The sequence below is a fragment of the Silene latifolia genome, chromosome Y, assembly GCF_048544455.1.
Source record: "Silene latifolia isolate original U9 population chromosome Y, ASM4854445v1, whole genome shotgun sequence".
Taxonomy (NCBI): Eukaryota; Viridiplantae; Streptophyta; class Magnoliopsida; order Caryophyllales; family Caryophyllaceae; genus Silene; species Silene latifolia.
Genome location: NC_133538.1, coordinates 232,925,189 through 232,997,277, shown reverse-complemented (window position 1 = coordinate 232,997,277; position 72,089 = coordinate 232,925,189). Strand labels below are relative to the sequence as shown.

The following is a 72,089-nucleotide window of genomic DNA, read 5'->3' as shown; positions in this document are numbered from 1 at the left end:
ATATCTACTCTGCATAATCGACTCAATGTTGCAAAAATCTCTTTCTTTTGAATAACAACCATAATTATTCATTGCTGGATCAAATTGTAATTATGTAAAAACATTTAAAGGTAATTAGAATATTATATCTCCCGGTCAAACTATAGAAGTACGTTTGAATGTGAACCAAATTCCGACGCAATACTACATGGCTAGGGCTGCTTATGACATCCCCCCTCTCTTCTCTCTCTCTCTCTCTCTCTCTCTCTCTCTCTCTCTCTCTCTCTCGCAATAGTCTTGGTCCCCATCTTCTTATTTGAAACAAAATCTTTCACGCAGACCCCTATTTTTATTCCCTATTCACACACATGATCTAAATCAATCTCATCCCTTGAAAAATCGATTCTTATCTCCGAAACTTATCTCATATTTATCCAACCAATTGAAAAACTAAAGACCTACCTCTAGAAAAATACACCATCCAATGGAAACTAACCCTTGCTCTCGACAATGCTAATTTTTTAGGAAAATAAAACCAATATGAATTTATATATATGATACTTGGGACTGAGAGTTTTTAGATTTTGTTCATTAATACCTATTTGTTTTTCAATTGGTCAAAGAAATCCGTAATATCTACTTTGCATAATCAACTCAATGATGCAACAAATCTCCTTCTTTAGAATAACAACCATAATTTAATCATTGTTGGTTAAATGGTAATTACGTAAAAACATTTACAGGTAGTTAAATGTTATCTCCCGGTCAAACTATAGACGTACCTTTGAATGTGAAGCAAATTCCAACGCAATACTACATGGCTGGGGCTGCTTATGACACCCCCTATAACAATAGTCTTGCCCCCATCTTCTCATTTGAAATAAAATCCTCCACGCAGAACCCTATTTTTCTTTCCTATTCACACACATGATCTAAAACAATCTTATCCCTTCAAAGATCGATCCTTGTCTTCGAAACTTCTCTCAAATTATCCAACCAAGTGAAAAACTAAACCCCCTGATACGTGCATTTTATATAGTCCTTTTTGGCCTTTTTATGCATGTATTTCTATGCTATTATCATAGCTTTATGCTATGAAATGCCCCGAATATGCTACTTTGGTTTGTTTTGTTCTATTTGCTGGAATGGACCAGAAAGTAGTGAAATCGACCCTACTTACCGCTAACTTCCGTTAGTACTAGCTAGGTATTTATTTTTGGTACCTGGCGACGGTATCAAATTTTGGCGCCGTTGCCGGGGAGGCAACTATTTTATTTGCTTGTTTATTTTTGTCTGTCTTTAGCCTCAAGGGATTAATTCCTTGAGGCAGTTCTCATCTTTTTCTTTAGTGTTGTTTTGATAGGTCCTACAGGTCCTACCTAGACAATTCTAGGTAAAAGATCATCAAAGGGAAGGCTTGAGTACCTTTGATCTTGGCCATGGAGAGCAATGCAACGTCACTTGGGTTCATTCTAGATGACGATTTTGCTGAAGATAATGGTTACGGTGAATCTCCCCTTTTCAAAGCCGAGCTGGATGCGCTTGAGGCTGTGATTTACGGGACGGATTCCACTAAGGAGGGTAATGAGATGACAGTTGAGTCGGTGATTGCTCCTAGCACGGAAGAGGTAATATCTTCCTTTGTCAATGATTCCATCATTGAGAGCGACCACACCGAGGTAGTTGACGATAATTATATTATTGTTTGTTTAAATAGTACATTGCCTCATGCTTCGTATTTTAATGCTATACCCCTTCCTAGCTGGACGATTAATTTAATAGTTTTTCACCGTACTTGTCGTCAGAAATTTGTCAACCTGAATCAGCACCCTAGATTATTGATAATTGCTCCCACGCTCCTTTATTTTGTTGACAAATTTAGAAGCTCTCATAGGAAATTCGTTAGACTTAAACGTGTTCATGCATGTTATTTTCCTATGTTGCTATTATACTTTGGTGCTACTTATGCTCTTGTGTAGCACATGCGCAGTTATATAATCCACTGTTAAGAGCTTTGAGTTGCTTTGATTATGACTGACTGGAGCAGCTGTTGAAGAAAAGAAGGTCGATCTGGGACCTGACTGAAACTAGCGCTACCCGGGAGGCAACCCAGAGATTTTATCTTTAGTTATTTTTCAAACATTGCATTTTATTTCAGTTTTAGTTGTAATAATTGGTCTTTGTACCATAGACTATATCAGTTATGCTTGTTCTGTTAGTTTTGCGGGCTGTTTTTATTGCGTCTTTTCAGGAATTTATTAAGGATGGCTCGATCGAGTACTTTTTGTACTCGATCAACCTTTTTTTTTGAATCTACTCGATCGAGCATTTATGCTAATCGATCGAGTACCTGCCAAGGAGAAACAACTCGATCGACCACTATTCTTCTTCGATCGAGCAGTTTAGTATGCCCAGTTCTTTCGATCGAGCATCATTCTCTGTTGATCGAGTGCCCTTGGATGCCCTTTGCTTGGATTAGCTTCTTGTGACGGTATTTGGCAGCTGTTTGCGACCTCCCACGTTGTTGGCTGGTTTGGGTAGGTCCCTTATTCGCGCAATCTTGTGAGCTTTCCGTATTTACTCTCTTTCTCTTTTAGTTTGCATTTCCTTTCTATGATTTGGTACAATGGGGGCATTATACGGTTTGGTTTGGGGAGGTTATGCATCCATATCTATGTCTGCATATTGTTTTTATTGCATTTCTGTAACCACGTTTAATTTTTCCGCTTGCATTGTTATTTTCATAAAATTCAAAGAAATTTAAAAAAAAGAAAAAAAAATTCAAAAATTCGAAAAATTCAAAAATTTTCACGTTTATTTTCGCATATAGATTGAGTCGGAACGGTAGATTTCAATGATGATATTGCACTGCAATTGTCTTTTTGATTAAGCCTTGCATAGACTATTATTCTTTTTAGCAATGTCTTTTTGCATATCTACGAGTTAATGTTAAAATTTAGCTGAACGAATAGACTTGACCTGAAAATTTTGGCAACCTACCTATAAATTCTGAGGTTTTAGAGCTTAATAAACTGGTGTCATTTATGACCAGTTTCATGTAGGATTGTGAGTAGTTTACTCCTTGCATAGCATGTTCATCAATTTGCACATATATGAAATTCAATTGCTTTTTGCCTACATACATTTGGGTTAGTGGTTGGTGTCACATGCAGGGAGGTGCTTACAATCTCCCTTTCTTTCATTTTTACCCATTCAACTCCACATTAGCCAAATTTGCCTGTTGACCCTTAACTACATTCCAAATTTAGCCTGCCTTGTCAAGCTAGTTTAGATTGTTTTGCGGTATATAATTTATTGTGCCGAGTTTGGCTTGTATCCATTGATTTGGAGTTGGTATTTTATGAAGAAAAGGAGGATGAAAAAAGAAGAAAAAAAATGAAAAAAGAACAAAAAAAAATAGGAAAAAAAAAGGAAACCGTGAAAAAAAAAGAAAAAAAAAAGAAAGAAAAAGATGTTGTTTGATGAGACGGTTTCACTCCTATACTTTATTTACATCTATTGAGGAGTATTTTCAGTTCGGTTTGGTGAGTTTTGTGCCAAATGAAGGGCATTGTACTTAATTCTATAATTGAGTTGGAAATGGATGTTGTTATATGGTTTTGTTTAGGTACTAGCTTGACCGCCTATACCTCCACATTCCCATAAATATTTTGCCTTTTCTTACCCATTACCTCACTTTACCATATTTTTGTAAGCCCTCGGCTGTGACGGACCTTGTTTGGTTGGAATGCGTGTACGGTAGCTAGAAGTGTCTATCATATTAGTTGCATGCATGTTTATGTGGGTCGTAGTCTAGGTGAACGGCTATTTTTCTTTCTCTCTTACATATATATGTTCACCCTTTGCTTCATGAGAGAAGAGTGACCCGTGAGAGTCCATTATTAAAGGTCTTGCAAGGTTGACGGTTCAGCTTTATTATAAACATCCTATAACTCGTTTGCATTTGACTGTTTTGCTATAAGTGTTAGTTCGCTTGCATTAAATTGGTTTAAGTTGGCATTTGTAGCTAGCTCTGAGTTATCTTTTCCGTTCCATTAGTTTGCATTTAGTTTACTCGAGGACAAGTAAAGGTTTGGTTTGGGGAGATTTGTTACGTGCATTTTATATAGTCCTTTTTGGCCTTTTTATGCACGTATTTCTATGCTATTATCATAGTTTTATGCTACGAAATGCCCCGAATATGCTACTTTGGTTTGTTTTGTTCTATTTGCAGGAATGAACCAGAAAGTAGTGAAATCGACCCTACTTACCGCTGACTTCCGTTAGTAGTAGCTAGGTATTTATTTTTGGTACCTGACGACGGTATCACCCCCCACTTCTAGAAAAATCCACAATCCAATGGAAACTAACCCTTACCCTCGACCATGTTGTTAGAATTAAGATTTACTTTAATTTGGATTGATGGGGTCAAGATTAAGTTTATCAGTATGATCATTTGAGGTTTCTTGTTATTATTCATGTTACCTATATGTTTTAACGCAGGCGATATTTTGCTGATAAATAACTTTATTTATTATCATTATCCTCGTTAAACTCATCATCCTCTACAAATGCACCCTCCCTCCAACCCACTAATTTAACCGCAAAATAAAACATCAACCAGTGTAATTAGTTCTTACTACTTGAAATAATCTCCAATCCACTACCACTATCACTACCTTTCTGCCATGTTTTACCTCTAAGAAGTCATAAATCACATTCACTTTCATGAAACACCAATCTTTACTCTAGATGATATGGATCATCGTCTCCCTTATCGAAGACAATTTATTTCTCCTTCAACAAAGAAAAGTTTAAGAAAGAGTCTTCCCTCTTACCTCTCTCCCTTTCCTTTCCTAGTCTTTTTCTCGTCCCCTCCCCTACCTCCATTCCAGATACTCAAAACAAAGTGTTTGGGTACTATGTTTGTAAACTGATTATGTTTGAATATTATATATATACACGAACTTTGCTATTTATTTCATTCTGCATAAATAAATCTTACTACCTCCATCTCATTTTTATTGTCCTTTTTTCTTCAAATTTTATTATCTCATAATTATTATCCCCTTTCTAGATCTAGTAAGGAAAAATTTTAGTCAACCAACTCGTCGCAATCAACCTCATTCCCACTCGAAACAACCTTTAGCCCACTACTTAATCCCTTCGGTTCACACATAAAACGGTCTAAAATGCAAAGCTTTCATCTCTCTCTTAAAAAGTCCATCTAACTAACAGAAAACTAACCGCTATTTTCTGAACTTCATCATTTTTATATCTCGTAAAGATTAAGTTGAACATGACAAAAAAATGCAGAAACTTAGGTTTTGTTTGATAACGACAGATTGAGCATTTTTTTAGCATTTTGAGAGTTTTTACACTATTTAAATAACAAATGTGCTATTTTGAGTGTTGATCATCGACATATTGAAATATTAGATTGTGGTGTAATTTCCTGTTTTACATTATGACCTTTAATTAATATATTTTAAGAAAATAAAAATTGAGTTTTTTTATCTCCGAGGAAATTAAAGATCAAACTTTATCTTTATCGTATTTATAATTAATATTCTTCACTAAAAATATATAAATTTAAGCAAGTTCAAATAAGTTAGCTAAAAGTTATAAATCACAAATTGTACGAAGCAGTATAATCATTTTTTTTTAATTAATATGAAATAAATGTCATAAACTTCATGAGAATATAATGCGGTAGAGAACTAAAGAATAGTTGGCAAGTACGTGACCCCCTTTTAGGTTTAAATTTTTTCATTTATTTTTATATTTTTGTTTAAAGGTGGTTAAAACATCGTATTATGCATGACGAATATGTTTCACCCTTCCCCAATTCGTATCTCTCCCTAAATTATAGTGATGATGTGGTCAATTTACACAAAAAAAAAATAATTTATAGCATCATCAATAATTAGTTTGCTCTATATAATTGAATAGTACCGTTTTTTATGCATGTAAATTTGTCAGAAGAAAAGTTTGAGAGAGACAATCTTCACTATGTTAGGGAAAGACTACTCTTACCCTTTTATGTGTTTTCCATGACTTTTTTTTTTAAATGTTGATCGTTGCTTGAATTAAATCTTAACCTTATACATATTTCTATAATAAGTGTATCTAATTTACCTTCAAGCCTCATTCAAATCTATTTTATTACTCGTGGTAGCACTTTTACTTTAAATTGTAAAACAATCGCACAATGAAGTTTTTCAAAACATTTACTCATTTGTCATAATATGATATTTGGATTCGCAAATTAGCAGCAACTTTCTATATCTTTTAATACTCCTTGAAAAATAGATATCATCCTTTGAACTTATCAATAATTTGTGAATATCTTATTTAAATTTTGATTAATATACTTTTATATAATGACAAATGAATGTAAATAATATATAATAAATTATCAATAGAAGTTGAAGTGTATTGTGAAGGAAATAACTTTAAAATTAGTAGGAGAAATACATATGACATTTGAAAAATAAACTTCGTATTATGTATAATTAAATTTGACATTAGCAATAAGAAAAGACGTTGGGCATATTTCAGCAGTCATTTTAGTCTTTAAATGAGTAAATTCCATGTAGTACGTATTACGCATGCACATTTGTCACAACTCAGTTCGGCCTAGGGCCTTTTAGTCTCATAATACCTCATTTCTTTAATCGAAAGTGGTTATAAAATTGGATATTATAAATATATCAAATGTTTTTTTCCTTCTAATTTAATAAAAAAGTGAACAAATACTAATGAATAGTTTTTTAATATTAATAAATTGTAGATAATTAATTAATTCTCATTTCTAATAGGAAAATCATATTCCTAATTATAATAGAAAATTTTTAAATAATTATTATCTCCTAATTCTAATAGTATAATTAGGAAAAAAAAGTCTTAATAAATTGTTAATTTATTTCCTATTTCTAATAGAAAAATTGTAAAATAATTAATTAATTCTAATTTCTAATAGGAAAATTATATTCCTAATTATAATAGAAAAATTGTAAATAATTAATTATCTCCTAATTCTAATGCTAATAGTATAATTAGAAAAAAAAGCCTCCTTTTATATATATATACTAGTTTTCTTGCCCGTGCGTTGCACGGATATTAAAATAATGTGTGATAAATTTCACAATAAAATGCAATATAGACATATAGTACATCGTTCATGTCTAAGATTTTATATATGCTGGATGACCAACGAATAATTCTCGTTAACATAATATTGACATAATAATAAAAGAGTGTGATTAATAAAAGAGTGTGATTAATAAAATACTTTTTTTTAGAAAAATAAACCAATATGAAGTTTATATATTGGACTAATTGTTTTTAGAATTTGTTCATTAATACCTGTTTGTTTTTCAATTGGTCAAGGAAAACAATAATATCTACTCTGCATAATCAACTCAATGATGCAACCAATCTCCTTCTTTCGAATAACAACCATAATTTAATCATTGCTAGATCAAATTGTAATTATCTAAAATCATTTAGAGGTAGTTAGAATGTTATATCTCCCGGTTAAACTATAGTAGTACGTTTAAATATGAACCAAATTCCGACACAATACTACATGGCTAGGGCTGCTTATGTACTCTCTCTCTCTCTCTCTCTCTCTCTCTCTCTCTCTCTCTCTCTCTCTCTCTCTCTCTCTCTCTCTTCTCTCTCTTTCTCTCTCTTGGTCCCTATCTTCGCATTTGAAACAAAATCTTTCACACAGGCCTCTATTTTTATTCCCTATTCACACACATGATCTAAAACAATCTCATTCCTTGAAAGATCGATCCTTGTCTCCGAAACTTATCTCAAATTTATCCAACCAAGTGAAAAACTAAACCCCTACTTCTAGAAAAATCCACCATCCAATGGAAACTAACCCTTGCTCTCGAGTCTCGACAATGTATTTTTTTAGGAAAATAAAACCAAAATAAAGTTTATATATATGATACCTTGGACTGAGAGTTTTTAGATTTTGTTCATTAATACCTGTTTGTTTTTCAATTGGTCAAGAAAAACAATAATATCTACTTTGCATAATCAACTCAATGATGCAACAAATCTCCTTTTTTAGAATAACAACCGTAATTTAATCATTTTTGGGTCAAATGGTAGTTACATAAAAACATTTACAGGTAGTTAAATGTTATATCTCCCGGTCAAACTATAGACGTACCTTTGAATGTGAACCAAATTCCAACGCAATACTACATGGCTGGGGCTACTTATGACACCCCACTATAACAATAGTCTTGCCCCCATCTTCTCAGTTGAAACAAAATCCTTCACGCAGACCCCTATTTTTCTTCCTTATTCACACACATGATCTAAAACAATCTCATCCCTTGAAATATCGATCCTTGTCGTCGAAACTTCTCTCAAATTTATCCAACCAAGTGAAAAACTAAATCCCTACTTCTGGAAAATCCACAATCTAATGGAAACCAACCCTTGCTCTCGACAATGTTGTTAGAATTAAGTTTTTACTTTAATTTGGATTCATGGGGTCAAGATTAAGTTTATCAGTATGATCTTTTGAGATTTCTTGTTATTATTAATGTTACCTATATGTTTTAATGCAAGCGATATTTGCTGATAAATAACCGTATTTATTATCACTATCCTCGTTAAACTCACCACCCTCCACAAATGCACCCTCCCTCTACCCCACTAATTTACCCGCAAAATAAAACATGAGCGACTGTGATTAGTTATTACTACTTGAAACAACCTTCAATCCACTACCACTATCATTACCTTTTCGCCACGTTTTACATCTAAGAAGTCATAAATCATATTGACTCCATGAAACACCAATCTTTACTCCAGATGATATGGATCCTCATCTCCCTTATCGAAGACAATTTATTTCTCCTTCAACAAAGAAAAGTTTAAGAAACAATCTTCCCTCTTATCTCTCTCCCTTTCCCTTCCTAGTCTTTTTTCTCGTCCCCTCCCCTTCCTCCATTCCAGATACTCAAACAAAGTGTTTGGGTACTATGTTTGTAAACTGAATAAGTTTGAATATTATATATATATATACACGAATTTTTCTATTTATTTCATTTTGTATAAATAAATCTTACTACCTCTATCTCATTTTTATTGTCCTTTTTTCTTCAAATTTTATTATCTCATAATTATTATCCCCTTTCTAGATCTAGTAAGGAAAAACTTTAGTCAACCAACTCGTCGCAATCAACCTTATTCCCACTCGAAACAACCTTTAGTCCACTACTTAATCCCTTCGGTTCACACATAAAACGGTCTAAAATGCAAAACTTTCATCTCTCTCTTGAAAAGTCCATCTAACTAACAGAAAACTAACCGCTACTTTCTGAACTTCATCATTTTTACATCCCGTAAAGATCAAGTTGAACATGATAAACAAAAATTTAGAAACTTAGGTTATCTTTGATAACGACAGATTGAACGGTTTTTTTTAGCATTTTGAGAGTTTTTACACTATTTAAATAACAAATGTGCTATTTTCAGTGTTGATCATCGACATATTGAAATATTAGATTGTGGTGTAATTTCCTGTTTTACATTATGACCTTTAATTAGTATATTATAAGAAAAAAAAAATTGAGTTTTTTTTTTATCTCTGAGGAAATTAAAGATCAAACTTTATCTTTATCATATTTATAATTAATATTCTTCACTTAAAATATATAAATTTAAGTAAGTTCAAATAAGTTAGCTAAAAGTTATAAATCACAAATTGTACGAAGCAGTATAATCATTTTTTTTTATTAATATGAAATAAATGTCATAAATTTCATGCGAATATTAATGCGGTAGAGAACTATAGAAGTGTTGGCAAATACGTGACCCCCTTTTAGGTTTAAATTTTTTCATTTATTTTTATATTTTTGCCTAAAGGTGGTTAAAGTATCGTATTATGCATGACGAATATGTCTCACCCTTCCCCAATTCGTATCTCTCCTTAAATTATAGTGATGTTGTTCTCAATTTACACACACAAAAAAATAAAAATTATAGCATCAACAATAATTAGTTTGCTCCATATAATTGAATAGTATCGTTTTTATGCATGTAAATTTGTCAGAAGAAAAGCTTGAGAGAGACGGTCTTCACTATATTAGGGAAAGACTACTCTTACCCTTTTATGTGTTTATCATGACTTTTTTTTAATGTTGATCGTTGCTTGAATTGAATCTTAACCTTATATATTTTCTATAATAAGTGTATCTAATTTACCTTCAAGCCTCATTCAAATCTATTTTATTACTCGTGGTACCATTTTTACTTTAAATTGTAAAACAATCGCACAATAAAGTTTTTCAAAACATTTACTCATTTACCATAATATGATATTTCGATTCGCATATTAGCAGCAACTTTCTTTATCTTTTAATACTCCTTGAAAAATAGATATCAAACTTTGTACTTATCAATAATGTGTGAATATCTTATTTAAATTGTGATTAATATACTTTTATATAATGACAAATGAATGTAAATAATATAATAATAAATTATCAATAGAAGTTGAAGTGTATTGTGAGGAAAATAACTTTAAAATTAGTCGGAGAAATACATATGACATTTGAAAAATAAACTTCGTATTATGTATAATTAAATATGACATTTGCAATAACAAAAGACGTAGGGACATATTTCAGCGTTCATTTTACTATTTACATGAGTAAATTTCATGTAGTATGTATTATGCATGCACATTTGTCACAACCCAGTTCGGCCCAGAGTCTTTTAGCCTCATAATACCTCATTTTTTTAATTGGAAGTTGTATATTAGGGTTTGGTGTTCAAGGTGCTAATTGCTCATTTCTTTGCTTTTTGTGTGATTTTGTGTATGTTAATTGAGTGGTTTATTTTACATGATAATATGGGTTAAATTCATGTCTTTTGTATGTTTAAGTTCACATATTAGTATGGGAATGATTAATTGATGCTTAAAACGATGTTAAAATGATCAAAAATGGAGAAAGGGAGGATTTGGAGTGGCGGCCCAAGTCGGCCCAGCAGGCCCGGCAGGCCCATGCAGGCCCACGGCAGCCCTGGGTTGGCCCGGGTCGGCCCGTTGCTTGTTGTCGCGATTTTTCATGCGTTGTTCGTCGTTTCGGGTTATTTAATGTTATATTTAGTATAAGTAACATATGGGTAATCTTTTGAAATGAATCATGTTAGTAGTAAATATAATGTTGATGGTAAAATTATGTTTATATTGGTAGTGGCATATGTTAGGATGGATTATGAAATGAAATTGTAATGAATAGGCTTAAAATGAATTTTATAGCGATAATTGCAATGTTTGGATGATTATCTTAAAATCGAGCCTTAGTCCCTTTGATGAATCGATGTCGATCAATTGTGTGATTGGTCACCGCGATTGAACCGTGCACTGTCGCGGGGATGGGGTTGCGGGTAAAAATTCGGTTGTATGAAAATTATTGTGAAAAATGGATAATTGGCCTTATTCTTGTTTTAGGCCATTTATTATGTTTTTAGTTCACATGTGTTGTTGGTTGAATTGAATGGTTTCTTATATTGTAGAAACGGCCTTAGATTCCCTGAAACCTTTAATATTGTTAATATTGCTTGAAATGGAATTGGTATTGAATACTTCTTGCAGGTTGTTGTGTTTGTCATAGATAGGCCTTTATAGTCTTTGACGAGTATATGTTCACTGCTTAATAGCCTTTGTGTTCCTGACTCTGTGGGATTATATCCAAGTTGGGGCATGACCTCGTTACTTATTTTGAGGGTAAGTGGTCAGCTTAAGTACTAGCCAACCCTTTGGTGGACTCCTTAGGGTACTCACTTTGTTTTTAAAAAAATTGTGGGTCTTGGGTGCGGTGGTGTGTATCCGCATGTCTAGGTCTGCTGTGATTTAGGACTAGGGTTGTGTTGTGTCTTGGCCATGTTTTGATAGAACCTCCGAGCCAAGATACCGGTTCGATTACCTTCCCTACCTCGTGGTATAGACTCGATTCTGAGTGACTATTGACGGTGCTAAGAACTTATGCCTGTCTTTGATATATTGTCCTTTCTTGTATGGTGATTCTATGAATCATAGAAGGTGAGATGAATCCGGCTATGGTTGATAGAGTTTGGATTCTGGATGTTATGTGATTCGCATGATAGTGTAGTATGAGTCGGTCTAGTATTCACATGTTAGGACTATGTGTTGTTATATTGTTGTTCACATGATAAGCACGACTGTCTAGCATCTATATGCTAAGGCTATGTGTGATTCGTATTCATATTCTTATGTTTACATGTTATATTAATTATGACATTTCGTGGCTGGGAGGACTCGAAGTTACTCCCCACTGAATTGTGGCTTTCGTGTTTGTATAAAATGCGATTGTGGGTTGATGATGATTAGATGGGGTACACGGACGAGCTAGTGAGCATAAGAACCTTGGACCTAGTTTGGTTATATTTTGTAGTAAACCTTTAAACATATGGTTGTGTTTATATTTTGGAGGGACATATGTCTCCCTCTTTTACTTTGGTTTGTATCACTTTATTCTCGCGACTTTAGTAATGTTATGTAAATTAGGTTGTTAGTATTCGCAGGTTTTGGCACTCTTCATTTGGAAATGTTTGTGAATGGTTTAGAAAAGTTTTTAAGCTTACATGTTTTATTGAGTTGAACCAATTACAAACATATCCTGTCAGTTTTTCTGTAAAATTTACGTGTTTATTTAACGCTAAAAATGAGGGTGCCACAAATTATACATAATATTATTTTAAATAAAAATTAATTAGGGTAATTTTAAAAAGTTGGAGTCTCTAGAATTGCATGAAAAAAGCCTCTTTTATATATATACTAGATTTAATGCCCATGCGATGCACGGGCCTTTTGGTAGATTCTTTTGTATGAAATTAGCAATAATTACCATAAACTTTGAGACTCACAGTTTTATTGATATATCTCGTGTAACATATTTATATGGTATGTAGTATGATTTACTATGGATAACAACTTTAATAAGTTTTAAAGTGCTTAATGAGTTCCATAAATGTTTTTCCTCGCATTTGGTTGATAACTTCAATCTTACAAAATGCTTTTTTCTTCTTCTATGTTGTCCTGATCTTATACGTAACTACTGCGGAAGAGATGACATAAGGTATATATATACACGCCATTTTAGAAACTACTATTTCCTTTAATTTTAAAATTAGTCGAAAAATAGTATATTATGAATAATATACTCCGTATAAAAGAAGAAAATATTCACTTATGCATAGTATCCTATTATGACCTGAATCTATGTAGCTAATGTTGTGGGATTCGTATTCATGTTGGATACGAACGCTACTTTGGCTCTTAATTAATTACAGTCTTTCAGTTCGTATCTCATGGACTCACAAGTTGTAAATTTTGTTTTAATATTTCCTACGTAGTTTTGTTTTCATATGTAGTTAATTTATTGTCAGTTCATACAATTCAAGAAGGTGAGGAGTCATGTCATTGGTCTTGCACTATATAATATGAAGTATGAATGATTCTTCTTTGACAGAAGGAGTAAGTAGTTATTGCTTCAATGTGAATTTGTATACGTCATATATATATTAAAGGAAGATAGTTTCCAAATTCCAATTGACTACTATATTACTCATGTATGTTTATTTATCTAAAATAAATGATATGATAAATAAATTAACAGGAGGTAGAATCCTTATATGACAAAATAGTAGTATATATACGGTAGTAATAATTAACACACCCTAATGTCAATCGATTTTCATCCTCAAAACCTCAAACATATACTGTGTACTTCGTGTCTTATATGGAGTAATAAAAATAAAAATATAAACAAACAGGATAATCTTAGCAAATTCTGTGATGAAAACATTGTACTCGCTAACTCACATACTCAATTTGTTACGTAAGTAAATGACTTTTAAGATTGATCGTACGGAAACTTGTTGTACAATTACAATCCAAACTTACTACTTAGCTATATTTATTGGTAAAATTCTACAAATAATTCTACTATCAAAACAAACTCAGGGGTCAAGACCCTCGAATCATATCACTCCAGCCCTCTAATTACTACTCCGTAGTTGGGTATCAAGTACTCCATATGTATAACGATGAATAGTTTTTACACCGCTTTATTTTGTGAAGGGAAAATAAACCAAGTATAAACTATTGACTAAGATGGAGGACGTAGGGGAAAACAAATCAAGTATAAACTATTGACTGAGACGGAGGGAGTAACTTAAAGTACTCGTTTCAATAGAAATTTTCTCAAAATTAAGAGTGAAGGGTTGTTTTATTGGGAATCTTTATAAAAATTCAAATCAAACACTCTTAAAATAGCTCTGAAATTTTTTCTAACTAAGTCGACTTGATTAATGGGGGTATATATACAATCTTAGGTGACTGTATATGAGTATGAAACGGTAAAGAAATTGTACACTATGACGCTAGGAAAATACTAAATAAATATGTAAACCGTAAATTTTAAAAATACCTTTTGAATCATAGTTGATACATAACTCCGAAGCTATCATCACCGTATCAATTTCTCTTTAAATCTGCAAAAAAAAATTTGTCACGATTAAATTCAAGTAATGATAAATAAAATGAAAAAGGCATTCAATGTTTCAAACACATCATCGAGATATAAGAGCACATGAATTCATAATTACTATCACTAAAAGTAATAACATAAATAACATATTCATTTATTGTTAAAAAAAAGCTATAATAAGATGGTAGTAAAAATAAGCCTGACAAAGTAACATGGCTAGCAATTTAGACGTGCGAAAATTGCATTATATATACTAAATCACAGTTTGATTGAAGTGATGTTACGTGGGTAGTAGAATTTTACTATATCTCCAACTACAATACACCAATAATATTACGTATTACTCGTATATTAGAATTCTAATCACCAAACTCCTCTTATTATTTTATTTTAATATTAATATTAGCTCATAGGTCGAAAGTGTTTCGCGAATAGTGGACTCTCTAGAATTGCTCGAAAAAAGCTTCCTTTAATAATATAGGTAGATTAGATTTAATGCCCGGGCGATGCCCGGGCCATTTGTAATATTCTCTCTCTTAAACCACCGTTAAACATTAAGTTATAAAATAACCAATACAATTGTCAACTCCCATCTACAAAGGCTCTGTTCTTTTGTTCTTTTGGAGCTGAACTAAATTTAATAGAGCTACAGTTAGTTGAACTGAACTAAACTGAATTGAGATTTGCTCAGATGAATATAGCTGAAATAAGTTGAGTTTAATCAATCAATTTGAACTAAATGGAGTGAGCTGAATAAGAGGCTCGATGCGAACTCTAACTTCAAGTTGACAAAATTGACATGCGTACATAATAATCTGCTTAACAGAATAGTAAACATCAAACACCTACTCTAGCTAGAAGATCAAACCAAAAACATGAATATCAAAATTTATGGGCGTGGGAAAAAATATATTATATTATACTATTACCATTTACAATCATAATTGAAGACTTACAATTGGTTTACAGTTCTATCAGTTATTAAATAGTAGTTTTTATCTTAGTTGTTTCCAGTCTTTCTAACTAAAAAACGTGTGTACAAAGTAAAATCAATTAAATGGTTTTATAATTGTTAAGTTTTTATTATTAATGTTTAGTATTAGTTCATATTATTGGTCAAAAGTCTTTCATGTAAATTGGACTTTCTGTGATCGCTCGAAAAACCATTCTTCATAAACTTATAAGATCATTCGTTGACGGGATCGGAGAAGGAGATTAAAACGTTGATGTTTTGGTATTTGATTTTTCGCGTACTAATCTTCAACTGCCAATAGTGTTGCTAAGATTGGAGAAAGACTGAAAGAGCCTAAAACGTCGATATTTCGGTATTTGATTTTCACGTACTAATCTTCAACTTGCCGATGATTGCGAATACTAAATTTATTAATAATTAATTCGTATTTTATTAACACTTATAAAATTAAGTGTTCTATTAAGGATGGACTTGCTTTCAAAAACTCAACGCTTATAAAACGTGTACGTGGTATTTTAGAAATGTGTTTTATAAGATCAAGCATTTGTTTCAGAAACAATGATAAAGTTCTTGACTTGGTAGAAGCCTACCAAAACAAATCGATGTGGCAAGGGTGAGACATGTAAGCTGCAAACACGAGGACACCATCAATCCAGGATTACTTATATTAATCAGATATTGAAATTAAACTTCGAAATACAAAATAGAAAAAACTTTCGGTTGATCCTTCCATGAGCACGGTAAGTGCGAAGCCTTTGTTTTTGGGCCTGGTTAACTTGAATGTGAGAGATGTAGAGTGAGCACATCTAAACTTTTCATCTGACATTAAACCATACCTGTATAGAGATATTTCATCCATGAATTCGACCATCTCATGCTCTCAACTTCCGTTGTACCTGAAATTTCGACTCAAAGTATTAGTATATAGAAGATGACAGCTTTATAATGTCATTAAGAAATAACTTATTGAAGCATAAAAAGTAAGTACAATATATTTATTTGCGTAACATGCTACATGATAGGAGTACTATACAAAATTAATATATACATGTATACAATCTATCGTCTAAGCTTGCAATTAGTTAATTAAGGGCTTGTTTGGTTGCCCATTAAAATCATGGGATTTTAAACTTCCTAGGAAGTATAAAACCATGATGTTGTTTGGTTGCCAAAATCATGGGAAGTAGAACTTCCCACATGAATCTAGTTCCTCCATTATGTGGGAAGTCACTCACCAAGCCCCCCCTTGGTCACTGGAACTTCCCACATGAATTAACTTCCCACATGCAAACCAAACACTTTTTGGGAATTCACATGAATTGGAAATTCATGTGAACTTGAAGTTCCCGGGAACTTTAGTTCCCTTATGTCAACCAAACAAGTCCTAAGAATCAAGAAGAAATCATCAAGTTTGAATTATGCGGCAATGTCATATGCATGTGTGTATATATAGTCTTCCATGCTCAACAGAACTATAGAGTTTGAAATATACTTCAACCCTTTTTTGTTTTTTTTATTGATATTAATTAAGTTTCAAAATTGATTGGGGAATGGGGACAATATTCTTTATCTTATTTCAATTATTATTTATCTACTATTCAATATAAAATTAGGTAGTTCACAAGAGTTGGAGACTCTAATATGGCTTGAAAAAAGCTTCCTTTAATAATATAGATAGATAGATATTGATTAATTGATTGATATTGATTTAATGGATAAATCTAAAAATTTTCAGTGGTTTGTTATTCGATATTACGTAGTTGTTAATTTCGACTTTCGATTTGTCAATTAATTTGTTTGTTAATAGTTTGATTGCAAAAAAAAGTCTCTCTCTAAAAACCTCTAAAAACCCTAACCCTAACCTTCAAGTTCATCAATTAGGGGCTACCATCTACCAATTTTGGTGGAGGTAAGCCCCAATTTTTTTCCGTTTTCCTTACTAAATATCTATTAATTATTAATTATATGCAAATAACTCTTGCCTCTCCTTTATTGGAGATTTGTCCTCGCCTTTGTGTGAGTTTGGTCCTTATCTTGTGTGAGATTCATCCCTCTATTTGAGAGGTTCAAGAATTATGTGGAAGATCAATGCTCTTATCTGTAGTCATATGGTGCTGCAATGGATATTGGATTATTGCTTACGATTTGTGAGATCGGACAAGATTCATCTCTTTCAAAACTTTATTATCAGATCTATGGATCCTCATTAGTTTGTATGAAGAAAAACGGTATTTTAGAGGTGGTGTGCGTAAACGCTTTTATCTAATAACGATCTTAGTTTTAGGAAGAGTATGTCTTGCCTGTGTTTTACAAATTTGTATTCAATTAATTTTAATTTTTGTTGCAATTCTTGTATGACATATTATTATTATTAATGAAATTGATCTTTTACTCAAAAAAAATAGTTTGATTGCAATGTTTGTGTTTTGAGGGACAATTTGGGAAGTTCATGTAATATTGTCGAGATTTTTAGTAATTTGTGGACGAATGGCGATTTGGGTTATTAAAAAGGAAAATACCCATGATTATGCTTTACTTTACAGCAGTGATGAGTGATGACCGATGTCAACAAGTAATTCTTCTTTAATTTGAGCTCATCCATTATCATTCATTCATCAGTGAGCAAAACCAAAACCCATCATTAAAAAGCGTTCCAATTTGCTTAAAGAAAGGTAATTAATTCCTCCTGCTCAAAGTATGTCGGGGAATAGAGCAGATGATGACTATGATTACTTGTTTAAGATGGTTTTAATTGGGGATTCTGGAGTTGGAAAGTCTAATCTGCTTTCAAGGTTTACAAAGAATGAGTTTAATCTTGAGTCTAAATCTACTATTGGTGTTGAATTTGCTACTCGAAGTTTGAATATTGATTCTAAGGTTATTAAAGCTCAGATTTGGGATACTGCTGGTCAAGAAAGGTATTCCCTTTTTTCTAGTTTCTCCTTATTTGTTTCATTCAATTCTGTAATTTTGCTACTTTTTTTAGGTTTCATGGGTTTTTATGCTCTTTTAGTAGTTTTTCTGACATGGGTTTACTTTGTTTGGTTAAAATTTGCTTTATAGGTTGATGATTTATGATTGAGATGAAGAAATTTGATTAATGTTTTGTTGGTCAGTTTCAGATTTTCTTAGTGGGTTTGGATTGGGGGTGTAGTTGTTAGGGGTAAGCTTGCGTAGATTCGGACCTTACTGCTCAGGGTTTCAGTAGTTCGACTCTCGACGCCATGTAATTGTTGTTTTATGTATGGTTTGGATGTTGATATACTGTCTGTGGGTTAAACTGTTGTGGTGAATTGCTAAGAAGCTTGGAATTATCTAGCTAGGGAGACTACTTTTTCTGTTGTTGAAAGTGAATGGGATACTTGGTTGGTTGGTTATACTGGAGAACTCGACTTGGCATCTTGTATGTTCGAATTTTGAAGCACTGAGGTAATATTTCTAGCTGATTGAGTTAGCCAAATGAGTTTGAAACTAGTCAATAGAATTTATAAATGGTCTACACTCTACAGTAGACATAACTTCTGGGATTAAGGCTCGGATGTTGTTGTTGTTGTTGTTGTTGTTGTCTACAGTAGACATAACTTCTGTAGTATACTATTTGAGCAGCAGATAACACCTTGTATATTCTCTTTTAATTGTTGCTAAGATTACTTGGGGAATCTTAATAAGTTGCTCCTCTAATTGCTTATAGCATCTTGCCTCTTTGGCAAACTCAACAGATCGGGTATTCAACAAATCAGGTACTGTAACCAATGCACTGCTAAAATGACTTAACCTAGTTACTTGGGGTACTCGCTCAAAATTAGACGTGGCAAACAGGTGAATTGCGTATTGTCGGCTCATTGAGGTGCTTGATATTAGGGTACTCAGTGGTATGTGTTAGTTTGAGTCATTTGGTTAGTTATGATGGATCAAGTCATTTTTAGGTTGGGGCTTTTAAAGTTTCCGTTTCAGATTAGTTGTTTTAGCCATATCCAATTGTATTATTATTATTCCACAAAGTTGTTTTGGATCAAGCCAATTCGGATTCGGGTCTACTTCAGTTTGTTCTTTTTGTGTTCGGGTCTGGTCAGTAAGGGTTGAGTTAATTTTGTCGGGTCTAGTAAAAAAATGTCATGGCGAAACTTAAGTTGACAGCCTAACTCTTGACACCAGGGACCTATAACTCAACTTTGTATAAAAAAACTTGAATGCTGCTGACCCTATTTTTCGCCATTGATTAGTTGTAAGGTAGGTTCCAGTTCCATCTTGAATTCTCGTTCTCGTATACCGCTAGGTGCTTCATGATTATTTGTTGGTGATGGTGCTGTAAGTCGGTAAGCAATCATTCCTCCCTCCACATATAATTATCATTCTGCTTCAAAGTCTCTTTTTTCTGTGCAACTAGTACTCTCTCTCTCTTTTCGCCCCCCTTATTTTTTGCAAAAGATGTGCATGAAAACAAATTATTAACTCTACTAATAGTAGTGACTTAGATAATTCTGATCTGTTTTTACCTGTTGTCAATTGCTACTTTCCAGTATTTTGCGCAAACTGTTGCAATTTAATATCTACTTTCTAGAGACAACAAACAGTACTGACAATAAGTCACTTAAATGAGTACAGTACAGACAAACAATGACTTGCAATCTGTTCTGAGAATCAGTACTTTGATTGTGTCGTTTGTAATTGCCACATTCAATCTCTTCTGAGAATGAGTATATAACAAGGGTGAAATGGGACATATAGCTAAAAGAAAATTGTCTAGCTCCTTTGATTTATGAAAGACGAAGTTACCAAACTTATCAAAAATAGTCAGTTATAGCAATATAAACAACTTACTTCCTCCATTCATTTAATCCCACTCATTTCTCAAAATATGTGAGGAGAGCTTTGAATAACATATGGAAAGGGACTGAATGGAGGGAGTACAATAATTTTGGGTTCTTTTTGGAAGCCTATACATAGAAAAGTTTAGGAGGGTTAGATCTTGAGTAGGACGAAGATGCCTTTTGACTTTGGATCTCAATATATGAAACCCTTTTGTGTAGTGCTCCTTGATTTGGCTTTGGTTACATTCCTATAAATTTTTGCAACAGGGGTAAGAGAAGTTGATTATCTACTATTGAGCATAAGTCTACAAACGAGTCTAATACTCTAATGACATGTCTATTTTGGATTTTTGCTACATTATGGTATTTTTCTTGGCTGAGAGTGTTGGTCTATGTTTACTGACCTTAAGTCCTAGTCCGGTGCTTTTTGCAACTTTAGGACTTGGCAACAACAATCTTATTAGCTATTACTGTCTGAGCTTAATGATAGTAGCAAAAGTTGATTACTATTTACACAGTTCGTCGCTTCCACAATGAGACGTTGAACCTTGCATTTCTGGGCATTCATTGACATGTTTATGTACTCATTTGCTTGTATCGATAGTTGGTGATTTTGCATGAGGGTGTCTTTGGATGATTGCTCATGAAGTGGTACAAATCTTGAGGTGTGAAATGTTCAATAATTGGCAAAAACCTAGGTAAGATGGCCTTTGGTAGTTGCTGATCATGTTTTTTCAAGGGATTGAGGTGAAAGGAGTAGGATCTAGCTGAAATCTCGCTCCATAATATAAACTCTCACCTCGTCCTACCATAGAAAAGTATTATCCGAGATTTGTATCACTCCTCCTTTTCTCTCATTAAGCCCCATTTTCCTTTTTGCTCTTTTCTCTCATTTAGCCTCATATCTAAAAGGTGTAGTCTTTTTTAGGTGAAACTTGTACATCTATCCCACTGGATTTTTGTCTCTAAAGTGGCTAAAAAGGTCCTTCTTGTAAAAGTTAAACTGACCGATATATCCTATTCTCGTTCCTCTTTACTTCTCCTAAACCCTCACGTCCAAAGTCAATGGGCTAATGAGTGAAAAGGGCGGAATTCATATTAGCTAGACCATACGTATGTGCTATGCATCTCCAATGGTTACAAAAAAGGACTTGCTTGCAATTTTGTAAAAATTTCAAGCATGTTGCTCACCATTGGAGACGGAAAATTATGACTCGCTTGAAAGCTACACCTGCTCTACCAAGCTACATGCTTGATTTTTGTTGCTTGGTTTTTATTGGTAGATTAATGTGAAGTGGACCTATTCAAACTACAAGGTAAAGTAGCCTACCATTGGGAGAACATGTAGCTTGAAAGCAATATTGCTTAAAATAACTATATGGCATATCAAGCTACAATATAATTAGCTTACCATTAAAGATGCTCTTAGAGCAAGTCCAATGGTTTGGCTTAGGGACTTGCTTGCAATTTTTTAAAATTGTAAGCAAGTGGCTAAACCATTGGACAAGTACATATATGGTAGCTTAAACCAAGCAACTAGCTTCATTAAGCTAGTAGCTTAAATGACCCTACCACAAAATTCAACCAATAGAAATTAGTTTGCTTAATTAACATATGAGTCAAGCTAGTTAAACTTTTGGCTAAACCATTGAAATGAATTAGTAGTTCAAAAATAAACTAGCTTAAAATGTGATGTGGCAATTGTAAACTAGTTGAAACTAGTTTACTATTAGACTTGCTCTTATATGCTCACCAAAAGAAAAAAAAGAAAAAAATAGGCTACTTGATAAATATGCTGTAGTGCTTTAGTGCTTGTGATATTCTTTTTGTATATGGGCACTATCCCATGATATCTTTTAGGGACATCACCCGTTGATGTCTTTTTTATTTTTACTGTTACTATCTTTTACTTTAGAAAAAAGGATTATTTCACATGAATAATTCATTCTATTGGTGTCCCACTTATATTAATCCAACCTTCATATTAACTCACATTATCCCACAATCTTCTCAGGTTGCACTTACCCAATAATGTGACCTGCTATTTCCGGTCATCTTATTTAACCTTGACTTTCTTCTACCTTTTAATTCATTTCATCATCTTCTTTTTTACTCCGTATCATTCTTCGTGCTCTTCCTCATTATTGTCCACTTTGTTTCTGATTTTTTGTGCACAAAAGCTTCTTCATTCTAATTCATTGTTCCACACAAAAATACAACTCCCCTCACAAATCCGACTCCCCTCTCCCTCAAAACTTACCCCTTCACCACCTTCAACCTCCTGTGTTTACTGCTTCTCTCCACCGTCATTGGCGTCTGTGGGTCAGCGCCACAACCAAGTCCTCGCACCCCTCCCTCGCTTCGCGCTATCTGCTGCCTCGACCACCACACTGTGGTCCGTCGCCCCCTGTTGTGGTGACCACCACGAAAATCCCTAACCCTAACCCCCAAATTAATTTTACTACTAGCAAGAGTGTTAATTTGGATAATTTCATGGTGAATTTTATTTGATGTATGAGGTAACTTGGGTTTTAATTGATACTTTATTTTATGGGGAAAGGAGAGAGAGTGAAGTTTGGCGTGCGAGAAAGAGAAAGGAGAAGCTCTTTGAATCAATTTCAAGTATGAATTATGAAATTGCAGAAAAATGAATAAGGAATAGAAGTTGGAAAGGGAAATTTCTATGAAATGATTTGTTTTCAAGAAAACGAAGTGGGAGATGACTGACAATAGGAGAATTCATATACCAGAGATTTTCTGACGTATGGATTGGAGATGTTTGATGAAGATTTACAGTAGAGAGAGTGAAGTTTAATGGAGTGCGAGAAATAGAGGAGAAAAATGACGTTTTCATTCATACAAACAAAGGGCTTACCTGTTTAACAGGTAGCCCTTCACCTAACTGCAAAATGGGAAGGTTGTAGAATAGTTCGTATTAATGTGAGTTAACATAAAGGTTGGATTAATCTAAGTGGGACACCAATAGGATGAATTATTCATGTGACATAATCCTAGAAAAAATGATGTGGGTCAATTTCTCATACAGTAACACTAATCTTAGGTGTACTCAGTTTGGTGGGAAAGGGAGGGGATGTAAAAAAGGAACGGAAAGGCAGATGGATAGCAGGAAAGGACAAGAGGAAAATAATTCCTCCCATCTGCATAATTATGGAAGCAGAGGGAGGGTAGGGGAAAATAATTCCTCCATCTGCATAAGCATGGAGGCGGAGAGGTAAGCAAGGAATTGAAGTATGATAGAGATGAGTAGAACATGTGAAGGAGATGAGACCTAGAATTGAGTAAGAGAGTTTCCTTTCTAAAACTCTCCAACTTGGAAGTGTTGGTTTATGAAGGATGAATCAAATTTAGAGGAATTTGCATAGATGGGTATTTCTTTGTAGCTAACAGGATTCAATATTTGTTTTCAATTGCATATTCAGCTCTAGAAAAGCTTTTGCTTTCCAGTGTATCATTTGAACAAATCGGAAAATATTTCCTTGGATTGCTATGATCTGTGAGTGCTATCTGGTGCTGATTAGAGTAACAAGGTATGTATTATCTGAAGTCCCATATTGGGAATTGAGACCTAAATAGTAGGATCGAGTGTGGCTTGCTGCAGCAGCACTTGACAAAACCTTAGTGATCTAAAATCATCTAGTAGATAATGATACAGATGAATTAGAAGTGAGAAGTAGTCAGAAAATGCCCACTATCCCCATTACCGTAAATCAGTTAACTAGATGCTTTTGTGAAGCTTCCATCAAGCTTGATCATCTTCTATCATTACCTAGTAAGTTCTCTGGTTATGGGTTGACAGAAGAGGATGTCAGGCTGCTGCAATTAAATTTCAAATCTTTCCCTGAATCCCATGCCACGAAGAAAGAACATGAAAAGGGCATCTGGCTTCTTCAAAGTATCCCTTTAGCACAATCGGTGTAGTTTACTCTATATGGATAATAGAATGTACTAGTACATTATTAAAAAAATCCTCTTTTTAGTAAACTCTACCATGTAGAGTTTTATTTCAACTCTTAAGGATTGGTCAGTGTGGATACTATTGGCGCAATGGCGCGACCCCGCTTCAACAGTATTATTCAGGTTTGAAGGTTGCGGGAACTGGTATTGAGTTATGTAGGTGTGATGGTTATTGTTACCAGTATTAGGTGGTATCACCCTCATTGATAGTGGAACGGTAGATGAGACAATGACGACTGGTTCCCTAGTGAAGTCTCAAAATGAGATTTGATACTTCCTCAAAAAAAAAAAAAAGAGATTTGATACCATGGCAATGACTTCCTTGATCCCTACCTCTCTTCTTCAACACGGCAACGTCGAAAATGCTTGGCGACAGAAAAAACTTGTCTATTTCACACTGGCCTTGGCTGCCAAACATCACAATAAAAAGAGAGGAGAATTTGAGAAGGAGAGGTTGGTTTGCGAACTATCAGCCAATTTGATGCTGCTGTAATCAAAGGGGGATGAGGCAGTTACTGGGGTGAGGTGGGAACGAGGCAGTTACTGGGATGAGGCAGGGAAAGCTCAAAGTGGTTTTCTCAAGGCGTATCTTATAATGGTTTTAGAAAATCAAAATGAAATACTAGTTCCAATTAGACATGAGATACTATATAACACAAACATAAAATTAGTAGAAAAGAAATGATGCATTGATGCTGCTTTGCTTTTATTAGTTTATGTTTGCAAGTGTTAATCCTGTTGTCTGAATTTTTTATGATTTCTTCAAATGGAAAGATTCAAGGATTCAGATATTTTGCCAACTTTAATTGATGACAATTCTCACAGATATTTGTTGGTATCCGTGTTGAACTAGGTACCGAGCTATTACCAGTGCCTATTATCGAGGAGCTGTCGGTGCTTTACTCGTCTACGATGTCACCCGGAAAGTTACATTTGAGAACACTGCAAGGTGGTTAAGAGAGCTGCGAGACCACACCGACCCCAACATCGTAGCCATGCTTATCGGCAACAAGTCAGATCTACGACATCTCGTGGCCGTGTCAACAGAGGAAGGCAAGACTTTTGCCGAGCATGAAGGGCTCTTCTTTATGGAAACGTCTGCTCTTGAGGCAACTAATGTGGACCACGCTTTCTCCGAAGTTCTTACTCAGATCCATCATATTGTGAGCAAGAAGGCAGTTGAAGCTGGTGACGGTTCTGCCTCAGTTGTTCCGTCTCAAGGGGAGAGTATTGATATTAAAAATGAGGGCTCGGCTTGGAAGAAGATGGGGTGCTGCTCAAACTAAGGTGCTTGCTTTTTCATTGAAAAATCGAACCTATACCTCTATTCTTCCCGTGTCGTGATGGTCTGATGAACAAGGCTAAACTGCCTCACACCTCGATATAAGGATGTTCTACATTGTCTATATGCCATGTTTTGAGATCTGGATTTCATAGGTTCATGTAGTGACAGTAATTTTCTTCTCCTTATGATGCGTCTTTCTTTTCATCATATTAACGGAGGATTAATTTCACATGATCATTTTTCATCATATAACAACACTAGTGTGTAACCCGTGCATAAATGCACGGGTATAATATACAGTTACATGGAAAAACCACTGAGATATTAAGTTATACAATTAGTCTCATTGTAGATGGGTATATTCGTCTAAAGATGTAGACGGGTTAAATATGTCCTCACTTTCATAATAAGACAGCCTCCACCATTCCACTTGTTGTTTCATTATAATCTATGGGATAAATGATTAACTATCTCTCTGAATTGAAAAAAAAAATATTTTTCATTCACTGAACATGTTTAAATTATCAGTAGGTCTCCCTTCAAACGGACAATGTGACCATTTTATGGTCAGATTTGACCATTATTTAATGGTTACTTTTTTAGATAAAAATGTGACCATTACCATAAAATGGTCACATATGGCCCGTCTAATTGATTCAGACGGAAATGAAATAAAATTTGTGTTAAATTATTTAGATAGAAGTATATTATCAATCTTCTACATAAAATCCTATCAGAGATCAAGTTTATTAGAGACATCCTAGCGGCTCTCATCATCTTCGTTAGTTAAATACTACCGTCTCAAGCAAAACCTTGAGAAACATCCATGATGCAGCAGGAGAAAAATTGCCGAAAAACTATATGAACTATTACTCCAACCAGTAAGAGGATTATACATCTGATGTACTACCTCCAACTTTATAGTTTATGAGCATTCTAATAAAGTTTTTGAGTTTTATTTTAAAGTTTCTGAGTTTTATTATGAAGTTTCTGAGTTTATTTACTTAAACATTAAACTCTAAAAAATTGCAATAAAACTCAAAAACATTACTATAAGTTTAGTTAAATTTGAGTTTTGACGGAAAAAATATTAAAATCTAACTTAAAAATTTTAATATGCTCGAAAAAAATACAAATATGCTCAAAAACAAATAAAGTTTGAGTAAATAAGCTAAAAATAAAAATAAATATATGCTCAAAAAACAAAAAAGTTGAAGGTAGTACATCCGATGTATGTTCCTTTTTCTCAGCGTATATCTCCTAATTAAAACCAAGTGCGTAGAAGAGAATAATACTTCGAGGAAAAACAGAAATTTTACTAATTAAGCAAAGTTCGACATAAAGTCGGAGGATACAATGTCAAAGATAGCATCAGGGCACAATTCAACCCAGACCTTGTCGAGTGATCTATAGGCGTATAGTGAGCTATTCTAGCTATGGGCCGTCACATTTCCGATCCTCTTGGATAAAAAATGATCGAAGTCTGCTCCAATCTTTAGGATCTCTTTGATAACATTCCCCAAGTAAAAAGTCGGAGCTTTTCCCGCTTCGAGCATAGATATTAACTGTTGGGAATTAGGTTCTAGTACTACTGAGGTAACTCCCATTTGCATCGCCAATGTTAAACCCACTGCCGCCGCTTTAGCCTCTATGATATCCACCCTGTAACTTTTCACACTATTGTATATGATGATATTTATACTTTATATACACAATGTAGTAGTCCACCTTACAAAGTAGTTCAGAGTACAATTTTATTTTCTTCCTAACAAAAACAATCAATCACGTTTGTTGATCAAAACGACTTTTTACACACAAAGAACCTAACAATTTGAAAACCATGATGCCATTCAATAACCCAGTTTTGGTAGTTGTACTTTCAAATTGTCAATCCATTTACTTCATGAACATAATTTGTGCATCTCAATGACTCAATGCAACATGAAAAAAGTGGTAAAAAATATGAAAATTTGATAAACCTTCTTTCTAATCCGATATAATAATCTCTCTAAAATTGAACGCTTACTATTCCTCGTTTATTCTTTCATTTGAAATTTCTCAAATAATAAAATTTCTCAAATAAAAGAAAAAAGATAAACAATTAAGTGGGGCAGAAGGATAAAAAGAAGCAAATATTGGTAAACATTAGAGCTGAGTAGTTATTTCGAGAAGATATATCATATTTATGTGAAGATGTAGCTGTGAAAAATAAAAATTATTGACAACTTTATGCATTACCACTTACAGTTAAGAGAACATAAGGTTTAATATAAGATCGAAATTATAAGCTGACAGTTCAATGTTCTTCCGCCGCAGAAAAAGAGCCTTGATTTGATTCTTCTAGTCCATTTGTTGTACATTGCCTTATATTCCGTCTTAAGCTAATAAGCTGTGACTAAGTTTCACAAAAGACATATTTAAATATTATCATAAGATTATAAGAATGACCTAATTGGCAATTTTGAGCAAAGTAATATTATGGTAAGATTATTATAAGAATAACAACATTATCTATTACCTTAAGGGATCTAAACTTTCACTAATAGAATGTTGCGACCATTATTGATGGGTAAAACATTTGCACATGTCCTTTGCATATAGAATCATCACTGGGAAACACCGTGGTTAATGTTCAATAGCATATACTCCGTATACTGCTTTCGAAATCTTTCTTTTGAGCGTGTATGAGGCGATTTCTCATGTTATAACCAACTGTACACCCATTCGTTCATACTATTTCAACAAAATTTTAATACCATATGCAAAAAATCATTGTAAGACGCGAAAACATCCAAGATGAATAAATTAGCAAAACAATTCTCATTAATCAGAGGATCTTATCTACCAAATTATATACATTTAGAACACGGTTAAAAGAAAGAAAAGTGACAAACTACATTCACTTCCAACCTAAGTTGCACGAAAACGGACACGGACACGGACACGGAGACGACACGGACACGCGACACGGCACTTCAAAGTTTTTAGGACACGGACACGACAAAAAAAAATCAATATACATATTAAAATAAAAGGAATTTGAAGAACATTATAACCAACATCTAACTTTTGGTCATTTAAAGGCCATAAAATCGTAAAATGACAACAAATATTAATGTCTTATACGTTAAAATCAATAACATGTCTTAAAAACTACAAATTTTCAAATTACAAACCCAAATTTAAATAAGCATTCAAGTCTTACAAAATTAAATAAAAAGTATCAAAGGTTCCAAATTAAAAACCCAAATTCGAGTCTTACAATACTATTCGCCATAGTTATCAAACCGAATATTTTCCGCAATATATATTAATATTAAAAGGCAACAGAAATAAGTTGGACAAACAATACTCACCAAAAGTTTAAAAAAAGGGAGTTCACGGATCATCCTTTGCACCATTGTAATTATTCATTAAACTTCTTTCGGTAAGTGGGAATAACAACTCAGTTATTCGCTTCCGAAAATTACCCCTAAATCAAACAAACCCTAACTTATGAAAAATCAACAATCTCCAAATTTAAAACCCTCAAATTTAATAACAACAACAATAATAATCATTATAACGATTGATTTTGATTAATTTGATTATTTAGAAACTTATTATTATATATAATATATATAGAGATTAATATAGAAATAAAACATAGATTGAGAAATTAGGAAAAATGAAAAAGCAAGATACGTGGCGAGCAGAGAGCAGAGGTTGTCGGCGGCGAAGGGGAGGCTGACGGCGGCCGGACTAAGGCGAGGGGAGGCTGGAAGGCGTTGCAATGCAAGAGAAAAAAGGGGAGAAATGAGATGTAAGGGGAAAATGGAAAAGTGAGATGTCGTGATAATTGATAAAGTGAGATTTTGATTTCAAAACTGCTTATTTGGTGTGTCCAGCGGACACGGGCCGTGTCCAACCATGTTGGACCATGTCCGACACGTTTTCTTTTAACATAAAAACCGGGGACACGGTTCAAGGCATGTCCATAACGTTTCCAGGCGTTTCCTACGAGTGTCCGTGTCCGACACGGTGTCCGACACGGGAACGCTCAAAACTAGGCGTGTCCGTGCAACCTAGCTTCCAACATATCCAACCCAACCCCTCTAAGAACAACATTTTAAACTCGAGTAAAACAACCAAGTCACCACCACGATCACTGTTTTGGTCAAAAACTGTCAAAACACGATATTCTATCTCGTTAAGGGTTAAAGTGACCTACTCTTTTTAGCCTCGTATCGGAGGGTTGAATTATATATGATTTGTGACGGAATAATGATGTAAATAAAGTGAAGCACAAAATAAGAGAATAATGACACAAGATATTTTGGTGACGCGAAAAACCCGGTGTGCGAAACAACCGCGGGGGGAGTCGGTATCCAGCCAATATTCCACTATTTAATAGTCAGAGTGCAAGTACAACATTCAACAGTCCGGATCTGATGACAAAGAATCTGTCTAGTGCGTAAGCGAGAGACAAACATAGTATTAATCGGATATCAGCGGCTACTTCATGGATTTATGCGTGGGATTATATATGGTATGATAAGATGAAGATAATGATTAGGTTTAATCATTATCTAGTGATGGAGGTAATGATTGAATGATGATGATGGCTATTACTTAGGGGAATTGTTTGTACGTAGTATTATTGAGCTAGGTAGTATACGCCGTCTTATGTATGTATGAATATGGATCCCTTCTCTTCCTTGCTTCCTTGTATTATAGTGAATAAACCCTAGTGGGTTTATTAGGTTTCCCCACTTAATTACCTTGTTCCTCAAGGTAGAGTTAGGTATCAATTTGGACTTTTCTTATTCTAAATTTGGTAACAACTTGGACTTCCTTATCTCACTCGCGGTCTCGTCGATATCTCAGTCCAAGCCGAGTTCTTCTTCCTTTGGTCCGTGGGCCCGACTCCCCATGTATAACATGGGTCCATTTGCTTAATTAATTACCCACTCGTCTCGTGCCACGTAGCTTAGGCCAAATAATGAATTTTGGCCCAAACAGTTTGCCCCCAATTTCGCTTCTCAGCTTCGTTGAGGAGGGAAATTGATTCTTCAAATTATGCCTGCTATTGTCATTCTTCTACTGGAACAAACAGATGCTATACTTATGGGTTCAGCCGTTGAGACTTTGTGGAACAAGATGATGCCATCCTGCTGGAAGATGGCACTGGAACTCTGCTAGAGAAGGATGCTAGAACTTTGCTGGAACTCTGCTAGGATAGACTGTAGACTTTCTGCTGGAGGAGACTGCTGGAACTCTACTAGAGCAGATCATTTGAAACTCTCTTTGAACAGTGATGTCTTTGGAATAAACTCGAAACTCTGCTATGATATACTGCAGAACTTCGCCGGAGCGAAATTTCTTGGCGTGTCTTTGGAGCAAGTTGTTGATAGACTGCCAGGTATGACTTCTAGTAGATATATTTGAGATAATTTTGCATCCCTATTCTGTAGCCATAATTCTGGCGCCCTGATCTACTCGTTTCTACTAAACCATACTCCGTTGTTCTGGCATACTGATTTCTGTCACTCCTTAATTCTGCTAATCTGCAAGCTGATGTTCTGAAGATGGCAACTTGTAGATTCCTGCTAACATATTTTGCCAACAAGCAGATTTCATGCGGATTTCTGCTGAAGGATGCTCAGCTCAACTTGGTGGACGGCAGGAATCTGATGATGGACGCTGGGTTCCTGAAGGCGGACACTGTTGGTTGCCGTTTGGGAACCAGATGGCAAACGCTAGGAACCAGATGGCTGACATTGGGATCCTCGTCGACGCTGGGACCAGGGAGGCGATGCTTGGAACTGGGGATGGCGACTGGGGACTGGCATTTTGCCGACGCTGGGACAGACGGCGACGCCGGGAACAGACGCGATCTTGTGAATCGGGATGGGCGATGTTGGCATCCTGCTGGCAGATGCTTGACACTGGGATCTTGCTGATAGCTGCTCAGGAGGAATAGTTTCTACCTGCCCTTACCATCCTGTTATCTGGTCACCAAGGGTGAGTCTGGTAGTTGGCACAAGTTTATTGTGCACTTGTCATGTAGGTGATACCTGCAAAATGTTAGTAATGTAATGCATGTGCATGCGAGGACCTTCTAATGTATGATAGGGGCTATAGTATGCTGTGAATGCAATGTCAATCATGCCTATATGTTTTGACTTTATCTGCGGGGACAAGACATGTTTTGAAGGATGATAAATATACCTGCCCCTGGCCACGGGGTAGAAGTAAGTGTTAAGTCATTGTAGGACGTGCCTTAGGTAAGTTTATCGTCGTTCTAGGACCGTTGAAATGTTCTGGGAAGTTGACTTTGCAAGGTGCAAGTCCTTGTTAGTATTTTCAAATACATTGCTTGTTGTGTCTGCCCAAGGAGCGGATTTAGAGTGGAGGTGGCCGTGTCAACCCAGGGGTTGATTTAAACCTAGCCAGCTGTCGCGTCAACCCAAGGGACCGATTTAGACATATGACGCGTTCTGGATAAAGGTGGCCGTGTCAACCTGAGAGGTTGATTTAGACCCGTTGTGTCAACCTGAGAAGCTTGATTTAGACTTAGCTAGCTGTTGTGTCTGCCCAATGGCTGATTTAGACATATGCCGCATTTGACTAATTAACCTTGTTCATGACGCAAGGTGTGTTCATCATGTTTAAAGCCAACATGGGCGTACTTTAGGCAAGTTTATCGTCATTCTAGGACCAATGGGACATTGCAGGATTCTTGTAGCTCAGAGATCCCTGTGCTCCATATGTGTGTGCATGAATGCTGGGGTCCTGATTAATTGTGTTGATTCCAAGCTACGTCCAGGGGGTGGTATCCAGGGTAGCTGGATGAGCTTTTAGCTGTCAGCCAGGCTTCCTTTCGTATGTTCCACAGGCCGCCTGGTGAGGGTGCTCCTAATGGAGAAATGTAGGTTAGGCATGTTGGAGTGTCATGTGCCTTGTCACCCCGCGTTTGCAGTTGACAGTCCTGCTAGCTACACTTTTAATGTACCATAGATATTAGAATTCAGAGTGATGCATTTAGAGAAGCCTAAAAATAGAAATTCTACCAGAGCGATGTGAAGTACCTGATGCCGTCTCATGGGGTGCCATAGCAATCGTGGTCCCAGGAAGCTTACAGAACACACAACTCCAATAGTAGTTTTCAAAGTTTAAAGAAATAAACGAAAAGAAAACGACACAAAATTGGGAGTATGCCTACTACCGTTTTTTTGGCTTTTCTTAATACACTACTCTGTACACTAAACTCTACTTATTATCAAAAGTGATACCTCTTCAGGTGGAGTATGTTCCATGGCTCGTCTATTAATTAACCTTGCACGGTCATTAACTTATACACACCACGACCAACAACGCCTCCAACCTGGTATGGAGATTCCCATCTGGAGGATTCTATGCCTGTCTAGGTGGTTGTACACCTTCAAGGTGATTGTATGCCTGTATAGGTAGTTGTACACCTTCAAGGGGATTGTATGCCTGTATAGGTGATTGAACACCTTCAAGGGGATCGTATGCCTGTTTAGGTGGTTGTACACCTTCAAGGTAACTGTGTTGTCCTTAGCTCTGGTGGTATTACTGCCTCTCCTCCAAACACCAGGCTAAAGGGTGTTTGAACAGTTCTTTGAGTTTCTGCCCCCAGTTTCTTTCAGCTTTTGCATCGGGTTCTCAATAGTGAGTCAACTTGTCCATTGGACTGCTTGTTTCTGGCTGCCATGCGAAATATGTATTCTTTGCCCCCTGCGTGATTTTCACAGCTTGGATGTGGAGGATATGCACTTCTGCTCGTCATTTATTATTTCACAGCTTGGATGTGGAAAACCTGGCTGATGGGAGCATGTATTGCTGTGGTTTTTCGCTTGAGGAAGCTGATGTAAGAATGTGTTCTGCAGCATTCTGGCTGCTGCCTGTCTCCTGCATATTCAGGGTGCTAGGAACTTTTATGTACTGCCAGATGTCGGGCAGATGTTATGGATTAGACGCCAGAAATTGGGATCCTGTTGAGGACCAGACGCCTGTCACTGGGATCCTGCTGGCAGAGCGACCTGATACTCATTAGGAGGCGGAGTATCCTGCAAGCAAGGTGATCTGCAAGCTGCTGGCGGAGCGACCTGTCCTGCTGGCTGGGTGGCCTGATCTGCACGGAAGAAGGCTGTTTTTGCAGAAAGTTTCTTTGGCGGAGCGACGCCCGCCGGGCCGGGTGGCCCGACCGCACGCAAGAAGGTCGTTTCAGAGGCGAGAAAGTTTCTTGGCGGAGCGACTGCCGCCCGCTCTCTGCGTTCTGCACCCTGCATTTCACAGGAGGACGCTCCATTTGATCTGGGGGAAGAGTGGCAGGTTCTGGAGCCCGTGTGAGCACTTCTGCTGGTAGGAGAATTTAATGACGGTCCTGCAAGAAATATTTCTGCTAGGGCTAGCAAATGGCATAGCCAACAACCCTCCGATGCTCAAGGCAGTAGTTATACAAAATATAAATATTGTAATGAGATCACGAATTGATGAGCTACCTTAGGAGTAGCGTATGTGCCTATGAAAATGAATCTTCTTTCTTTTGCTTACTGTTAATTGTAGCATATAAAAGGATGAGTATGGTTGATAAGTACCTGGGTTGAGTGCTTCCCCCAGGGTTATGAGGGGGTCTGCAACAAGGTTCTGGTTACCGACCAAGGACCTGCCTGATTTTTGATCTTTTCAGGTGCCCAACTTTTTCAGATGTCGATTGTCGAGGCACCGACTTTCGGTATCCGGGCGGGCGTCGGACTTTCGGCGTCGGTAGCGGGCGTCGGACTTTCGGTGTCCGGACTTTCGGTCATTGCGCGAGCTCGAACGATCGGTACGACTTTTCAGTGCACGATTTCCAGGATCACTGCAAGCTCGGACGATCAGGTGCCTGGCTTTCTCAGGTGCCTGTCCTGCTTCCCTCGTAGGTACCAGGCCTACTCCTGTTCCCCTTATATTGGTGGCCCTAACAGTGCGCTACGTCCAACTATAGGTTCCATGTCTCCCTCTAGGTTGGGGATGCTTTTATCCACCTAGGTTTGAGGTGCTGGACTAAAGTAGGTACATAGTTTACAATGGTCTGTGACTTAATGGTCGTCTGAGGTTCGAATTTCACGTTGTAAGCACTTAGATGTGTCGTTCAATTGGTCATTTATCTTGATATCTATGGTTTACTCATAATGGCTTTTAGGGGGTAGTTAGTTAGCACATGGACATTACTAGATTAAAAATAAGAACGTGATTAATAGAAGGCTGTAACACGTGCAAGAACCAGTTTTTCAAGTGATGTGTACCTGGTCTCTGCAGGATGCAGAGACTTGCCGAAATAATATTTTGGCTTCTAGCATAACATTAATTGTTGTCTCACTCAGATAGTGTTTCAGTTTCGTGAATGTCTTTCATGCTCCTCCGACCAATCGAGCTTTTGGCGTCTCCCAAGTATGCCGTAAAATAACCTGCATCTGCCCCCTTTCGCTTCTGGCTCCTAGGTAATGCTCCCTGTCCAAGCTACTACTAGGTTATGGCTGCCTGGGTCGCTGGCTGAAAGGGTTGTTGCGACAACTAATCCAGGTTGCCGTTCTGGTGTCTGCTGACTGCTTCCTGCCTCCTCAATTTTCGACTCTGCTCCCTCCTGCATCCTACTTCCTACTTCCTTGAATTTCCAATTCTGGTTCCTTCTGCTTCCTGAATTTGAGAGGAGGCAGCTGGTCGAGACTTCCTTATTCTGCTAGATCTCAACGTGCTGGGGACCTGATTCTGGATGCTGGTGAGGTCAGCTCCCCTAAAAATGCTGCTGAGGCTGTTGATGTCTCTGAGCGAGAGCTAGTTCCTGTAAGAAGAGATCAAGTAGGGCTGGATGGTGGAGCTGGTGTTACAGCTGCTGAGGAAAGGATCCTTTTAGATAGATCTGTCCCCTATCTTGTTCGGACTTTTGTTTGTCAGTTTCGGGGCTTGGCCCTTTCTGTTTTGCTTTGTTTAATTTTTGTGATGTTTCTCGAGTTCTAGCCTGGCTAGGATACTTGTCGTACAAACTGATTACTGCTGCCTGCCGACCCTATGAGGGTGACAGTTGTTTGGAGTTGCTAGGGTCAGCATTCTAATTATTTTTCCCTTGGATGGGTGCAGCCTGCTGGCTATATTTGGTCTGGTTCCTATCATATCATCACGAGACCAAACAAAACAATCCATGTTAATTTTACGAAATTCAATCAATTGTTGATGAAGATTACCTGTATACTCTGAACTTGTAAGCACTGTTAGTTTTGGGTCCATCTTACCCATGCCGACTGAGTTTACTGTGACCACTAGGATTTTTCTCATGGTGTAGTTTCTATGTACGATGTTATGATGAGAGCATCATGGTGGTGCCCCTGCGTGTCATGAGCATCCACCTCGTCGAATGTGACAGGTGGCAGATTCCCATGGCTGACTCTGCAGGTGGACTCTAGGAGATCTCTTTTTATTTTTGTGTCATGCCTTTTTGGCTGCTTAGTATGTTAGGCTGCATAGTTCTGATCCCCCTGTTATCACGTATATTATTCTAGGACAAATAGGAAGTATAGAGGGTAGAACCTGATTCGTGGAGCATAATTTACTGAACCTTGCCCCCACGTGATAGCAGGTGGTCCAGGTTTCCCTATTCGTATTGATATTTTTGTTGGAAAATGTGTCCTCAACAATAGTGCGATCACATGATTTAATATCATAATTAAATCTCATATCAAGAATATGAAAGAGATGATTCTTTATATAGTCAACTGATCATCATTAATCGGTAATGATTGACTAACTAGAGTTTGACATTACTATCGTATGACGGTGGTGGTCAGTTGATCCCTTTAGGTCACACCAATAGGATGAGGCCCAAATAGATATTTAATTAATTGTATGCGATACATATTGATTAATTCCTCAATTATGGGAGTGCGATTTTACGTCTTATTCTAATGTGATTAAATAAGATTTAATTTAGTAATTAAGTGTTAAATTACTAAATTAGTTGAGGTTTTATATAAGTTTTGAGGTAGAGGTAATTGGTTATTAAAGTTACAAGAAGTTGTAGTTTTATCTAACTAGCAATTATAGGACCCATTATATATTGATATAATGGTAGTATACTACTCAAAAGTGGAGTGTATATTATATTATTAATTGTAATATTTAAGTGTTAAATGATTACATTAATAATTAATTATGTAAGATAGTTAAACATATGACTTATAAGCATTTGTGGGACAAATGACAAAAGGCAAAAATGGACCAAAAGGGATCCATATTACCGGCCAGAGGAGAGCAAAAGATGCTCCTTTTGTCTTTTGTTTATTTTGGTTAGAGTGTGATAGTGACATATCATATATGCTTTAATCATACTATATCTTACACTACCCTACCTACACTATAGCTATAAGTAAAAACAAGAGAAAAATATTCCTCCCTTGGCATAAGAGCAATCGGTTTTTGGCTCTTAAAAGTGAGTACTTGTTGCTCATTTTTCTCTATTGTTCTTGGCTTATTTTTCACTTATATTTCCTCACATGTAAAATCCACCTATAAATCTGAAATACTAATACTCTCCAACTATTAGTAGAGGTAGTAATACTAGAAATATCAGTAACATTAAGGTAGCATTTCTACTACATATCTAGTTAATATTAGTTGAAATTTTTGGGTTGAATCTTGGGTGCAACTTATTGGAGTGTCTTCTATACTTGGAGTCTTAGGAGGATCATCCATCATATTAAGCTCAAGAACAAGTGAAGGAAGGTGACCTTACTTGTGCCCATATTTTCGAACCTACTTACAATGTAAGGGACATTGTTTTTCTTATAAATCTCTTATTTTGTTATGCATGCACTAGATCTAATGAAAAAATAATTAAGATGTTAATTAGTTCACTATTAGAGGAGTCTAATAATAGGTATATAAACCTAACAAGTGGTATCAGAGCAGAGGATGTTGCATGCATAATCGGTTATTGTTTTTCCGAGTTAAAATGTTAACATATAAAACTAAAATTTGTGATTTATAAGATTAAGCCACAAAATAATTATGCATGTTATATATTCTGGTCCTAAAATGTTTTTAGGTAATTTTTATGATTTATGGAAATTTATTGCTCATTTTATTTATTTTTAGTGATTTTATTACATTTTTATGATTAAAATGAACTTTTATTCACTAAAATAAGTTAACCTTCACTAATGGCCGTGGCATTTTAGTATGACCTCACATGATTATTTTATGTATTGCATGTAAAATATCATATTAATGTGATTAATATTTCATGATTTATGAATTTTTAGTGTAAAAATGGCATAAATGGAGGTTAAAATGACTAAAAATGGTTAAACTTACCCGCTGACCTTGAAAATTTAATATGACTGTTTATGTATTTTTACCGAGTTTATTAATTAAGGTCAATGCGGTCTTACTCGTTGGTTGATTGTATGATCGTTCGTATGTTTAATAAATAGAGCGCATAAAGTAAATTGACACGTGAGATTTGGTGACGCGGAAAACCCAATGTGGGAACAACCGCGGGAGGGACGGTACCCTGCCAATTATTGCACTATACTTGAATAGGAGGATGATTACAATTGAGGTGCAAGGCTAATCCTGCTGGCACTAGGCGTCTGACCTACAAGATCTTGAACGGATGTATATTTGATAATAATATGCTAATGCCATGGTGTTGATGTGTTCTTGAATGTGAATGTGTGAATGTCCTTCTTGATTTGCTTCCTTGGCTATTTATAGGGTGAGAACCCTAGATATGTCCTACTTTGATTATGGAAAGGGAATATAATTTCCATAAGAACTCTTTCCATATTCGGCCGCCTTCCCCAATTCTCCCTGATCTCCCTAACTTCTCCCTAACTTCTCCCTAACTTCTCCCTAACTTCTCCCTAACTTCTCTTTCCTTAATTCGGACGCCTTCTATGATGGGCTCCTGATCTTCCTTTAGCCCGTTTCCCTTTTCTCCCAATTTCGGGCTTCCTTCCTCCTTATTACTCCTCCCCTAGCATTTTATTTTATTAAGTGGGCCTTCCTTATTGTGCTATTTTTAGCCCAAACAGTTTGCCCCAAATTTCTTGTGAAGTACGCTTTAAGGTGTCGAGCAAGGAATTTACGTAATCATGTGCCTTGTCACCCCGCGTGCCTTGTCAAATAGGTTAGGCATGTTGGAGTGCCATGTGCCTTGTCACCCCGCGTTGGCAGTTGACAGTCCTGCTAGACATCCTTTCAAAGTACCATAGACACTAGGGTTCAAAGTGATGTACTTAGAGAAGCCTGAAAATAAGAAAATCTATTAAAATGATGCGAAGTACCTGTCACCATCTCATGGGGTACCAGAGCAATTGTGGTCCCAGGACGCTACTAGACCACGCCATCTAATACTCCCTCCAATTTCCTATTATCTTCCCTCTTTCCTTTTTCACACAAGTTTGATTATCTTCCCGCTTTCTTTTTTTGGTAAGTTTCATTCATTTTTTATTAATTTCTCTCTCCTAAAAAATCAACAACTCTCATTAGTTTATCTATTCTTTATTCATTATTTATTATTTTTTCTCACCTATAAATTTCACAACTTACAATACTTTATTCCTTCTTTCTTCCCCTTTCTTATTTTTTGTACCCAAAAGAAAGGGGAAGATAAAAGAAAATTGGAGGGAGTAGTAGTTTAAAGCTTTGAAAGAGTTAGAGACACCAGAAATAAAAGTGAAATTGGCAGTATGCCTACTACCGGATTTTTATTTTAATTTTAAAAATGATGTAGCTTTTCATAGTACATCATTCTGAAAGCTAAAGTCTACTTATTATTAAAAGTAATATCTCTTCAGGTGAAGTATGTTCCATGGGCATTGTATGATTTGACCGTCCATAGTCATCAGTCTGTATGCGCCATGGCCAACAACTCCTTCTACCTGGTATGGTCCTTCCCATTTGTAGGCGAATTTACCTGCTTTTCGATTCTTGGTGTTTTGAAACACCTCTCGGAGAACCAGGTCTCCTACCTTCAGAAGCTTGACTTTTACATTCTTGTTATAGCTCTTGGCCACTGACTGTTTGTAGGCGGCCAGACGGATTTTTGCGCTTGCTCGCAGCTCGTCAATTGTGTCCAGGCTTCTGGTCATCTCTGTATTGTTTAGTTCCCTTGTCATATTTTCATACCTATGAGTGGGAACTAGGACTTCTGACGTAATGACTGCTTCCGCGCCAAACACTAGGCTAAAGGGTGTTTGACCTGTTGCTATCTTTGGTGTCGTTCTTTCTAACCACAACACTAGTGGCAATTCATCTACCCACTTTCCTCCAAACTCCTGTAACCTCCTTCTTAGATTATCAATGATGATTTTGTTGCTGGATTCAGCTTGCCCGTTGGACTTTGGAGTCCTAGGTGCTGACTTTTTTAGGGTGATGTTCCACCTGGCACAGTATCCCTCGGTATCGTTGTAGATGAATTGTGAGCCATTGTCACATATGATTTCTGATGGGATACCAAACCTGCAAATGATGTTTCGTTTTACAAACGAAATGACTGTTTATCTTTTACTTCTGTGAATGCTTCTGCCTCTATCCACTTGGAGAAGTAATCTGTCATCACCAGCATCCAGGTCCTGTTTCCTGTGGCTCGTGGCAGAGGTCCTACTATGTCCATGCCCCATGCCATGAATGGCTAGGGAGAAATGATAGGGTGCAAGGGTTCTGCTGGCTGATGGATCATTGGCGCTGAGCGCTGGCAGGCGTCACATTTGCGTGCGTACTCTGCTGCATCTGCCTTCATTGTAGGCCAATAGTATCCCTGCCTGAGGGCTTTGTTTGCCAGACTCCTGCCCCCTGCATGGTTTCCACATTCGCCACTGTGGAGAGCATGTAACACAGTCTGTGCTTCTTTCTTGTCCAGGCACCGTAAGTAGGGGCCTACTAGTGATTTTCTGAATAATATGTTATCAATGAGTATGAACCTGGAAGCCCTCACTCTGAAAGCTCTCACTTCTTTCTTGTCGTCTGGCAGCTTGTTATGACGCAGCCAGTCTAGGTAAGGTGTACGCCAATCCCAGTCATCTGCCTGCTCAGATATTTGATCAGGTGACTGTGAGCTCTCACCTTCCTCTGTAACCGCCTGGGCTCATTTTTCATTATGTGGATCCTCCAGTTCTCCTTTGTCTACTTCGTCTGCCTTTTGGATAAAAGGCTCTAGCATGTGTGTTATTGGAATGCTGGATAGCTCTGTTGGCTTAAATGTTGCCCCCAGAGTTGCCAAGGCGTTCGCTTCCACATTCTGATATCTGGGAATCTGCCTAAGCTTGCAAGTTGCGAATTTTTGTTTTAATTCCTTCGCTATTTTCAAGTATGCAATCATATTTGAGTCTCTGGCTGTGAACTCATCATTTACGTGGTTGACTATTAGCAAAGAGTCACTGGATATGTACAGGTGCCTGACCCCTAATTCCAGAGCTAGCTTCATTCCCAATATCAAGGCCTCGTATTCTGTTTCATTGTTGGTTGCCTTGAATTCACATCTTACTGCTTGCGCTATCAGGTCTCCCTGTGGTGATCGCAGGATTAATCCCACACCTTCCCCCCTTTGGTTGGAGGCTCCGTCAATATGCATCTGCCAGACTTATGTCTCCTTGCTTCCTTCTAGGGTGAGGATCTCCGTATCTGCCAGATTCTGGATGGCTGGGCTGAAGTCTGACACGAAGTCGGCCAGTGCTTGTGATTTGATTGTTGTTCTGTGGTCATACTGGATATCATACCCACTGAGGTGCACAGACCATTTTGACATTCTGCCTGATAGTTCAGGCTTCCTCATGATAGATTTTAGCGGGTAGTTGGTCACGACATGTATGATGTGGGATTCAAAATAGGGGCGCAGTTTGCAAGATGCTACTACCAATGCTAGCACTAATTTTTCAAGGGATGTGTACCTGGTCTCTACCGGCAGTAGAGACTTGCTCACGTAGTATACTGGCTTCTGCTCTTTTTCCTGCTCTCTAACCAGGACAGCACTCACTGCCACCTCCGTGACGGCCAGGTATAGGAATAGCGGTTCCCCTGACTTTGGCTTCGACAGCAGCGGCGGGCTGCTGAGGTAGTGTTTCTGCTCTCTAAAGGCTTGCTCGTGCTCCGAGGTCCATTCAAATTTCTGGCTTTTCCTTAGTATGTCGTAAAACAGCCTGCATTTATCTGAAGATCTTGAAATGAACCTGTTCAGGGCTGCTACCTTTCCAGCTAGTCTTTGAACATCTTTAGGCTTTTCAGGTGATTCTAGTTGCAAGACAGCTTTGATCTGCTCGATGCTAGCTTCTATCCCTCTTTGAGTTACAATATAGCCTAAGAATTTGCCATAAGATACTCCGAAGGTGCATTTAGTTGGGTTTAGCTTCATTTTGTATTCCCTGAGGGTGCTGAATGTTTCTGCCAGATGCCGCATGTGATCTTTGGCCTTCTCTGACTTCACCACCATGTCATCAATATACACCTCCATTGTTCTTCCTATCTGTTCTTTGAACATTCGGTTAACCAGCCTTTGATTTGTGGAGCCTGCGTTCTTTAGGCCGAATGACATGACGTTGTAGCAATATATTCCTCTTTCGGACATGAATGCCATCTTCTCTTGATCTGCAGGATCCATTTTAATCTGATTGTACCCACTCCATGCGTCCAGGAATGACAGTATCTCATGTCCAGCTGTTGCGTCCACCATTGCATCAATATGAGGCAGCGGGAATGGATCTTTAGAGCATGCTTTGTTGAGGTCGGTGAAGTCCACACATACTCTCCACTTTCCATTTTTCTTTGGCACCACCACTACGTTAGACAGCCATTCTGGATATTTTACTTCTCTTATTTTCTTCGCTGCCAGTAGGCTATCTTCCTCTTGGTTGATCACTTTGTTTCTTTCCGCTGCAAACTTTCTTCTTCTCTGCTGGATGGGTTTACACTTTGGGTCCACACTAAGCTTATGCGTTATGATGGATGGATCTATTCCTATCATGTCATCATGTGACCATGCAAAACAATCCATGTTATCCTGTAAGAACTTTACTAGTTGCTGTCTTAAGCTTCCTGTGCATCCTGCTCCAATGAGCATGGTTCTTTCTGGGTGCAGCTTGTCCAGGTTGATTTGATCCAGCTCTTCTGCTGGGGGTTCGATGTATTCGTCCTGGATAGGCTGCTTATATAATTGCTATGCGGGAGGGCTGGCAGTGCACTTAAGTGCCTTCTTATAGCAGCCTCTAGCTTCCTCCTGATCTCCTCTTATTGTTTCTACTCCCCATGGCGTGGGGAACTTTATCCACTGGTGATATATTGAGGGGACTGCTTTCATTTAGTGCAACCACGGTCTTCCCAATATGACGTTGTGGGTGGAGGGGCTGTCTATAACCAGGTACCTGACTTGCTTGTTGACTCCTCCCACATAGGTTGGGATAACTATCTCGCCTAATGAGTTGGCTGTTTCTCCACTGAAGCCTACTAGCGGAATAGTCTTCTTTTGCAAATCCTTCTCGCTGAATCCCATGTTTTCTATAGTTTTCAGCATGATTAGATTGACCGAGCTTCCTGTATCTAGCAAGACCTTCCTGGCTGTGCAATTGGCCATTGACAAGGTGATAATAAGTGCGTCGTGATGTTCTCGCTCATCATATGTATCTCCTTCATCAAAGCTGACCGCTGGTAGGTCACTGTGAGAAATCCTGCAAGAATTGGCTGGCCTGTCTCCTTTGGTCTCGGTGGCACGTCTTTTAGCTGCTGAGTATGTCAGTCCGCTTAAGTCTGAGCCGTTTGTTATCACGTTTATGATTTTGGTGCATGTGGGTGGATCTGCAGGCTTGGCGGAGCCTACCTTATGTTGCTGCTTACCCCCACGTGGTAATAGGTGGCTCAACTTTCCTTGTTCGTACAAGCGCTTGATCTCTCTTCGTAATGTGTAGAAATCCTCAGTGTTGTGCCTAATATCACGGTGGAACTCACACTTCTTCTTGTTATCCTTTCTCCATGCTTGCTCTCCCACTGGTGGGTTGGGCCACCTGACTCCATCTCCCATCTCCCTGAGTGCCTTCAAGATTCCCCTGATACCTGTAGTGAATCCATACTCTGCCAGAGTGGGGAGTTGCTGATTTTCCTCGATTCTGTTGACTCCCCTTCCATATGGTCTGTACCTCTCATCCTTCTTGCTGGTGGTTTGCTTTCTTCCTGATTTCTCCACGGTTGAGGTACTAGAAATACTTGGCGTGCTTAGTAAGCTGGCTCTGGCTAGAATATCTTCCTCCAATCTGATTGCGGCAGCTGTCTTCTCCTGCACTGCCTCGAAACTGTGGCAGGGATGCATAGTTAGCTGCTTGTATAGGTCAGAGTCGTGGTGGAGGCCTCTTCTGAAGGCTTCTACTGCTGTCGAGACATCGCACTCTCGTACTGCTACCTTCTCATTGTTGAACCTAGTATTGTATTCTCCAATGGTCTCTCCCGCCCCCGGACGATTCCGCGGATCTCGCGTGTTTCGTGGTTTTCTGCGCTTGCGAATCGTTGAGTAAATGCGTTCACCAATTCAGCAAATGTAGATATCGACCTGTTGGGCAGGCCCACAAACCATCGAAGTGCCGGTCCTGTTAGGGTGGACCCAAACCCTTTTCACATGCAAGCCTCCTTGACTTTCCCTACATCTGTTACTGTCATCATTTTTTGCTTGTACTGGCTTATATGATCGAAGGGATGTGTTGTGCCATCGAAGAGAGGCATATTTGGATTCGTGAATCCCTTTGGCATAGCTGTGATGGATATGGTGTCCACGAACGGTGAGTCGGCATAGGTTTGTCTAATCTTTGCTTTCGAGTGGGGTGGCAATCCGGGACCGCTCGTATTTCTTTTAACTCCAAGTATTCTTGATTTGTTATGATGCGAAACTGGGTCCGCCCGTCGATTTTCTTTGGTTCAATATATTGCCTCCTGATCCGAGCTCTTGAAGGTTCTGATGTGTTCCAGCTGCTAGAGGAGTTGTTGTAACGATTGTCCCCTGTTGCCAGTCCATTTGTTGGTTTGACTCGGATCCTACCAGTGTCCGATCGATTGTGGTGGGGCTGCGACGGGGATGCTACGCTCGTGCTTCCATACTGACTAGCCGCGGGCCGATGATCCGGTGTGAGGTATCCCAGCCCTTGTGGGGTTATTCTTCCATCTGATGGTATTGTGGACAGATCCAACCTGGTTACCAGTTCATTCGGTATCTGTCGAAGTGGATTCCTGCTGCCTGATGCCCCCTGTGTCAGATCTACTAGTGGAGACCTTCCCATGTCCGCCTGTTTCTTGGGGTGGCGATTGCTTTGTTTTAGGATGTCTATTCGTGCCTGAGCTCTGTCCCTTTTTCTTGCTTCAGCTTCAGCTTTCCTCTGGTCTTCTCTCATGTTTTCCATAGCTTTTTAAAGATTTTCTACGCCGGTGAGTAAGATTTGTGTGGGACTAGGTGGCGGGGTGAGGTCTGAACTTGCTGCTACCTTATCTGATCTGGCGTGGGCCACGACAGCAGGAGTCCTAGGAGGTAAAGAGGTTTTTTTTATCGGTATGATTCTTGAGGTGTGTCCGGGAGCCTGCGTAGTCACCGTTGATGTTGGGTTTTGAGTAGAGGGCGGTGGTGGTGATGGCTGTCTGCTCCCTGACACGGTTTCCGATGCTTGCTTATCCATTGTGTATCTAGAGTATCAACGATTGACGACCACAATGCCCCACGGTGGGCGCCAAACTGTTTAGGTATTTTTACCGAGTTGATTAATTAAGGTCAATGCGGTCTTACTCGTTGGTTGATTGTATGATCGTTCGTATGTTTAATAAATAGAGCGCATAAAGTAAATTGACACGTGAGATTTGGTGACGCGGAAAACCCAATGTGGGAACAACCGCGGGAGGGACGGTACCCTGCCAATTATTGCACTATACTTGAATAGGAGGATGATTACAATTGAGGTGCAAGGCTAATACTGTTGGCACTAGGCGTCTGGCCTACAAGATCTTGAACGGATGTATATTTGATAATAATATGCTAATGCCGTGGTGTTGATGTGTTCTTGAATGTGAATGTGTGAATGTCCTTCTTGATTTGCTTCCTTGGCTATTTATAGGGTGAGAACCCTAGATATGTCCTACTTTGATTATGGAAAGGGAATATAATTTCTATAAGAACTCTTTCCATATTCGGCCGCCTTCCCCAATTCTCCCTGATCTCCCTAAATACTCCCTAACTTATCCCTAACTTCTCCTTAACTTCTCTTTCCTTAATTCGGACGCCTTCTATGATGGGCTCCTGATCTTCCTTTAGCCCGTTTACCTTTTCTCCCAATTTCGGGCTTCCTTCCTCCTTATTACTCCCCCCCTAGCATTTTATTTTATTAAGTGGGCCTTCGTTATTGTGCTATTTTTAGCCCAAACAATGACCTCACATGAATATTTTACAGGTTGTGTATAAAATCTCGTATTAATTGGATTAATATTGCATGATTTATGATTTTTATGAGATAAAAATGGATTAAAAGAGGTAAAATGGGTAAAAATAGTTAAATTTCGAATTAGTCCATGAGATTTTAATATGTTGTCACATGCATGATTTACAGAGTATATGTAAATTTCTAGATTAAATGATCTCATTTAGCATGATTTATGAATTTTTAGTGTAAAAATGGCATTAATAGTGACTATTTTAGCATAAATAGCTAAAACGAATTGCATGGCATGAGAAAATTGTTTTTGGTTGCATAAATATCCCACTAATCAGATCTAAGGTTGTAAAATTAATTGGATTAATTTTTGGATACTTTAGATGTTTTATGAGATAAAACCGATAAAATGCAACTATATTTTCTCAAAATTAATTCGAAAATTTTAACCATGATTTTTGACATTATGAGTGTCATGGAAATATTCCAGAATTTTCAAAAATTTGAAATTCAAGTTTTGAAATTATTGTAATTTAATTTGGATTTATTTCATATAAATGATGATTTTAAGGTCAAATATGAGCATAAAAATTAAATCAAGTTGAATTATTGTTAAAAATTGAGTGATGACTAATTTTTGAGTCCTAAGAGTGTTAGGATAATCAACTTGATCTTAGATGTGATTTAAGTGTTAATTTGTGATTTTAAAAAGATTATTATCACGCATTTCCATAAAACCGGGTTATATATATGACATAAGTTAGATAGGGCGATTTGGCACATCATTTGGCATGATAGGTACATATTATAATGATGCATATTTCAATTGTTGAATGTCTTTTATTTATATAATTTTGAATTATGTAATTTTATCTTAGTATGGCCTTAGTTTTATTCGATATTACCCGTAATGAAAGGGAATATTGATTCGGTTGTAATTTAATGTGATCTCGTATCACTTTTATTTTATTAGTTTTTCCATTTACAAATGTATAATAGTAATAGTTTTTTATTTTTATTATTATTTGTAATTATGGAGTATCTTCAAAGACGGTGCCATTCGGAAAGGTGATCCGACGAAGACGGTGTTCTTGGGAGGCGTGCCACTTGAAGATTCAAGAGACCAAAGGAGTTGGTTTCCGAATATGTAATAGATTATTAGATTTTCTATTTTAGGAAGGCCATACTAGGAATTTTTATTATTGCTTTGCGTTTCTTTTAATATGTTACATGCATTGCCAAATCGCCATAAACAACACATGCATATCATATCGAGTTATCGACCGTGTCAATTACAATTATCGTAGTTCACCGCTTTAGTTCACTTAAAACGTGATAGATAATAAATTGATATGACCTCTCACTTTTAATAATATAGAATTAGCCTTACCCAATAGTAGAAACCATGAATCCCAATTTCATAAGGAAGTAGATTCGGCTCACCGGGGTACTAAACTTGTTACGTTGGGTAAGTGGGTAATAAAATGTTATTACATCAAAAATTGGATTGAGCTCAACGGAAGTATTCGTGACCGTAGTCGCATGTGTTCCGGGCTAAAGATGAAAATTAGAGTAATTTTTATCGACCGAGAGTTCTAGAAGTAGAATCGATTAAGAGGTTAATCCACCGAGTTATATTAATAAGGGATGACTCGGCTCACCGTACCCGTATTAATATGAATTTGGATCTCGAAAGCATTTATGATAGTTGGGTAGAGGTCACTACATAAATGCTCAATAACTTGTTTAAAATGTTTACAAGTATTGTCAAAACGATAGATGTTCATTAATTCCTTCACTTCCTATTTTGTAGTCAAAATCGTTTTATCAATCGCAATGGCAACTCCAATTTCATCCGCAACCACTAGTTCCAACACGCTCACCAATGTGTCATGGCTCTGATCCTTTATGGATCGTTGTAAGTTAGAAAAGAATGAGTCCAATTTCGCCGATTGGGACGCGCAACTTCGCTTGGCCGCGGAGGGTGACGACAAGCTTCGTTACCTTACCGAGGCATCTCCCACCGAACCTAATGCGAGGTCCACTGCCGCCGCTAGGCAAGCTTATGAGGTTTACCAAAAGAAGTCGACCGCGATCAAAAATGTGTTGATCTTTGAAATGGAGGCCGAACTCCAAAGAAGTGCTATAAAGATTCGCACCGCTCATCAGATCTATACGAAACTTGTGACCATGTTTTCACGAGCTCCAAGGATCATTCAATATGAGGCGGCATCCGCATTCTTTGATCTCAACATTAAGGAGGGCCAAAAATTTAGCCCTTATGTGCTCAAGTTGATGGAGCATGTTGAGACCTTGAAAATGCATAAGGTGGAAATTCCCGATGAACTCGTGATTGATCGGATTCTTCATTCCCTAAACAAAGTTAAGGCATATGTTCAATTCAGGGTGAATTTTAATATGCAAAACAAGAAAGTTTCCCTTGATGAGTGTTTAGGTATTTTTACCCAAATCGATTAATTAGGGTCAATGTAGTCTATATTCGTTGGTTGAATGTATGTTTGTTCGTACGTCGTTGAGTAAATAGGAAAATAAAGTGCGTAATGTAAATTGACACGTAAGATTTTGGTGACGCGGAAAACCCAATGTGGGAACAACCGCGGGAGGGACGGTACCCTGCCAAGTATTGCACTATACGAATTGGAGGATGATTACAATAGCGACGTTTATACTAATCTTGCTGACGCTAGGTGTCAGGCCTGCGAGATCTTAGATGGGTATATAATTGTGAGTGATATGCCGTGGTGTTGATGTGAATGCGCAAGTGAGGTTGTCTTGAGTATAATCTCGAATGAATGTATCGATGAGTGAATGCCCTTCTTGATTTGCTCCCCTTGTCTATTTATAGGGTAAGAACCCTAGATATATCCTACCTTGAATATGGAAAGGGAATATTATTTCCATAAGGACTTCTTTCCAGACCCGGACTCCCTTGCCAATTCTCCTTGATCTCCCTATCTTCTCCCTAACTTCTCCCTAACTTCTCCCTGACACTTCTTTCCTTAACACGGGCACCTTCTATGACGGGCTCTTGATCCTTCTTAAGCACGTTTCCCCTTTTCCTGACTGCGGGCTCCCTTCCCCCTTATCACTTATTTCGTAATCTTTATTTTATCAAATGGGCCTTCTTTATTGTGCTATTTTTAGCCCAAACAGTTTGCCCCAAATTTCTTGTGAAGTACGCTTTCAAGTATCGAGCAAGGAATTTCACGTAACCAAATACTAAACCCTACGCCGTCTTTTTACTCCTTCCCATGCAATCCATCATTTCCAGCCGCCCTACTCCTCTTTCTCCGCACCCAACTCCCTCACTCCTCTTTATAACCCCAACGTCCCTCTTCCACTCTCATTAATCACTTCAAATCATTTCAAAACTCTTCTCTCTTAAACCCTCAATCTTCCTTCTCCTTTATTCCTTGCCGGCTTCACTGTTTCCCTTCCCCGTCTCCATCACCAGGAAATCCATCTTCTCTTCTTCTTTTAATCTTCATTTTCTCTCTCCACCATGGGTAAAACTCGACAATCCTCGTCAACCCCTACACCCTCCGACCGTAATTTTGACCCCACCTTCCCTTCTCGGGGACTTTTTAAACATCCACACGATTGTGACTCCGCCCTAACTCCGGCCGACATTCCTATGATCAAGAGTCTGCTTGGTCTTGGTGACGGGGTGGATATCGTCATCCCTGAACCGGGACAGAAAGCTGACGCCCTCCGTCCGGGGTGGGTTTGTTTCTACTTGTACCCGTTTAAATATGGCCTCCGTTTTCCTTTCCCTAAACTCTTCCAAGACTTCATTTTTACCAACAATTTCGCCATGGCACAAATTTTCGCTGCCATATGGAGAGTTATTCTCTATTCTCTGCGCCGCCTGGTCGAAATCTTGCGCAAATCCGTCACTGGGCGATCTGGCCCACATGTACGAGCATCAGATCCTGGGCGGGGTCGGTTCTCATTCCGGGCCATGGAGAGGCTCCTTCGAGACACGTGTCAAAATCCCGTGATCGAAATGGTTTGAGGACTTCTTCTACGTGAGGAAGGACTCCATCCGACCTCCCCGATTATATTTTCGAGAAATGGGTTCTGACTTCGAGTAAGTAGCCTCCATGTCGTCTGATTTATTTTATCTCGCTGCTTACTAGCTTACTTCATCGTCTTCGTGCAGGCCCCCGTGACCTTACCCGTATCGGCGCCAAGATCCCTGCCTGCAGCAAGCTGTTCAGCATTTCTGAGTCTGAGAGAAAGTTCCCAGACCTGCTTCCTGGTTTTTCACCTGCTTCCTCCTCCAATCCTCCCCAATCAGCTCACAGTATGTCTTCCGGTAAGACTTCTGCAACCACTTTTATTTGCATGCTGTTTCTGCTGACGTGTTAATCATCACGTCGTCTGAGACTTATGTATGCTTGCAGGTTCAAAAGTTGATCCATTGGAACTCATCCTCCAAAGTGCTAAAAGAAAGAGACCTTCTGCCAGCCCTGATGTGGCCTCTGCCTCCAAGAGGAGTGTTCCGACTGCCTCTTTTCACACTCCTCCCATAGTTTCTAGTTCTGCTGCACGTGAGCCCCTGAAAGTTAACCCGTTATCTCGCCATCCGCCTACTCCTCCTACCAGTCCTTGTGCTTCGTCTAGTGGGGGCATAATTGCTCATTTCCCAGAAGGCTTTGGGAATGTGGACAAGGTGCCGTACTGGCCGGAGATTGATCAGTTGCTCTTTCCTCCTGTTGAGGAAACATTTTCGGAGTTCACCCCAGAGGAGATGGCCGAAAATGACGTGCACAACGCCTTCATGGTAAATATTCTTCGTCTTCTACCTGTCTGTCCATCTGCTTCTTGCTTAAATTCCGCCTCTCAACTCTCTTGCTGACTTCAGATTATTTATGCCCCAGACTCTTCAGTCTGCACTCTACAACAGGAAGATGATCAACATAGTGCAGACCACCAGCCGTGCTACCAGCGCGAAGAACCGGGAGTGAAGGAGATCGTTGCAGATCTGGCACAACGGGTTGATTCGAAGGAGCGTGTGGTGGAGTGAAGACCGAGCTTCTTGTCATTAAGAAGAAGTTGAAGGAGGGGGTGATCGGTGGCTCGAACCCGGGCGGTGTGCAAAGACTTTTCTCGACTCTCTCAAGGCGAGTCTAAGGAGAAGATCAGTGAGCTGATCTCCCTGGCCACCAACGTTGTTGCCTATATCACCTGGCGGGGAAAGATCAGCGGGATGCGTGCTGCCCTTGAGGAGGCTCCCACCCAGCAGGTTATAGAGGAAGAGGAGAAGCAGCTGGAGATGCTCTACCCTACCCAACCTGATCTGAGCGTGCTGATGCATGAAGTTGGTGAGGTGAATTCTCCTGCGTTGGCTGAGCAGGCTCTTGGGGTGGTCTTTGGAATGTCCCAGGATCTCTTGTGACGAGCTCGGGGAGCTATGGCGGCCGAGGATGCTCAGCCAACAAAGACTGAAATGAGAGGTCAGCAGGCAGAGGAGATGCCAGAGGTGGAGGTCATTAATGTGACCGATAATTAAGTTTTTATGTTTTGATGAACTTTTATTTTTGGTAGTTTGGCCCAGAGGTGGCAGACTTTGTAAGTTTTAAAACTCTTCTTGCGTTTGCTCTGCCAGGGTGGCGGTTAAACTTGGGGCCGTATTTTTGGCCATATTTTGAAATGCCCCTTGTCATAGTTTGGCAAGGTTTTAGCTTACATATCGTGTGTTCGTTGTTGCTCTTCCCTGTTTTTAGGAACTTTGTGCCATGTCATCCGCTTGATCGATTTGGCGAGTCTGTCACCCTGAAAAGGCTAACGTTCTGACTCAGCTAGCTGCCGTGTCAGCCTGATGGATGATTTAGGCGTATGCCGCAATGTTAGGAGGAGTGGCCGTGTCAACCTAGGAGGCTAATTTAGACCAGCCTGGTCAGCCTGAAAAGGCCGATCGGACAAGCTAAACCGTGTCCCGGATGGTCGATTTAGGCGTATGCCGCAGTTTTTTGGACTACTTAACCTTGTTCATGACGCAAGGTGTGTTCATCTCGTTTAATGCCAACAGGGGCGTCATTGAGGCAAGTTTATCGTCATTCTAGGACCAAATGGAGACGCTGCAGGATTCTGGTAGCGCAGATATCCCTACGTTCCATGTTCGTTTTTGCATGCATGCTGGGGCCCTGATTAATTGCGATTAGTGCGAGATACGTCCAGGGGGTGGTATCAGGGGTAGCTGGATAAGCGTATTCAGCTGTCAGCCAGGCTCCCTTTCGTATGTTCCATCACTTTGGTGAGGGTGCTCCTTGTGGAGAAAATAGGTTGGGCATGTTGGAGTGCCGTGTGCCTTCTCACCCCGCGTTGGCAGTTGACAGTCCTGCTAGACATCCTTTCAAAGTACCATAGATACCAGAATTCAAAGTGATGTACTTAGAGAAGCCTAAAAATAAGAAAATCTATTAAAATGATGTGAAGTACCTGTCGCCATCTCATGGGGTACTAGAGCAATTGTGGTCCCAGGACGCTGCCAGACCACACCATTCAATAGCAGTTTAAAGTTTTAAAAATAACTAAAGATACAAGAAATAAGAGTGAAACTGGCAGTATGCCTACTACCTTATTTTTATTTTATCTTTAAAAATGATTTGGCTTCTCATAGTACATTATTCTGAAAGCTAGAGTCTACTTATTATTAAAAGTAATATCTCTTCAGGTGAAGTATGTTTCATGGGCGTTGTATGATTTGACCGTCCATAGTCATCAGTCTGTATGCACCATGGCCAACAACTCCTTCTACCTGGTATGGTCCTTCCCATTTGTAGGCGAATTTGCCTGCTTTTCGATTTTTGGTGTTTTGAAACACCTCTCGGAGAACCAGGTCTCCTACCTCCAGGAGCCTGACTTTCACATTCTTGTTGTAACTCCTGGCCACTGACTGTTTGTAGGCAGCCAGACGGATTTTTGCGCTTACTCGCAGCTCGTCAATTGTGTCCAGGCTTCTGGTCATCTCTGCATTGTTCAGTTCCCTCGTCATATTTTCATACCTGTGAGTGGGAACTAGAGGCTCTGCTGGCTGGTGGATCATGGACGCTGAGCGCTGGCAGGCATCACATTTTCGTGCATACTCTGCTGCATCTGCTTTCATTGAAGGCCAATAATATCCCTGTCTAAGGGCTTTATTTGCCAGACTCCTGCCCCCTGCATGGTTTCCACATTCGCCACTGTGGAGAGCATGCAACACAGTCTGTGCTTCTTCCTTGTCCAGGCACCGTAGGTAGGGGCCTGCTAGCGATTTTCTGAATAATATATCATCAATAAGTATGAATCTGGAGGCCTTTATTCTAAAAGCTCTCACTTCCTTCTTATCATCTGGTAGCTTGTTATGGCGCAGCCAGTCTAGGTAAGGTGTGCGCCAGTCGTCTGCTAGATCGGCTACCTGGTCGGGCGTCTGCCTGTTTGGCCGAGAGCTCTCACCTTCCTCTGTAACTGCTTGGATTTCCTTTTCGCTTTGTGGATCCTCCAGTTCACCCCTGTCTATTTCGTCTGCCTTCTGGATAGAAGGTTCCAGCATATGTGCTATTGGAATGCTGGATAGCTCTGTTGGTTTGAATGTTGCCCCCAGGGTTGCTAGGGCGTCTGCCTCCACGTTCTGATCTCTAGGGACCTGTTTAAGCTTGCAAGTTTCGAATTTTTGTTTTAATTCCTTTGCTACTTTTAGGTATGCAATCATCTTGAATCTCTCGGCTATAAACTCATCATTTACGTGGTTGACTATTAACAGAGAGTCGCCGGATATGAGCGGTGTCGACCCTAACTCGAGCTAGCTTCATTCCCAATATCAAGGCCTCATATTCTGTTTCATTGTTGGTTGCCTTGAATTCACATCTTACGGCTTGCGCTATCAGGTCTCCCGGGGTGATCTGAATTAATCCTACACCGCCCCCTTTGGTTGGAGGCTCGTCGATATGCATCCGCCAAACTTCGTCCGCTTGCTTCCTTCTAAAGTGAGGATCTCTGTATCCGCGGATTCGGATGGTGGATCAAGTCCGACACGAAGTCGGCCAGTGCTTGTGATTTGATTGCTTTGTTCTAGGGTCGTATTGGATGTCGTATCCACTGAGGTGTACAGACCATTTAGACATTCTTCCTGACAGTTCAGGCTTCCTCATGATAGCTTTTAGCGGGTAGTTTGTCACAACATGTATGATGTGTGACTCAAAATAGGGACGCAGTTTGCGAGATGCTACTACCAATGCTAGTACTAACTTTTCAAGAGATGTGTACCTGGTCTCTGCCGGCAGCAGAGACTTGCTTACGTAGTATATCGCTTCTCGCTCCTTTTCTTGCTCTCTCGACCAGACAAAGCACTCACTGCTACTTCTGTGACAGCTAGGTATAGAAATAATGGTTCTCCTGGCTTTAGCTTTGACAGCAGTGGTGGGCTGCTGAGATAGTGCTTCAGGTCTCTGAAGGCTTGCTCGTGTTCAACGGTCCATTCAAACTTCTGGCTTTTCCTTAGTACGTCGTAAAATAGCCTGCATTTGTCTGAAGATCTTGAAATGAACCTGTTCAAGGCTGCTACCTTTCCAGCTAGTCTTTGAACATCCTTAGGTTTCTCGGGTGATTCCGGTGTAAGATGACTTTGATCCGCTTCGATGCTAGCTTCTATTCCTCTTTGAGTTACAATATAGCCTAAGAACTTGCGGAAGATACCCCGAAGGTGCATTTAGATGGGTTTAGTTTCATCTTGTATTCCCGAGGGTGTCTTTGAATGTTTCGCCGGATGCCGCATATGATCTTTGGCCTTCTCTCGATTTCACCACCATGTCATCAATATACACCTCCATAGTTCTTCCTATCTGTTCTTTGAACATTCATTAGCTTGACCTTTGATATGTGGAGCCTGCGTTCTTTAGGCCGAACGGCATGACGTTGTAGCAATATATTCCTCTCTCGGACATAAATGCTGTCTTCTCTTGATTTGCAGAATCCATGTTGATCTGATTGTATCCACTCCATGCATCCAGAAATGTTAACATCTCGTGTCCAGCTGTTGCATCCACCATTGCATCAATATGAGGCAGCGAGAATGGATCTTTAGGACATGCTTTGTTGAGATCGGTGAAGTCCAAACATAGTCTCCACCTCCCGTTCTTTTTAGGCACTACCACTACATTAGACAACCATTCTGGGTATTTTACTTCCCTTATTTTCTTTGCTGCCAGCAGGCTATCTACTTCCTGGTTGATCACCTTATTTCTTTCTGCTGCAAACTTTCTTCTTCTTTGTTGAATGGGTTTACACTTTGGGTCCACGCTAAGCTTATGTGTTATGATGGATGGATCTATGCCTATTATATCATCGTGTGACCATGCAAAGCAATCCATGTTATCTTGCAAGAACTTGACTAGCTGCTGTCGTAAGCTTCCTGTACATCCTGCTCCAATGAGCACGACTCTTTCTGGGTGCAGCTTGTCCAGGTTGATCTGATCTAGCTCTTCTGTTGGGGGTTCGATGTATTCGTCCTGGATAGGCTGCTTCTGATCTCCTCTTATCGTTTCTACTCCTCATGGGGTGGGGAACTTTATGCACTGGTGGTATGTTGAACGGACTGCTTTCATCTGGTGCAACCATGGTCTTCCTAGGATGACGTTGTAAGTAGAGGGGCCATCTATAACAAGGTACCTGACTTGCTTGTTGACTCCTCCCACATAGATGGGGATGATTATCTCACCTATCGAGCTGGCTGTTTCTCCGCTGAAGCCTACTAGCGGAATAGTCTTCTTCTTCAGAATCCTTCTCATTTGAATCCCATGTTCTCTATGGTTTTCAGCATGATTAAGTTGACCGAGCTTCCTGTATCTACCAAGACCTTTCTAACTGTGCAATTGGCCATTGATAAGGTGATAACAAGTGCGTCATGATGTTCTCGTTCATCGTATGTATCTCCGTCATCAAAGCTGACTGCTGGCGGATCCCTGTGAGATATTCTGCAAGAATTGGCTGGCCTATCTCCTTTGATCTCGGTGGCATGTCTTTTGGCTGCTGAATATGTTAATCCGCTTAAGTTTGAGCCGCCTGTTATCACGTTTATAATTTTGGTGCATGTGGGTGGGTGCACGGCTGCGCAGAGCCTACCTTATCCCGCTTGCCCCCACGTGGTAATAGGTGGCTCGGCTTTCCTTGTTCGTGACAGCGCTTGATCTCTCTTCTTAATATATAGCAATCCTCAGTGTTGTGCCCAATATCACGGTGAAATTCGCACTTCTTCTTGCTATCCTTTCTCCAAGCTTGCTCTCCTACTGGTGGGTTAGACCACCTGACTCCATCTCCCATATCTCTAAGCGCCTTCAAGATTCCTCCGATACCTGTAGTGAATCCATATTCTGCCAGGGTGGGGAGTAGCTGGTTTTCCTCGATTCTGTTGACTCCCCTCCCATATGGTCCGTATCTCTCGTCCTTCTTGTTGGTGGTTTGCTTTCTTCCCGATTTCTCCATGGTCAAGTACTAGAAATACTCGGTGTGCTCTGTAGTCGGCTCGGCTAGGATATCTTCCTCCTCCGATCGCGGCAGCTGCTTTTCCCCTGATCGTCGAAACTATGGCGGGGATGCATAGTCACCGCTTGTATAGGTCGAGTCGTGGTGGAGGCCTCTTCGAAGGCTTCTACTGCTTTGTTGAGACATCACACTCTCATCGCTACCTTCTCATTTTTAAATCTGGTATTGTATTCTCCAATGCTCTCTCCTACCCCCTGGACGATTCTGTACAGGTCTCCTGCGTGCTTCTGTGGCTTTCTGCTGCTTGCGAACTGTTGAGTAAATGCGTTCACCAATTCAGCAAATGTAGATATCGACCTCTTGGGTAGGCTTACAAACCATCGAAGTGCCGGTCCTGATAGGGTGGACCCGAATCCTTTGCACATGCAGGCCTCCTTAACTTGTCCTATAGCTCTTACTGTCATTATTTTCTGCTTATACTGGCTGATATGATCAAAGGGGTCTACTGTGCCGTCGAAGAGAGGCATATTTGGGTTTGTGAATCCCTTTGGCATGGCTGTGATGGATATGGTGTCCACGAATGGTGAGTCGGCATAACTGTCTAGAGCTGCTTTCTTGAGTGGGGGTGGTAGCCCTGGAACCCTGCTCAGCATCTCCTTTAGTTCCAAGTACTGCTGATCAGTTATATTGGCTGAATATGGGGTCCGCCTGTCAGCTGTCTGCATATTTCCTCCTGATCCGGGTTCTTGAAGATTCTGATAAGATCCGGCAGCCAGGGGGGTTGTGGTAACGATTGTCCCCTGCTGCCAGTTCACTTGCTGGTTTGACTCGGATCCTGCTACAGGTGTGTCGATCGATTCTTTGCAGGATCTGGCCGACGGGAGGCCACCTATTTGTATCCCTACGCAGCTAGCTGGCTACCAGCTATCTGGTGTGAGGTATCCTAACCCTCGTGGGGTTATCCTTCCTCTGATGGTATCGTAGCCAAATCCAATCTTGTAATTATTTAATTTGGTATCTCACTCGTCGTCTCGCTCCTTGTGTCGATCTACCAAGGAGATCTTCCTTCACTGTCCTATTCACCGGAGTGTTGGACTCTGCCGCTTTAGGAGATCAATTTGTGCCCGAGCTCTCTGTCTCTCCTTCTTACCTCAAAGATCTCGCTCTCCTTTGGTCTTCTCTCATGTTTTCCATAGCTTTCTAAAGATTTTCCACGCCGGCGAGCAGGGATTTGCGTGGGATCAGGCGGCGGAGTGACGCCCGAGCTTGATGTTCCTTTGTCTGATCTGATCTGAGTCGAGACAGCAGGGGTCCTGGGAGGTAGAGAGGCTTTTGTTGTCGGTATGATTCTTGAGGTATGTCCGGGAGCCTGCGTGGCCACTGTCGATGTTGGACTTTGGGTAAACGGTGGTGGTGGCGATGGTTGCCTGCTCCCTGACATGGCTTCAAATACTTGCTTTTCCATTGTATATCTAGAATATCAACGATTGACGACCACAATGACCCACGGTGGGCGCCAAACTGTTTAGGTATTTTTACCCAAATCGATTAATTAGGGTCAATGTAGTCTATATTCGTTGGTTGAATGTATGTTTGTTCGTACGTCGTTGAGTAAATAGGAAAATAAAGTGCGTAATGTAAATTGACACGTAAGATTTTGGTGACGCGGAAAACCCAATGTGGGAACAACCGCGGGAGGGACGGTACCCTGCCAAGTATTGCACTATACGTATTGGAGGATGATTACAATAGCAACGTTTATACTAATCTTGCTGACGCTAGGTGTCAGGCCTGCGAGATCTTAGATGGGTATATATTTGTGAGTGATATGCCGTGGTGTTGATGTGAATGCGCAAGTGCGGTTGTCTTGAGTATAATCTCGAATGAATGTATGGATGAGTGAATGCCCTTCTTGATTTGCTCCCCTTGGCTATTTATAGGGTAAGAACCCTAGATATATCCTACCTCAAATATGGAAAGGGAATATTATTTCCATAAGGACTTCTTTCCAAACCCGGACTCCCTTGCCAATTCTCCCCGATCTCCCTATCTTCTCCCTAACTTCTCCCTAACTTCTCCCTGACACTTCTTTCCTTAACACGGGCACCTTCTATGACGGGCTCTTGATCCTTCTTAAGCCCGTTTCCCCTTTTCCTGACCGCGGGCTCCCTTCCCCCTTATCACTTCTTTCGTAATCTTTATTTTATCAAATGGGCCTTCTTTATTGTGCTATTTTTAGCCCAAACAATGAGTTGCACAAAATGCTTGTGCAAGCCGAAAGGGACATGGGGCTAAGTGTTAGCACCACCAAGGACGTGTTCAATGTCAATCATAAGAGCAAGGGAACCTTCAAGAAAAGCGGGAAAAAGGAAAAGAAGCGAACTCCCAATAGGAAGAAAGATAAAGCTTGTGAAGCTAGTTCCTCCAAGCCCAAGTACAGTGCCTCCTCCGGGGACAAGTGCCACTATTGTTGTGGTGTTGGGCATTGGAAGAGAAACTATTCAAAATATCTTGGCGATATTAAGGCTGGAAAGGTTATTCCAGTAGGTATATAACTATCTCTATCTTTTATGTTTCGATCTCAACTTTGGTATGTTGATACAAGTTGTGATGATTACCCTTTTTATTGTAATTAGGGCATCCTAGCAAGGACAAGGGTAAATAAAAGCAAGCCTAGAAGATCTTGAGGGAAGCTAGAGGTAGCCGCCCATGGAGCTAGATCAATGGAAGCTTGGCTTTATGTTTCTTTGTCTTTATTTTCATGTTGAACTTTGAAATTTTAGAACTATTTTGATTTCCTTGTGTGACTTGGAAATTTGTTTGTATCCTTTAAACATGGGTTGTATTTTGGATATTGGTGACTTGGTTTGCAACCCAAGTCACTTGCTTTATTGTATCGTTTGTTCTAAAATTTATCTTGATACACCACTTGCATAGTGAAACATTAGATTAACAACTCAAATTGATCAAATAGATGATTATGATGATTGGATCATTATATGTCCATAAGCTATGAATTTGATTCTCCTTATGTCATTGTTACTAAAAGTAATAACTTACTTATGTAAGATCAATTATAAAGTTGTGATGAGCTATTGAACTCATAAAGTAGGGATTTTGGATACCATACTGACACATTATTCTAAACGGATGGTCAACCATGAGATACCTAGAATAGAAAGTCTATTAAACAGATGACATGGATAAGACTCGTATATTACATGAATCAAACTGCCATGATAGGGATGGCCTTTTGAAAGCTAAAATATAGTCTAGATAAACACCTAATACTACACCATATATATGTTTGTAACTCACAAAGCTATCTCTCAAAAAGATAGAGTGGGAGTAGATTGCATCGTCACAAACATGTCTTATAGTTAATGTGTTACTTTGTGAAAGTAATGGAACTATAATCTATAAATCTAGAATGGGAGTATATTTCAGTGGGAGTTTATCACACATGTCTTATTGGTTAAAATATTGCTTTGTGAAAGTGATAGTATTATGACCTTGTTACATACGAGCCATAACATAATAATTCGAGAATTGTTACTCAAGAGTAGATTTACTTTAAAGTGAGGGTCTCTTTAAAGGTAGATAGAGCTTTAGAGTACTCAAATACATAAGATTAACATAAACATGTTGATCAAGATAAATCATGTTAGGAATTGCCGCATTTCATTTTAATGAGGAATGGCAAATGATATTAAAATTCGCTTTTCTAAAATGGGAATTTAGAGAAGGAAGTGTTTAAAACACAAAACCTTAGATGAAGATATAATAATGCTAACATATTATGCGTAACTTTCTTAAGTGATCCTAGAATGGTCTTAAGCAAGATTTAAAGGATTAAACTTTTCGTTCATGTGATTATAGTGAATGGTTTCATTCACATGATTGAAGAATCATGATCATACATGAAGTTAAGTGGGAGCTAGAATTGTTTCTCCATGTCTTACATGTTGATAACATATGTATTGAGAATAATGTACCAATGTTCTCTTCTGTGAAAGAGTGATTGGAGACTTGGAAAGGGGTGCAAAGTATTCTAGATTTTGAATCTATGTGAGAGAATATTGGCATAGAGTTGAGAGTCTTATGAGGATAAGATCTTTCATATCTGTTGTACATCAACAAGGTTGAATAGGCTATTCATGTTGATGAAAGTGGAATTACTATGATGGAGTCATAGTCATTCACTGAGCCTATTAAGTTGTTGATTACATGAAATCGATTTCTAATGTTTCCGCCATTAGAATGATCATGTATGCCAACAGACTCACATGCCATGATGTGATATATGCTAAGAGCATGATAAGTCAATAACAAGATAATTCCCATGATATGGCTTGTGAAAGCCTTAAAGAACATCCTTGAGATTCTTGAGAATAAATAAGGATTCGTTCATATGTTTGGATGATAAACTAAGTTATTTATTGAAGGATTACACAAACTTTAGTTTCCAAACTAAAAAGGATTTGTTGAAATCCTAGGATGTCTTACTAACTTATGAGTAAGAGACTAGAAAAGTGTTTTAGTTTCGACCATTGCAAATTCTACAAAAGGAATCTAAGTAAATTGTGATAAAATGGTCAATGTAGAGATTAAGGGTGGACTTTATCGCAAGTTATGAGATAACACTGGGAGCATCTTTCAAGTAAAAGAGCCCAAGTCTAGTAAGAAGACTAGACAAATACTTAGAGATAAATTCAAGTTATTAGAAATAACATTGAATAGAAGGAAATAGCAATTGACAAAGTTGGAATATATAGATATAGGGTATATCCACTTGCCAAGCTTTTATTGCATTTTTACTAGTGTTAATGGTACACTAAAGATTATAAGATATGAAGTAGTAATAGTGTATTGACTATTCATATGTGATAATCGCATTTATCGTTTGAGTTTCATTAAAATCACCCGTTACCTTGTCGTATCCAAATGGATTGTAGAGACAAATTAAACACCATTAAAGTGAACTGGATTGATATGGTATTCGCCTCTAGTTACTTATAAGAGGTGACGTCTCGAAGTGACTAGAGTGTGATGCGATTGATGGCAAGTTCAAGTGCCATAGAGTCATACGAGATGACTAGTCGATCACATAGGCAGACTGTATGGGACACTCTGTCGGGCGGTGACCGCTTATAGAGTTCTGGTAATTCATAAAGCCTGGTCGTCGCAAGATCTACTATAGGCTTTGATTTATGCTCTACGACTGTCGTAAATGTGGTCAAATGGGTATATTTTGGGTTATGATGAACTGTGGCTGAATGAAGGGAATAGTGCGATAGGAATTGTCCACCCCTTGTCAGGGTTGTTTGAAATCTCAAGGCCACTCGAGGAGTATTTAACTGGAAATGCGTGGCCATGCTCGGAAGGTATCTATGGTAGATAATTCCGGTCAGACAGTTAATCTCCAGATCGAGGAAACCACTCAAGATATGATCAAGTGAAAGTACGACCTGCAAGACACCTTGCATTGAGTGGGAGATTGTAATAGGACAAGAGAATTGGTGACGCACACTTGTCTCGGACAAGTGGGAGATTGTTGGAAAATGTGTTCTCAACAATAGTGCGATCACATGATTTAATATCATAATTAAATCTCATATCAAGAATATGAAAGGGATGATTCTTTATATAGTCAACTGATCATCATTAATCGGTAATGATTGGCTAACTAGAGTTTGATATTACTGTCGTATGACGGTGGTGGTCAGTTGATCCCTTTAAGTTACACCTATAGGATGAGGCCCAAATAGATATTTAATTAATTGTATGCGAAACAGATTGATTAATTCCTTAATTATGGGAGTGCGGTTTTACGTCTTATTCTAATGTGATTAAATAAGATTTAATTTAGTAATTAAGTGTTAAATTACTAAATTAGTTGAGGTTTTATATAAGTTTTGAGGTAGAGGTAATTGGTTATTTAAAGTTACAAGAAGTTGGAGTTTTATCTAACTAGGAATTATAGGACCCATTATATATTGATATAATGGTAGTATACTACTCAAAAGTGGAGTGTATATTATATTATTAATTGTAATAAGGATTAAACTTTTCGTTCATGTGATTATAGTGAATGGTTTCATTCACATGATTGAAGAATCATGATCATACATGAAGTTAAGTGGGAGCTAGAATTGTTTCTCCATGTCTTACATGTTGATAACATATGTATTGAGAATAATATACCAATGTTCTCTTCTGTGAAAGAGTGATTGGAGACTTGGAAAGGGGTGCAAAGTATTCTAGATTTTGAATCTATGTGAGAGAATATTGGCATAGAGTTGAGAGTCTTATGAGGATAAGATCTTTCATATCTGTTGTACATCAACAAGGTTGAATAGGCTATTCATGTTGATGAAAGTGGAATTACTATGATGGAGTCATAGTCATTCACTGAGCCTATTAAGTTGTTGATTACATGAAATCGATTTCTAATGTTTCCGCCATTAGAATGATCATGTATGCCAACAGACTCACATGCCATGATGTGATATATGCTAAGAGCATGATAAGTCAATAACAAGATAATTCCCATGATATGGCTTGTGAAAGCCTTAAAGAACATCCTTGAGATTCTTGAGAATAAATAAGGATTCGTTCATATGTTTGGATGATAAACTAAGTTATTTATTGAAGGATTACACAAACTTTAGTTTCCAAACTAAAAAGGATTTGTTGAAATCCTAGGATGTCTTACTAACTTATGAGTAAGAGACTAGAAAAGTGTTTTAGTTTCGACCATTGCAAATTCTGCAAAAGGAATCTAAGTAAATTGTGATAAAATGGTCAATGTAGAGATTAAGGGTGGACTTTATCGCAAGTTATGAGATAACACTGGGAGCATCTTTCAAGTTAAAGAGCCCAAGTCTAGTAAGAAGACTAGACAAATACTTAGAGATAAATTCAAGTTATTAGAAATAACATTGAATAGAAGGAAATAGCAATTGACAAAGTTGGAATATATAGATATAGGGTATATCCACTTGCCAAGCTTTTATTGCATTTTTACTAGTGTTAATGGTACACTAAAGATTATAAGATATGAAGTAGTAATAGTGTATTGACCATTCATATGTGATAATCGCATTTATCGTTTGAGTTTCATTAAACTCACCCGTTACCTTGTCGTATCCAAATGGATTGTAGAGACAAATTAAACACCATTAAAGTGAACTGGATTGATATGGTATTCGCCTCTAGTTACTTATAAGAGGTGACGTCTCGAAGTGACTAGAGTGTGATGCGATTGATGGCAAGTTCAAGTGCCATAGAGTCATACGAGATGACTAGTCGATCACATAGGCAGACTGTATGGGACACTCTGTCGGGCGGTGACCGCTTATAGAGTTCTGGTAATTCATAAAGCCTGGTCGTCGCAAGATCTACTATAGGCTTTGATTTATGCTCTACGACTGTCGTAAATGTGGTCAAATGGGTATATTTTGGGTTATGATGAACTGTGGCTGAATGAAGGGAATAGTGCGATAGGAATTGTCCACCCCTTGTCAGGGTTGTTTGAAATCTCAAGGCCACTCGAGGAGTATTTAACTGGAAATGCGTGGCCATGCTCGGAAGGTATCTATGGTAGATAATTCCGGTCAGACAGTTAATCTCCAGATTGAGGAAACCACTCAAGATATGATCAAGTGAAAGTACGACCTGCAAGACACCTTGCATTGAGTGGGAGATTGTAATAGGACAAGAGAATTGGTGACGCACAGTTGTCTCGGACAAGTGGGAGATTGTTGGAAAATGTGTTCTCAACAATAGTGCGATCACATGATTTAATATCATAATTAAATCTCATATCAAGAATATGAAAGGGATGATTCTTTATATAGTCAACTGATCATCATTAATCGGTAATGATTGGCTAACTAGAGTTTGATTTACTGTCGTATGACGGTGGTGGTCAGTTGATCCCTTTAGGTTACACCTATAGGATGAGGCCCAAATAGATATTTAATTAATTGTATGCGAAACAGATTGATTAATTCCTTAATTATGGGAGTGCGGTTTTACGTCTTATTCTAATGTGATTAAATAAGATTTAATTTAGTAATTAAGTGTTAAATTACTAAATTAGTTGAGGTTTTATATAAGTTTTGAGGTAGAGGTAATTGGTTATTTAAAGTTACAAGAAGTTGTAGTTTTATCTAACTAGGAATTATAGGACCCATTATATATTGATATAATGGTAGTATACTACTCAAAAGTGGAGTGTATATTATATTATTAATTGTAATATTTAAGTGTTAAATAATTACATTAATAATTAATTATGTAAGATAGTTAAACATATGACTTATAAGCATTTGTGGGACAAATGACAAAAGGCAAAAATGGACCAAAAGGGCTCCATATTACCGGCCAAAGGAGAGCAAAAGATGCTCCTTTTGTCTTTTGTTTATTCCTCCCTTGGCATAAGAGCAGCCGGTTTTTGGCTCTTAAACGTGAGTACTTGTTGCTCATTTTTCTCTATTGTTCTTTGCTTATTTTTCACTTATATTTCCTCACATGCAAAATCCACCTATAACTCTCAAATACTAATACTCTCCAACTATTACTAGAGGTAGTAATACTAGAAATATTAGTAACATTAAGGTAGCATTTCTACTACATATCTAGTTAATATTAGTAGGAATTTTTGGGTTGAATCTTGGGTGCAACTTATTGGAGTGTCTTCTATACTTGGAGTCTTAGGAGGATCATCCATCATATTAAGCTCAAGAAAAAGTGAAGGAAGGTGACCTTACTTGTTCCCATATTTTCGAACCTACTTACAATGTAAGGGACATTAGTTTTCTTATAAATCTCTTATTTTGTTATGCATGCACTAAATCTAATGAACAAATAATTAAGATGTTAATTAGTTCACTATTAGAGGAGTCTAATAATAGGTATATAAACCTAACAATTTTACCTCTCTCTTGGCTGTCGACCAGGCTTCCTGATCCTGACGTAGCCTGCAGTCTGATCGGCATGAAGGGTGGTTGTATGTTGGGCCCCCGGGTTGTAGTCTGGTGACTAGTCCCTTAGGGATCTGTCTATCTGGGCCATAGATTCTTGAGGTCTTGATCTGCCTGTCAGCCTCATATGTTTCAGTCTGCGACCCTGTACTGAACATTCCTGCTAGTCCACCTGATGTCTGTACACTAACTGCTGGTACACTGTTGATGATTTCTGTTGGATTGATCATTCCTGTTCTGACAGAAGCTGGTGGAACTCTAGGAACCAGATCTGTTGTAGTACTCCAGAGGAGCCCTGGGGAGTAGTTCTGCTGCGAGCATCTGGATGAATTATGGGGAGCGTGTCTACTGCAGGCATCTGAAGCAATTTCAGGGAGCAAGTCTACTACAGGCATCTGAAGCAATTCCAGGGAGCAGGTCTGCTTCAGGCATCTGAAGCAATTCCAGGGAGCAGATCTGCTGTCGGGATCAAGCGTCTGTCGGGGACCAGATCTGCTGCCAGACTCGGGCGTCTGAAGGAATTTCGGGGGACAGATCTGTTGCAGGTCTCTGGTAGGACTTCAGGAAGCAGATCTGCTGTGAGACTTCTGGAGGATCCCAGGAAGCTGATCTCAGGAAGCTGATCTGCTGTTGGCTTCCGGATAACTTCTGAGGAGCAGATCTACTGCTGACTTCTGGAAGATCCCAAGAAGCTGATCTGTTGTTGACTTCCGGATAACTTCCGGGGAGCAGATCTACTACTGACTTCTGGAGGATCCCAGGAAGCATAACTGCTGCGAGACTTCCGGCGGATCATAGGAAGCTGATCTGCTGCGGGCTTCCGGATAACTTCTGGGGAGCAGATCTACTACTGACTCCATAAATAGCGATGAGATCTTGTTCGCTAGCAGACATGACACCGGAGATTAATTTGATGATAACTTGGCTATAGAAATCGATCACCATGCCCCACGGTGGGCGCCAAACTGTTTTGGTCAAAAACTGTCAAAACACGACAGTCTATCTCGTTAGAGGTTAAAGTGACCTACTCTTTTTAGCCTCGTATCGGGGGGTTGAATTATATATGATTTGTAACCGAATAATGATGTGAATAAAGTGAAGGACAAAATAAGAGAATAATGACACATGATATTTTGGTGACGCGAAAAACCCGGTGTGGGAAACAACTGCGGGAGGAGTCGGTATCCCGCCAATATTCCACTATTTGATAATCAGGGTACAAGTACAACATTTAACGGTCCGGATCTGATGACAAAGAATCTGTCTAGTGCGTAAGCGAGAGACAGACATAGTATTAATCGGATATCAGCGGCTACTTCGTGGATTTATGTGTGGGATTGTATATGGTATGATAAGATGGAGATAATGATTAGGTTTAATCATTATCTAGTGATGGAGGTAATGATTGAATGATGATGATGGCTATTACTTAGGGGAATTGTTTGTACGTAGTATTCTTGAGCTAGATAGTATACGCCGTCTTATGTATGTATGAATATGGATCCCTTCTCTTCCTTGCTTCCTTGTATTTATAGTGAATAAACCGTAGTGGGTTTATTAGGGTTCCTCACTTAATTGTCTTGTTCCTCAAGGTAGAGTTTGGTATCAATTTGGACTTTCCTTATTCTGAATTTGGTAACAACTTGGACTTCCTTATCTCACTCGCGGTCAATTACTAGATTATACAACCAGTTGTATGCAGTTGTACGGTGTAGAATCCGAGCTGTGTAATAAAGTTTTCGAGTTTTGTTTAAAAGAATCTGAGCTATGCTGTAAAGTTTCTGAACTCACACACTTAAACATAAAAAAGTAAACTCTTATAAAACTCAGAAAAATTACACACAAGCTCGGATTAATGTATATGGTTGTACAATGCTTATTATACAACTGGTTGTATAGTAGTATTTGTGCACTCGCGGTCTCGTCGATATCTCTGTCCAAGCCGAGTTCTTCTTCCTTCGGTCCGTGGGCCCGACTCCCTCATGTATGACATGGGTCCATTTGCTTAATTAATTACCCACTCGTCTCGTGCCACGTAGCTTAGGCCAAATAGTGAATTTTGGCCCAAACAATCACCAACAAAAAATGATAAAAATGGTAAACTATAATAGAAAACATCGTCTAGTTCAACGATGGGGAGCTCTATATAAGTATAAAATTAAGTTAAAGAGTCTTTGATATGTAGAAAACATACATCTCTTGTGTCACAATTGTTTATCATAAACAATTTAGCTAAAGATTTAAAACTAAATCTTCTTTTGAAATTCTATATCTTTCGAAAATGAAAATATAAATAGCCCAATCAATATTACTCCACATCATTACTAAAAAGCAACAAATCTTGATTACACAAATAACATTATACCTCTAGTGGTATAATAGCATCATACAACCAAGTTATATCTTATCGAGCTTATGTATAATTTTGTTGAGCTTTTTTAATGTTAATTTTTTAATGTTTGAGTGAGTGAGTTCAGCAATTTTATGGTATAGCTCGACTTCTTTAAAACAAAACTCGAAAACTTTATTATATAGCTCGGGTTCTAGAGTATACAACTGGGTACAACTGGTTGTATGATCTATTAATTGGATTGATTATTCCTCCAAAATTTACAATAATCACATATATAAAACACATTAAAGGAAATGAACATTAACAGAAATCACTGGGAGACTAAATTTTATCCTCTTTTCAAATTTTGCAAGCATAATCATACTTACCAATTTGGCGTGTTTGTATAGTAGATTTTTAGTAACACGTTCTGGTGCATATGAACCCGCGATTTTCAATACCTAGTTCACAAACACCAACTTTCATTAAAACGTATCATACTTACCAATTTGGCGTGTTTGTATAGTAGATTTTTAGTAAAACGTTCTGGTGCATATGAACCCGCGATTTTCAATACCTAGTTCACAAACACCAACTTTCATTAAAACGTATCAAATATCCGGACGCGATTATTACTTTGATAGTGTTTCTAAGTGAAGACTAAACAAATTCTAGGGTCTAACGCTAAAACAAATTTTGTGCCAATAGATTAGAACAGAGGAATACTCGTTTATAGTAGCACAAAACAAATTTTAAACAATATTTCAAATAATAAGATTTTGTCCTAGGTAACATTGATGGATAATAAGGAAAAAAAAAATGTATTTTAGGTTAGTACTCCTCCATATATATAGTTGTTTCCTTAATTTTGAATGGAGCAGTTCGATAATGAAATTTAGGAACGGTTAAAATTAACATTAGTGCAAAATATAGTAAACCTCAGCAAAATGATAATGGCAATATATCATATTTACAAACTTGGCTAATCTAATTTTGTCTTAAACAACTAATTTCTTGCAATAACTTTCACACAACTTACATCTATAGACGACAGCAACAATAAATCTAATCATTTGACAATAGTTGAATACCGAAATTTATTATCTAATTAACTTGTTGATAGATAAATTGTCGGTCGTCGTTTTTACTAGAATTAACTATCAAATTAATAATTTATAGACCTAACTAGACTCTACTAACTACTAACAATAATGGTAGTAAAATGGCAAGCTAGGGTCGAACCAAAAGGAAGGACCTTTAACTAAGACTCGAATTGTAAACTATTGACCAACAATCACTAACTAAGACTCCTCTTTACTAATTAAGACACTAATGATAATTTAGACTCAACAATTTAAAATAATCACAAACAATGGGTATTCACAATGTTCAACTTGTAGGAAACATAGATGGAAAAAGCATTTGGTTGGAAACAACATGAAAAAGAGTAAAAATGGAGATTTTCCTATTGAGACAATTCAACAAACAACTAGTATGCAAGAATCAATATAAGGGAGAAACTTGGTGTAACTGTTTGGGCCAAAATCCACAAGTTGGCCTAATAGGAAGCAGGCTCATCTGATTTCGTCTAGCAAGTTGGGCCGAGAAAGTTTAAAAGTTACGGAAGGCCCACGAATAGAAGAAGCCCACACGTTGTGGAGTTGTCAGGGAGAATTCAGGGAGATTCCAGGGAGATAAGGGAGAATAGAGTATAAGGAGGCGTTCATGGAAAGAAGCATGGTAGAACTAATATTGTTTACCATAAACGGAGTAGGACACGTCTAGGGTTCCTACCCTATAAATAACCAAGAAGACAAGGAAGAATTTTCATTCAAGAACGATCATACATACATAACACGTTGTGCTAGCTAGATTTACATTCCGTCTCCTTTGTACTCATTCTCATATTCGAAGCAAGTGCACTCATTGAAAGGGAACCGTCCCTTCCCGCGGCCGTTTCCCACATTGGGTTTTCCGCGTCAACAAATCTCTTGTGTTAATCTTTACCTGCATCTCTTATTTCCTTATTTAGCATTATCACAAACAACTCAATCAACATACAACGAGTAAGACCATTTTAACCCTATTTAACCTAATTCGGTATAAAATTATCAAAACAGTTTGACGCCCACCGTGGGGCATTGTGGTCGTCAATCGTTAATTACTCAGACACGTAATGGACAAACAAACATCAGCAGCTGTGTCAGAGAGCGGTCAGCCGTCGATACCACCGAATCCAGTGCAAAATCCAGTGTAAAATCTAGCATCAACGGCTCAAACTCAGGCCCCCGGGCACACACCAAGAACCACATCCGTGACAAAAGTCACACTGCCTCCCAAAACTCCTGTTGTGGCGGCACAACCCAGATCAGACAGGGGAGCAGGAAGTTTAGGCCTTACTCCACCGCCAATTCCAACACAAACCTTGCTGAGTGGCATGGAAAATCTGCAGAAGGTCATGGAAGGTATGCGAGAAGACTAGAGGAAGGCAGAAGCTGAGGCAAGGAAGAGGAACATGGAACTCTGGGCGCAGATAGACATCCTGAGACAACAATCCAGCACACCAGCAAGCGCGGGGGATGAAGGTCAGTGTAACACCCCCATACTCCAAGTGCCTTACCAGGACCACTCAGGTATGAAGACATTACCATCTCGGTTACCCGAGGCAATGATAATCAAACAACAATAACGAAACAACGTTTATTATAAATAGTTTAACGAATAGTTACAATCCACGAAACCAACTAAAAGTGCGATACATTATTCTCAAACGACTGTCTAACTGAAAAGTAAATAAACTAAAGGCTACAGCGGAAGACTCCTATCATCATGTCGTGGCATCCCAGCTATCCCAGTACTCATCTCAATACTCGCTCAATATCCGCTCACCATCCCGAATGGATCACCGCAGTTTACAAAACAACACCGGGTCGGTACTAATCACACAATCAATATAAATAACAATAATAAGATAAACAGACAAATTGAACTGTCACACACACACACACACACACCACCAACTCCCATCATCTCAATACCGATCGTCCACCTTTGGACCAGCCGCCGCGATGGGGGACCGCAGCCGTTCCCACCTAAGCCCCGCTCATCATACCGAGCGATAACCCTGTCCATTAATGTGCACATCCCCTTCCGTGGCGGGTTCCACGAAGGGCGAAACTAGGGCGTGAAGTCACTCCCGCAAGTGACCCCACTCAGCCGAGAACGCATCTCGAGAACCATCAACAACAATCACAACCACAAACACAGTACAATCATTATATCAAACAACCAAATACAGGACATCACCAATATCCCATTATGGGACTAATGCGAGTAGGAAATCCTACCCGGAAAGCACAACAAGCGAGACGGTATCTGGTGAGTCAAAAAGCCTCTTCTACGAACCCTCCTCCTATCATATAACACATATAGGCTACACATCACATACTACACACAAAACCCCCAATCTCTAAATTAGGGTTTAACCAATCTTAACAAAGCATTATAAAAATTATGTTAAAAGCTTACCCTCGACGCAAGGAATTCAACGATACGAATTACGACAAGAACTCGACCGTCGAACTCGGAATTGCTAAGAATGCGATTAGGAAGATGAACTGGTTGCTTTCTCTCTTAAACAGGGTTTTAGGTTTTGTAAAAGTGATTTAAAACAATGACGATTATGTTTAAATACCTTAATCGCATAATTAACAAAACCCGAGAAAACTCCCCGTAAAACTGGACACTCGATCGAGTACCCAAGGTACTCGATCGAGTACCCCTTACTCGATCGAGTACCCCTTACTCGATCGAGTACCCAACAAGTCAGAAACTATTTTATTTTGCAACTTGCCCTTACTCGACAGAGTAAGGGCTACTCGATAGAGTACCCCAAGACATATAAATACGGAGTATTACAGTCTTCCCTCCTTAAAAGGAACTTCGTCCCCGAAGTTCAAACCACTACTAAACAAAGGTACTCCCATAAGCTTCCCGACTCGAAGGTCAAACATAATTCAACGTAAAACATGATACTAACCCAACTCATCCCGACAAACATACCGACACAACATATAAAAGGGTTATAAAACTCTTAAAAACTGCTCGCGATCATCTCCTACCCCCCTAAAAGAAACAAGGTTACGTCCTCGTAACCATACATACCTGATCAAAGAGGAAAGGGTAGCGCTCTTTCATAGCTTCCTCTGGCTCCCATGTATCTTCCTCGGTCTCGTGGTTAGACCAAAGGATCTTAAGCAAAACTGTCTCACCACTCCTGGT

The 72,089-nt window shown here is 38.6% G+C and overlaps 1 protein-coding gene across 1 annotated transcript; it reads left to right on the top strand.

Annotated features, from left to right (window-relative positions):
• Positions 1–17,933: 17,933 nt before the first annotated feature.
• LOC141633894 (ras-related protein YPT3-like) lies at positions 17,934–25,822 on the top strand. The gene is made up of 2 exons (XM_074446247.1): positions 17,934–18,422; positions 25,144–25,822. Exons 1-2 carry the CDS (start codon positions 18,202–18,204, stop codon positions 25,574–25,576), a joined length of 654 nt encoding a protein of 217 aa, XP_074302348.1. The 5' UTR covers positions 17,934–18,201; the 3' UTR covers positions 25,577–25,822.
• Positions 25,823–72,089: the final 46,267 nt, after the last annotated feature.

What these genes read in the sequence shown, in the direction of transcription:
- LOC141633894 (XM_074446247.1), top strand. Translation starts at nt 18,202, where the DNA reads ATGTCGGGGAATAGAGCAGATGATGACTATGATTACTTGTTTAAGATG. An exon ending in GATACTGCTGGTCAAGAAAG is followed by an intron (nt 18,423 to 25,143) that starts GTATTCCCTTTT and finishes GTGTTGAACTAG; the next exon opens with GTACCGAGCTATTACCAGTG.